Source organism: Nansenia antarctica (assembly GCF_963989245.1).
Source record: "Nansenia antarctica genome assembly, chromosome: 18".
Classification (NCBI taxonomy): Eukaryota; Metazoa; Chordata; class Actinopteri; order Argentiniformes; family Microstomatidae; genus Nansenia; species Nansenia antarctica.
Genome location: NC_137691.1, coordinates 19,165,127 through 19,236,943, shown reverse-complemented (window position 1 = coordinate 19,236,943; position 71,817 = coordinate 19,165,127). Strand labels below are relative to the sequence as shown.

General features: G+C 41.0%; 6 protein-coding genes across 8 annotated transcripts in view; 2 read left to right on the top strand and 4 right to left on the bottom strand.

Moving 5' to 3' along the window:
• LOC308173066 (CD9 antigen-like) overlaps window positions 1-5,942 on the top strand; it is a gene marked incomplete at both ends in the record, with an annotated part of 9,819 nt that extends 3,877 nt beyond the window's left edge. The window contains 6 exons of the mRNA XM_080548032.1: window positions 2,954-3,051; window positions 4,783-4,857; window positions 4,957-5,049; window positions 5,193-5,258; window positions 5,616-5,699; window positions 5,877-5,942. Of these exons, the coding sequence (XP_080404158.1) occupies window positions 2,954-3,051; window positions 4,783-4,857; window positions 4,957-5,049; window positions 5,193-5,258; window positions 5,616-5,699; window positions 5,877-5,942 (482 nt within the window). The remainder of the gene's footprint in view (window positions 1-2,953; window positions 3,052-4,782; window positions 4,858-4,956; window positions 5,050-5,192; window positions 5,259-5,615; window positions 5,700-5,876) is intronic.
• Window positions 5,943-11,458: 5,516 nt separating this feature from the next.
• Window positions 11,459-18,292, bottom strand: slc25a55a (solute carrier family 25 member 55a). Of its 3 annotated transcripts, none has more exons than XM_080548419.1 (10): window positions 18,219-18,292; window positions 17,346-17,481; window positions 17,020-17,145; window positions 16,457-16,512; window positions 14,084-14,174; window positions 13,868-13,986; window positions 13,536-13,728; window positions 13,185-13,339; window positions 13,001-13,076; window positions 11,459-12,811 (listed from the first exon to the last, which is right to left on the bottom strand). In XM_080548419.1, the coding sequence occupies exons 2-10, from the start codon at window positions 17,363-17,365 to the stop codon at window positions 12,661-12,663; spliced, it is 987 nt and encodes a 328-aa protein (XP_080404545.1). In that variant the 5' UTR covers window positions 17,366-17,481; window positions 18,219-18,292; the 3' UTR covers window positions 11,459-12,660. The 3 variants fall into 3 exon arrangements, with proteins under 3 accessions (XP_080404545.1, XP_080404547.1, XP_080404546.1); XM_080548421.1 differs by having other exon boundaries at window positions 13,536-13,725; XM_080548420.1 differs by lacking the exon at window positions 18,219-18,292 and having other exon boundaries at window positions 17,346-17,488.
• A 2,502-nt stretch (window positions 18,293-20,794) lies between these two features.
• On the bottom strand, window positions 20,795-21,584 carry tshba (thyroid stimulating hormone subunit beta a; the record flags this gene model as incomplete). Its single annotated transcript, XM_080548604.1, has 2 exons — window positions 20,795-21,076; window positions 21,423-21,584. The coding sequence occupies 2 exons, from the start codon at window positions 21,582-21,584 to the stop codon at window positions 20,795-20,797; spliced, it is 444 nt and encodes a 147-aa protein (XP_080404730.1).
• Window positions 21,585-26,135: 4,551 nt separating this feature from the next.
• On the top strand, window positions 26,136-31,870 carry slc5a8l (solute carrier family 5 member 8, like; the record flags this gene model as incomplete). Its single annotated transcript, XM_080548030.1, has 15 exons — window positions 26,136-26,489; window positions 27,019-27,084; window positions 27,368-27,419; window positions 27,603-27,670; window positions 28,292-28,446; window positions 28,662-28,802; window positions 28,895-29,024; window positions 29,190-29,278; window positions 29,404-29,516; window positions 30,233-30,300; window positions 30,424-30,510; window positions 30,796-30,989; window positions 31,249-31,358; window positions 31,506-31,582; window positions 31,745-31,870. The coding sequence occupies 15 exons, from the start codon at window positions 26,136-26,138 to the stop codon at window positions 31,868-31,870; spliced, it is 1,830 nt and encodes a 609-aa protein (XP_080404156.1).
• Window positions 31,871-33,966: 2,096 nt separating this feature from the next.
• LOC308173063 (synaptonemal complex protein 1-like) lies at window positions 33,967-43,961 on the bottom strand (the record flags this gene model as incomplete). The annotated part of the gene is made up of 22 exons (XM_080548029.1): window positions 33,967-34,104; window positions 34,368-34,457; window positions 34,854-34,958; window positions 35,072-35,155; window positions 35,761-35,850; window positions 36,151-36,243; window positions 36,343-36,453; window positions 36,807-36,869; window positions 36,965-37,027; window positions 37,112-37,174; window positions 37,814-37,931; window positions 38,024-38,127; window positions 38,716-38,832; window positions 39,325-39,386; window positions 39,488-39,555; window positions 39,645-39,829; window positions 39,990-40,084; window positions 41,315-41,381; window positions 41,516-41,574; window positions 42,177-42,219; window positions 42,323-42,487; window positions 43,815-43,961. The coding sequence occupies 22 exons, from the start codon at window positions 43,959-43,961 to the stop codon at window positions 33,967-33,969; spliced, it is 2,130 nt and encodes a 709-aa protein (XP_080404155.1).
• A 1,071-nt stretch (window positions 43,962-45,032) lies between these two features.
• LOC308173212 (monocarboxylate transporter 1-like) lies at window positions 45,033-61,182 on the bottom strand. Its single transcript, XM_080548209.1, has 5 exons — window positions 60,928-61,182; window positions 57,849-58,111; window positions 47,598-47,741; window positions 46,566-47,351; window positions 45,033-46,318 (listed from the first exon to the last, which is right to left on the bottom strand). The coding sequence occupies exons 2-5, from the start codon at window positions 58,063-58,065 to the stop codon at window positions 46,050-46,052; spliced, it is 1,416 nt and encodes a 471-aa protein (XP_080404335.1). The 5' UTR covers window positions 58,066-58,111; window positions 60,928-61,182; the 3' UTR covers window positions 45,033-46,049.
• Window positions 61,183-71,817: the final 10,635 nt, after the last annotated feature.

The following is a 71,817-nucleotide window of genomic DNA, read 5'->3' as shown; positions in this document are numbered from 1 at the left end:
ATCCTAGCCATAACAACAACAACAACAACAAAAAACAATCAGTGCCTTGATTATATAGCCTATTCAGTCATACATCTTGTCTTTGAATTGACCTCTTCACATTCCGTAGACTTCAGTCTTCCACACAGTAGTGTCTCTCTCAATGGACCCTCTTGAAGACGAGTAGAATGCAGCCTATTCTTGTTCCTCACGATTAGGTCATGACCTGAAATGGTGACTTCACTTCATCAGCCTGTTTCTCTCCACTGGCTCCTGCCCTCCAGGCACAGTAGCTACAGTAGTTCTACTGGTGGGGCGGGGCGGGCGGGGCGGGGCCCTCTCCAGTCACTGTACTCCAATAACAACACTATATTCATTATATCATCAAAATCAAACATCAAAACGTCATCGCACACTGTGATATACTGCCATAAGGATGCCAATTTCTCAATTCTTTCCTTGTGAAATGACGCAATAGCAACAGCCTAGACGCCCCAAGAAGACTTGTTCTTGTGGTTTTGAGTTTCATCACCGGGTTTCTGTGATAACACTATCACGTTCAGTTTGCAAATTGTAAGGTCACCTCTCTTGTGTAAAAGAGATCTCTTGTCGTGACCTCAATGAGACTTGCTATATAGAAAAATGAGAAACGCCTCAGTCATCAGCCAGCCTGCTGGTAGATTTTAAATGCTCTATTTCAGGGGTTCCCAACCTTTTTTTACCTGGAGCACCCCCTTATCACACCTAATTAGATTTGTTCTTTAATACCTCTGTTTCATCCACAATTGTATTGCTCATAGGAGCAGGTATTGAGCTCCCTCTCCTCATATTGAACAGAGCACATACCTATTACTAAGATTGATCACACTCTGCCATATCCCAAAGGAAGCCGTAGCAACGAGATAAATATTATCACCGGCTGCATAAACAGGATCTTAAAGAATGGTTCCCTTAATGTACCTCTCACCCAAGATCAAACGGATACCATAACATGGCAAGGTAGCAGCATTCCCCTAGGGTGATTCACTTTCCATTCTGTCACCTTAGTGCCAGTGGATGTGTGTGTGTGTGTGTGTGTGTGTGTGTGTGTGTGTGTGTGTGTAAATTGAGATGCGCTGAGCAGCCACAGAGTGTGTCATCAAAGAGCACACTGTACCAGCCACACATTGATTTGCATGGCTTGATATCCTCCACCAATATTGGCCCAGGGATAGAAATGCCAACGGTAATCGCTTCGATATTTCCATAGGTGAAAAAAGGAGTGCTTTGTTTGTTTAGAAGGCCCTTTGCAATTGCTAAAAAGGCGTTGTTTGTGTGAAAAGAGCCCTCTCTTGTCTCAGGGAGTTTTCCATCACTAAGCAGGGGGATCAGTTTTGCGTACACGAAGAGCAGTAAACCCACAGCGGACTTCTCCTCCTTACCTCCCTGTCTATTGTTCCTAAGCAAGACAACAACAGCAGAGCCCCGTGTGGGTTAATTAAGCTGCAGTAGCGATTCCTGCCTGAGTCGTTGATTAGGCCCTCAGCACGTCGCTCGGGGACTTACCCTGGTGTCCATGTCATAGGCCTACAGTATAGTCTCAAATCTGGATGGATTGTTTACTGAACAGCAAATTGTCCCTCGGGGATAATAAAGACCGTCTACTCAGTTCTTACAGTACAGAGCTGGTAGAGAGGACGGAGGGAGGAGAGGGATGGAGGGAGCGAGGGAGGGACCGTCCACAGGGGAGATGACGCCACCCCAGGCAGCTGTCATCAGCCTCGGTTGCCCTAGTGACTCGGGTGTCTGGGAACAGATGCAACCCTAGAAAAGCGTTGTCTTTGTCAGGCCTGCGATGAGCCCTCCTTCTGACCTGCTCTCCTTCAGAGGGGTATTGTTACTCAGTAGGGGGGATCCACATGCCCCTGAATATGGGACTTGTACTGGAGAGAGTAGGATGACTCATGTGTTGGAGTGAACGGAGCACCCCTGTTTGATTTGATTGGGTTATGTTATCGCTGAACCCCAGCCAGTTCGTGACGTTAGAATTATAAGGTTCTATCTCCATTTTTGGTCAAAATTGAGTTTTTTACATAATCTGATCCATTAGGTGTTTATTAATGCCTGTGTGGTGTTATTTTTTAAAATGTTGACATTTTTGAGTTAGTAATTAATAAAATACAAAGGTTCCATCTCACAAAACATAATGAATGTAAAAACTTTGACGCTCAATATCTCTGAACTGCCCTAAACGGAGATAGAACCTTCTCATTCTAAGCTCCACAAATTGTTGTCTTTCCATTAGTTGTCATCAGTCCGCAGATGTTGGACTATTGCCTATGTGTCACATGACTGTTCATTCAGAGTTTGCAAAAAATGTGTTCAGAGCAACACGGCTCTTTGAATGCTGGTGGTGCTGCTGTGCGGTGAGCCCTCTGCAGGGGAGAGAGAGCACCTTCCTTCCTGTCAGACGCCCCCGGCACCACTCACAGGATGTTCCCAGTGTATTACAGCTCTTCTATTTTTACTCCTACTTCTTACACCTTACCCTGCAAGGAGGTCAGCTCACCAGTACGTCCGTATAAAGCGCTAGATATTCAAACCACCATGTTTGTTCATCTTTAGATTGTGTTGCATCACTGAAATTCCATGTTCAACTTTCAACACGTTTAGCCTCATCTTTGCGTAACGTTGCCATCCTCTGTTGTTTCTGTGAATTGCAGTTTGATAACACTGACTGGCAGAACAAACAAACAAAAACTGTATTCACGACCATTTAATTTTTTAACTCACATTAGGCCATTTACGCTATCATTAACATAACAAAGATACAGTGATGAAAAATTGGGTGAAGAATTGTGTTTTTGTCTATTTTGTATATAAAATGTTCTAAAAAAATCATTCTCCAGTTGCAGCAGCGTACGGAATTATAAGGAGGAAAAGCCATTGATCACGTGATCACCCTGTCTCACCTACTTCCTGTCTCTCTCCTCAGCCGTTTACATCCTCATTGGTTCGGGTGGGCTCATGATGCTGGTCGGGTTCTTCGGCTGCTGTGGGGCCGTACGAGAGTCTCAGTGTCTCCTTGGATCGGTGGGTAGACCTTGTGGTGCTGTCATCAACATCATGCAGTGATGTCTCTCACTATTCTGATATTACATTTCAAATCTACTGTAGACCAGTTGAGGCTGGTGGAGGCAGACATTGGAGAATGGGCTCATTGTCATGCATGGAAGAGAATAGTGTTTGACAACATTCCTGATTCTATTTCATGTGTTATAATGAGCCCATCCTCCTATTTCTGCCTCCACCAGCCTCAACAGCTGTAGACTGTGTTCTGTGTAACAGTCTTAAGTTGCAAAGTCTTTGAAGGTCCTCTGGCATCTTTAGTGTGAAGTTTAAACTCATAAAAGCATAATGTCAATAGCCTTGTGTCTGGGATACTGTAGACATACAGTATTGCTGATTTAGTAAGTTTGCCCACTTACAAAGAAATGAACGGTCTATAATTTTAATGGTAGGTTTATTTTAATAGTGAAAGTGACTGAATATCAACAAAAAAATCCAGAAAAACACATTATATTAAAGTTACAAACTGATTTGCATTTAATCGAGGGAAATAAGTATTTGATCCCCTAGAAAAACATGACTTAGAACTTGGTTGAGAAACCCTTGTTGGCAGCACAGAGGTCAGACGTTTCTTGTAGTTGGTCACCAGGTTTGCGCACATCTCAGGAGGAATTTTGGTCCAGTCCTCTTTGCAGATCCTCTCCAAATCCTTAAGGTTTTGAGGCTGGCGCTTGGCAACTCGAAGCTTCAGCTCCCTCCACAGATGTTCTATAGGATTACGGTCTGTAGACTGTCTGGGCCACTCCATGACCTTAATGTGCATCTTCTTCAGCCACTCCTTTGTTGCATTGCCCGTATGTTTTAGGTCATTGTCGTGCTGCAAGACCCACCCACGACCCATTTTCAGTGTCCTGGCTGAGGGAAGGAGGTTCTCGCCCACGATTTCACAGTACATGGCCCCGTCCATCATCCCCTTGATGCGGTGAAGTTGTCCTGTACCTGTACCCTTAGCAGAGAAGCAGAGAAACAGCCTCAAAGCATAATGTTTCCACCTCTGTGCTTGACAGTGGAGATGGTGTTCTTGGGGTCATAGTCAGCATTTCTCTCCCTCCAAACATGGCGAGTTGATGCCAAAGAGCTCGATTATGGTCTCATCTGACCACATCACGTTCTCCCAAGCCTTCTTTGAATCATTCAGTTGTTCACTGGCAAACTTCAGACAGGCCTGTACATGTGCCTTCTTGAGCAGGGGGACCATGCGGGCGCTGCAGGATCCCAATCCATTACGGCGTAGTGTGTTACCATGGTTACCAATGGTTTTCTTGGTGACTGTGGTCCCAGCTGCCTTGAGATCATTGACAAGCTCCTCCCATGTAGTTCTGGGCTGATCCCTCACCTTTCTCATGATCATCGATACCCCACGAGACGAGGACCTCAGCCAGGACACTGAAAATGGGTCGTGGTGGATTGGTCTTCCAGCACGATGACAATGACCTAAAACATACGGCCAATGCAACAAAGGAGTGGCTGAAGAAGTGAATCAAATCAAATCAATCAAATGCAAATCAATTCATTTGACTTTTTTGGTTGATATTCAGTCTCTCACTGTTAAAATAATCCTACCATTAAAATGATAGACCGTTCATTTCTTTGTAAGTGGGCAAACTTACAAAATCAGCAGGGGATCAAATACTTATTTCCCCCACGTTATTAGTCTAGGTGCATAGTGATTTCACTGCCCTCTCTTTTTTCCAGTTCTTCGCTTGCCTTCTCATCATCTTTGGTGCAGAGGTTGCTGCCGGTGTGTTTGGATTCTTAAGCAAAGACAAGGTTCGTCTACTATAATCAATCCACTGATGTGTGTTTGAAAAACAACATGATATCCGGATGACGGCCACCTCAAACTAACCTTCCTTTGTTTGTTTTTAGATTGTGGAAGAGGTCCAGAAGTTCTACAGCAGCTCTATCTCTGACAGTGCCGACTCCAACAGCACGACTATAGCAACGATGTACCACAGTGTTGTGAGTTGCGACTCTACTTTCTACTCAACTCTTGTTGTTATCAGGAGTTGGCTACTTGCTGCTTTACAACACATTGTTAATAACCTCACCAAGTCAAAGATTCTGGGATAACATGTTCATGTTTTGTTCTTCTTCGTGTCTAGCTGAATTGCTGTGGCGGTTCCACGCCTAACCCTTCTTTGTGCCCTGATACTGGTGACGAAATACAGGTAAAACTCTACTGTTGGTACTATTGTCCACATGGTGGCAGAATAACACCATTGAAAATCCAAATAGACCTATATAGACTGTTTTACAAGACACACTGCTCGGCTGAATGTGAGTGCTAAACTGTACATCATTGTACATAACCATCTGAAGGTCAGAGTTTCATACGGTGGTTATAATACAGTTACTCCACACATAGTCATACAGCTATAATACACATTGCTACGGTCAAAGCATCGGTGATAATGTAAGCTCTACTGTCCGGCTTTATATGCCTTTGATTACAACTAGTGAACAAAATATATAGTGTGGCGTATATCTGTTAGCAACATGAATGTACTCTGTTTTTGTGTCCTCAGGGCTGTTTCAGTGCAATAACAGAGTTCTTCAATGAAAAGCTCTACGTCATTGGTTATGTGGGGATTGGTGTTGCTGGAGTAATGGTAAGAACCCTTATTAGAGACACTAATTTCAAAGATTGTATTAAGTTGATGTTATGTTCATAAAAAATGGTTATATTACATTAGCAATCTTCTACACGACATGCAACTTTATGACCATCTTACAGTCTATCGATGTATATGTAGCGGTTTTACATCATCTGTCTGTTCTCTCCTCAGATCATCGGTATGGTCTTCAGTATGGTCCTGTGCTGTGCTATTCGGAACAGCAGGGAGGTCATATAGAGCAGGGAGGTCATATAGATACAGACTCACAAGCCCTACGGAATCAGGTGGTCTGAACATGGAGGGGTATGGGAAGGAACATCAACGCTGGGCCTAAGGACAGGACAGGGTCGCCTTTTTGTAACATTTATACATAAACACAAACGAGTCCAGGGCAATTAGATTGGTGAGGGTGTGATATCACTGAATGAGCACAAAAGGCTACATAACCAGGACCACTAGAACCCCTGCCCAGAGTGAGGACCGCTCATCTCCTCTCCCCCTCCTACCGTCACTGTAACTTGAATTGATTTATTCATGCCATTTATTTAACAGGGACAGCACACATTAATCAACATTTCAGTGTTCACATCCATGTAAATGTGCTGGAGTTATTAGCAAGTGAGCTAATTTCCGTCCTCAAGTCCCTGATCCCTAATAAGTGATCCCTTGCTGTGGGCCCTTCTCTTCCAAGCACAACGTGCACTGCACAGCATTTAGCACTACTCTGTGACATTCCACATCGCATCCTCTTGTAACACTCTGCTGGCGTTCCATATCCACAACATATCCTCTTTGACACAGGGATGTAATGGCTGAGGAATATTGCTGTAAATACTAGTACATATGGACTTTTTATGCTTCAGCAGCTATTTATAACATTATTTATTCGATGTCCTTTGCATCCTGAATGAAAGGGATAGTTTTGTGTGATAATGAGTCAGTCAGAAGTTGTGTGCTTGAAAGATCCAGTATGTAGGTCAATAATCCTACAGCAGACATGTTCTACCTGTTTGTAACTGTTGTGAGAACTAGAGCATCTTAGCAGCATATATTGTATTACCATGCCATAGGGACATGCACATGTATAATAGGTAGAAACCTGAGGATCGTTTGACTTTCTATTGTAGTTCCATCCCCCACCATCAAGAGGTTGACAGTGTCCTCTCAAACCATGTGTTGACACACAAGGTGCAGCCCCATAATACTCAACAATACTTTAACAAGAATGCATATAAACTTCTATTTTAACAATGTTCATAGGAGGATTCCAATCATATAAGCAACTTCAAAGTGAAACAGGATCATCTGTTGATAACTGTCTGGTGTATGGAGGCACATACATGGGTTTACCCCCTTGAGGATAAGTTTGGAATTACCGTATATGTTGGTCCTTAATAACAGGTTCTTGCAAGTGTGAATTGAATCCACATAGCATCTTTGTGAAGAGAACCACAATATATCTATCCCTGTACTATTGGTGCTTTAAAACATGTAACCTTGACTGCCCTATATCATCAGATTAAAAGTTGGTTATTCTACTAGACATACCCCTAACATAAGGAGTAGGAGGTGTACAATACAACAAGTTAATTTCAAATTGATTGAATAACCATTGCCACCAATGGTTGCAAGTATGTGGATCAGCCAGGCAAAGCCTGTGATAAATCTGGCATTGTCCAGTTTGAGCTTGTGTGGGCTGTTACAGTGAACTCGTGTACATTTTGTGTGAATTTGTGTGGGTGATGATTTATTTTACATGCCATTAGGATGTGCATTCAGTACAATGTTGAGGATCCAGATACGTTGTAGGCTAATGATGTAAAACCAAAACAAAACCAATGGGTGCTTTTATTGGCATGTCAGTTTTGTAGTAGTCTACTGGAAGCCCCATAGTAATCCCAGAAATGTTGATTCTTATGAACTTTTATGATTGAAATGTTATCTATAGGCCTAGTGGATGAAATTCAACTTGGTTTCTAAGAGTTGCATGTTGGGCAATTTGAGTAGCATATTATTCAAATGTATCACAAAAAACTGGAAATGGCAATAATCGTGCTTCTAGTTAACTTAAAAAGGTGATCTAAGAGTCTAAGTCCATGTTTGTGATGTCCAGAAAGTCATCTAGTACCATGGTGCAGTCATGCAACCTTTCCTCATTAGCATACTTTGCATAAATGATCTAACACTTAGGTCAAAATCAGGAAATATAGCTACATTCTTGCTTTTAGTCAATTTAGAAAGGTGATTTTGATCCATGTTATTTTTCATTATACTATGTATCCCCGTATATTATGAGCAACAATGTGCAGTCCCCCCTGCCCCACCTGCTACTCTCCACTTGACCCCTTGACTCCCACACACCCGGATACCGCTGTCATCGGGCGTGCTCTTAACCAGCGGCACTGACGTAACCATAACAGGCGGCGCCACATCAGCCCAGACACGCGCACCAACCAAACCGTTACCCAGGATCATGGGGACCCCTTCAATCGGTAGCGCCGGACGCACACCCACAGTTATCTCACCTTGAAACAAATCAGAGGATAACATTATCCGATGTAGAGGAACATGTAAAACATTTAAACCCATTCCACCAATGGGAATGGAGTCACCAGTGTCTGACTGATCAGAAAAGGGCAAAGCCGAGGCTAAAATGAATTAATCAAACGCACCAGTATCCCGCAGGATTTTCACAGGCACCTTTTTTTCACTGTCCACAATAGACGCAAACCCCATCGGTTAGAAATGGGCAAATAGGAGTCATGGTCTGAGGCGAATGGAACTTTGGACAATAAGTTACCCTCTGGGGTACCAGAACAGACAGCCAGGGAGACCAACACCCTTTGCTTTAGCACCGTTAGATAACCACGGTGGCTTACTTTTGGATTTAAGAGCATAACACTAAGATTTCCAGTGCCCTTCCCTTATGACAATAGTGACATACTTTATCACCCTCCTGGGCACTAAGCTCAGTCCGATGTTCTGATTCACTGCCCACACTTGTCACGGGGAGATTTCTCTTAAAGCCCGACTCAGCAGAGTATAAGGCTCCCCAAATCTGACTTTGACTGTGCGTCAAGGTGTAATCATCCGCCAGTGCAGAAGCCTCACATGAGGCCAAGCAGGACCTTTTAGCTGGTGCTCACGTCTGCCGCCACTCTGACAGTGGAACTGCTGTACCTGCTGACTAGATTAGCAAGCAGCCCTACATTAAACAAGGGAAAAGGACAAGGTGGATTGAAAGGCATTTCAACCAATGAAGAGCAAGTTGAAGTGTGGATCAATTTCCTTCCCATTTTTCCAGACAGTGGAGGAAATGTACACAGGAGATGAAGAAAGCTGTGATTGTGAAAGGCAAGCCCGTCTACCACATGGAGGCCCTCTTCGCTCGACTCTTAGTTGTGGGGCAGTAGCGCGGCATAGAATTTCCACCATCACTCATGGATGAATTTGGTCGTCTGAGGAAGAGTGACAAGTCGGTCTTCGTCAGGAAATTGGGAGTACCTGATGAAAATGCTCCACTTCCCAATGTCGTCCTAGTTGATGCAAGTCAGCAGCTCTACCACATTGTCTGGCCTGTTGCAGGTACGACCAGGGACATTGCCTCTAGCATCAATGCACGCCTCTCCAAAGCCTACACTGCAGCAGGAGTTGATGAGACTCTCGACCTCTTTGACCGTTACAATGACGAGCCCAGTGCCAAAGATCATGAGAGGAGAAGACGAGCAGGAGTTGGTGCAACTGAGAACAAGCTGACAATCAACTTCCTGGTCAAGAAGCCGTGATGAAGAGCACATCGAACAAGACACAGCTATCGCACCTTCTGTGCACATATGACCTCCCGCTGATAAAATCATGTTTGTGAACCACAAGGATTGCATCGTCAAGCATGAGGAGGCTTGATGTCAGCTACATGCTGCAAGCAGCTGGATCAGGAGCACCCACCATACGTATCCTAAGTGATGACACTGACGTATTCGTTCTGTTAGTGTACTGGGCTTGGAAGGCCAACGTTCAATCAACAGTGCAGATGGAGAAGTGGGATGGCACCATCCTGGACATACATGCCACCGTCAGGGAGTTGGGTGACAAATGTCAGGGTGTCCTGGGGATGCATGCGCTGTCGGGATGTGACACTGTCTCCTACCCCTGTGGAAAGGGCAAGATATCTGTGCTGAAAGAGGGATGAGAGGCACCTAGGAATACCATGCCTGGTGTCAATACAGTGCTTGGGGAACCTGATGCCACTCACAGTGACCTAAAAGATACCGGGACCAAGTTCTTCCTCGCACTGTATGGGCAAAAGAAGGCCAAGTCAATGAATAACGCTCGTTACCAGATCTACAGACGGAGGAAAAAGCCAACTGAACTGAAAAAGCTTCCTCTGAGTGATGTCAACATGATGCTGCACGTACTGCGTGCTCATCTCCAGGTCCTGTTGTGGAAGGCTGCAGATCAGAGGGAGCCACCTGCAGAGGCCAGAGACATCACTAAATTCGGATGGGAGGTTGCTAACGGAGGGGCTGTCATGCTGTAGCCATTCAGGCTTTGGCTCCAGTTAATTTGCTTGATGTCACCAGCTGCAGCTGCAGCGCATTGAAGACCTGCATCCAAAAAACCTGCAGCTGCCATGCTGCAAGTCTCAGTTGCACTGACTATTGCAAGTATGAAGGCGCTTCACACTAAGTGTGAAGGCGATGAGGTCCGCTGCTGCAACCCATTCACATTACATGAAGACAAAGAATAAGAAGATGAGGAGGCTGAAGGGAGTGAGGAGAGAGATGATGAAGAGGGTGAAGGCCAATGAGAGTGAGGTTGTGGTTAACTTTAAATGAACTTATTGCTGTTTCCAATATTTTATATGCACTATATTGCCATTAAATTAAACTTACTCTGGGAAGTCTGTGACGTTTTGAAAAATAGTATTACATAATTTATGCAAAGTATGCTAAGAGATTCATTTCTGGACATCAAAACATAGACTCTAAAGGTCAATGCACACGGCGTGCGATTTTCGAACATTCGATTCTCAATTCACACCAATGAATGAATGAGAGAATCGAATGTTGTCGTGCGACAATATCGCATCGCACGCCGTGTGCATTGTCTCATTGGGTTTCATTCAAAACAATGGAATCGAATTCGGCGGTGTGACAAAATCGGCATTGGCCTTAAGATCACCTTTCTAAGTTCACTACAAGTGAAAATATAGCCATTTCCTGATTTTCACCTAATTTATGCTAATGAGGAAAGGTTGCATGACTGCACCATGGTACTAGATGACTTTCTGGATAACACAAACATGGACTTAGACTCTTAGATCACCTTTTTAAGTTAACTAGAAGCAAAATGATTGCCATTTCCAGTTTTTAGCGATTAGTTAGCATAATATGCTAATTATTCAAATTGCCCAACATGCAACTCTTAGCAACCAAGTTGAATTTCATCCACTAGGCCTATAGATCAATCATAAAAGTTCATAAGAATCACCATGTCTGGGTCCAAGAAATTTCCAGTGGACTATAACTGTATAAATCGCCTGTGAAGTAAACAGTAATTAGAACAAATCAAGAGTGTATTTCTTGAATGTTCTGGCAATGGGTCTTCTCAGAGACAGTGACAGACCATTAGCACTTCTTACTTTGATCATCAGGTAGAGGGCAGGTAGCCTCGTAAAACCAGCCTAACCTCACGTTCACGTTCTGAAAAATAAATTGTCCATGAGTAGTAGGACAGAGAGAAGAGAACATCTGAAATGTGTAAAACTTTATTTCATAAATGAATATACAAAAAAGACTAGACATACAACATACAAAGTGATGTAACAGTAATTTCCTTGCTTTGAAATATGTGATGCAGATGGTGTCAGTGATGCTATTTGGCAGGCCTAGTTGTCATCAACATACAGCCTAGCTAAGAGCTTCTTCACAGTCGAGGCAAATACTAACCCAGAAGGAATTAGTGAAATTCAGTGGTACAAGAACAAACTATTAAAAACAAAACTATATTCTAAATTAAGTCTTCACCTATTCTGTCTACTAGAGCCCTGAATGAATGTGGACACAAATATAATATACTTTTCACAAACCTACTGCATATACTGTGCATAAATGCATTTCAAGTACTCAACAGATTATAAGTATATACACAACAAAAAGTCAACTGTGTTATTAGTTCCATAAACTAATATGGGTGCGTCTGTGAAGCATGTGTACTATGTGTGTAGTTGTGGACCAACTTGGTCCCTTTTTCACAGACTGAAACTTTGTGATCAAAGTCAATTCAAATAAAACAGACTTTTTTTTGTTTTGTTTTTTAAATCTTAAAAATCTATTTCTAGAGTTAATCCATTGGCCTCTTCAGACATACAGTTCAATGAAATCCACTTCACATGTGAGAATCCGATCAGAAGGCTTGATGTCATGAGCTTGCAAATACATGACCAACACTTTGAAAAAAATCACAGAAATGTCATAGCTGCACACTATTTCATCACACAGCACAAGGTGGAATCTTTAAGTTATCAAATATAAATGTCCTAAAAAACAAAGAATAAAAAAATGAAAATGATTGAAAATCTCAAGTGTCATTCAGTTGAAGTCTTACCCACCCACCTCCCTCACAGAGGGATACTCAGAGGGGACAGAAATGACACTGCAAGTCCCCAGTTCAGCAAAGCTGACACCTTCATGTGCAAACATTGGTCAGACCATTCAATAAGCCAGAACCCCCAACGGGGAAGTGCAGTACAGGCGTACAGACCACACGGGAAGTTGACGCCCACAGAGTTCCGCTATGCTCGGAAAGCTTTTGTGTCTCAACAGTTTCTCGTTGTATATTTTCTTTAAGATATATGCTGGTGGTGTGTAGCTGCCAGTCGTTTGCTGATATATACTTCCTCCAGTGTGTGAGAGGGTCCCATGAGGCAGAGCGAGGCGAGGTGGTCAATGTTGTACTAGAAGTTGAGAGGCGAGTGGTCAATGATATATTCCCCGATGCCAACGAAGTACATGACCTGTGCGATGCCAAAGAGAGGGGCGATGACCAGCGCCCTGCAGCCCGCCCCCTTCAGGAAGGCAGAAGGACCCTCCTTCACCATTATCTTTCTACAGGGAGACAAGAGAGAGGAGAACATTAACGCATTAATTGCACAGAACATTAACAATTAATTGCATTTACAATCAAGTAGACATGAGTTCGTTCCAAGACATCAAGAGATCTTGTTGGCTGTTGTGTTCTAAAGTATGTGTTGTCGTGACAACACTATCGACTCCATGACCAAATAGTGACTTTACCTCACACAGTCGACTACACCATTGTAGCTCTCCTCGTTGGCTCCTTTACTCAGAGACTGCAGTCTTGTCTTGACCACTGAAATAAAAGAGCAGGGACGTGTAAAGACCAAATAAACACCTGCAGAAAGCTAAGCTAACAAGCCAACAATGGATGGACACAGATGGATACAGGCCAGGGACTCACCATCAACGGGGTTGACTGCCACGGCTGCAACGGAGCCAGCCCCACAGCCAGAAAGGAAGGCCCAGTAGAAGGGTGCCGACTCCTCAGCGCTGGGCTTCCCCTGGTGATTCAAGTGGGCGAAGAGAGGGAAATAGACCATGGAGAACGGAACATCTCTGAAACACAGAAAAACAGGAACCGATGAGTGGTAGGTATTTTCCTAGACACGGATTAAGCCTGTTGAAAACAGATTATCCCAGATTAATCTGGGGCCAGGAAACTGTCCCCCAGATACCAAAATGCATCTCTTCTGATACAGCTCATGCTAACCCACCCTGACCCAGTTTAGACCAGTGGGACCTGAGCAGTTACCTCATGAGCGTGGCTCCGAGGCCTTTGTAGAGCCCCTGGATGCCCTGGGTCCGGAGAAGCTCCCTGGCGATCTGAGTGGCCGACACGGCCGGGGCTGCAGGGGCTGGAGTCACGTTGTAGGAGCGGCTTAGAACCGTGCTGGTGGCGGCCAACTTGGTAGAAGACAACATGGCTGGCTTCCTCTGCTGGGCTGCTGTCAATTAAACAGATATACATTCACATATGTAGGCCTAGCTGTAATAGTCAATACGTGCTGTATCCAGAGTTGCAATTGCAATTCTTATTCAATTCTGTGGGTGAATTAAACAGGCAAATGTATTGTGTTTGCATACCTAGTCTGCCAGCGTCCTGAAGTTGAATCTTGAGCATTTCCATGGGCGTAGTGATGACGACTTGGCACATGCCTGCACCACATCCTGCCAGCATCTCCTTGAACACAGTCAGTCCATTACTGGAATGATAAAGAGGGATGTTAAAAACCAAACACGGATCTGTCAACCTTTACTGGGTGGGTCGATAAATGTCTTACATGTGAAACTGTCACCTACCCATCTTTGCCAAGGTGGTGGCGGAAGAAGTCATTGGCTGCTAGTTTGATAGCCTTCTCAGGAGTGACCAGGGCCAGATTTACAGCAGCACCTGGAAATAATACCATTGATAAATTAGCAAAAATCTTCACACTAAACATTTTTCCATGCACAAGAAAGTCACATCAAAAAACAGTCCCAAAACACTCCCCACCCCCACCACCAATATCCATTAAGTATACAATGCCACTGAATATATAGCTAGTTATCTAACACACACTTAATATGAAAGACAAAACAAGAGCTAGGCTCTGTGTGACTGCTAAGGCATGATAATGGAGGGGGATTATTTCAAGAGCAATGACATGAATTACATGAGTTGAAACATAAATGAGAACCAAGCAGAACTTAACTACCACAACAAGAGGAAAATAGATGAGAAAAGAATAAAGGGGGGATGCGAGATAGAAAGTGTCTATCTTAGTAATCGACTACACAAAGGTCGACAATGTGGGAAGATCTACATGTGAGTGGAAAGACAGACAGACAAAAATGTAAAGTAGCTCAACAGGCAGAAAAGAAAACAACTCTACAGTATGACAAGGAGTCAGAGATGTTAGTGAACAGGACAGTGAATGAAAGAGAGTGTCGACAGAACAGACAAGAAGAGTGACAAGGTTCACTGATAATAAGAAAGACAAGGAACACAATACTGAACAAATATGACATAAAAAAACAACAATTGGTGCCTAGTTTGAGATAGTGCAGTGTTGTAAGAACCATTAAATGATTTGCCTCCAGTGTGGCTGGGCCTTATCGGCTAGCCTTCAATATCCCAGGGGGACCAGAGTCTGTAATATGAAAAACACAGATGCAAACAAACAGCATTCCTCACACAAGTGGAGACCCAGAATAACCGGGCTCCATCCTCCCCACAACATACAGCACAATGAAAACATCCCTCACATGTCCCTCATAACATTATCTACCTAAAATCCATCAAATAAAAAGGTGCGTTTTCACAGGGAAAATTACATTTGTTTTTGATGGGATTGAGTAAGGAGATTCTACAAGTCTACATTACCAAACCGAAAACAGTTTGCATGAGAAAAGTTCCCCTCTCATCACAAACAATTACAAAGGTTTGACATCCAGTGTTTCCTCTATATGCATTTATTCGTGGCGGGCCGCCCCGAATGAATTTTCTCCGCCACTAATTAATTCAGTTATTATGACCGGAGAACAGAAAAAATGCAGATTGAAGCTAGATTTAGGCCGCCTCCAGACCTACATTTCGTTACGATTTAGTGTGTAGTAAGTTACAAAACGTTACAATGTTGCAATTAACCTCGTCGTTTGTGACTGAGACTGAATCGCTCTCAACAGGCGCGCGGCGCCTCTGCAAAACAGTTTTGTGAATGGTCCGAATTTCGCGGGACATTTGGATTTCAGGAAATCCCTCTCCTCACTCTCTCTCTTAGCCCGTCGCCCGTCCCTTTAATCCCGTATCCTAATCGAAAATGCAACATCATCAGCGACGACTGTGGGTTATTGCATTTACTGCTGTTCTCTGGTTCATGTTCTTATACCAGTGCTCAGTATAGAGTATTTTAGATGAACATTCGTAATATAGTCTGATGTTCATGGTCAACTAAATCAGCCTATTTTGTGAAACAAATAATGTTCCCGCTAATGGGCTAACCGAGCAGCCTCGCACCTAACGCTAGCTTCGAACTATTCATAGCAATATGCGCGGGGCAAAAATAATCTATTGCCTCTAAAATCATCACGAACAGAACGGCGGAGGTACGGGTAAGCAGGCATCATGTCGGTGTCATCAAAGGTAAGAGTTTGTTTTCTTTAACTCAGCTGATGCATTACCTTGCTGTTGGTTGTTTACCGAATGCTCCATCTGACTGTCACACTGATTTTACTTGTGTAAACAGTAACGTTAGCCGGTTTTTACGTCTTTGTTTAGAGCGCCAGTGCGCGCACGCGGAAAATTTTTCGAAATTCATAAACTGAACACACCGCCACTAATGTGAAAAATCCTAGAGGAAACACTGACATCACTACTATTCATCCACTGAACTACTGAGGGGAGATGCTACTTTAGTCATTAGATATTATAGGCTACTACTATGCTACTTTAATCATTAGATAGTATAGGCCATTACTATACTGAATATGTAGGTCACTAGGCTACAAAACACAACAGGGGTAACAGTCAAGTTAATTAGAGGACCCAACAATGCGATTACAGAGCCAGTGTCAATGTCCTACAGTAGTAAAATCAGCATTTCGCCAAGAATTATGAATGAGGCCCAACATGCTAGACATTGACAAGATCCTATATCATCACTATAATATAAAAGAACTGAGAACGAATCTTACCTCTATACATTCCAAAGAATCCTTCAGATTTCACTGTTTTGATGAGGCAGTCCACCCTTTGAGAGAGAAAAAACAACATGACAGAATGAGTTATCTTTTCTTCAATTTAACCTCAAACTGTTCAAATGTTTTACAACCCAATGTTTTTCATAACATCCAGCTAACAAACTACAGATGTTGTAACTATCTACACTTATGCCAGTCTTTTCTATCACTACTGAGCACCTGTTTGACAAGGCTCTGTAATGTAAACCCTATCCATTATCCTTGGTCCTGTGTTGATAGAGTGAGGAGGAAGGAACATCAAAGGCTCGGGGCAGAGACAGCAGCTGAATGGGTGAACCAAACAGAAACATTTCCACCTCCATCGCACATTCCTGAGGATTAGGCCACGCTCGTGGGGGGCAGTACTAGGGAACAATGACGGGAATGTGACGTCACGTGCCAAGGGGCCTGTTATAATTATAGTCTATGCTCTTATAATGACTACATTATTTGAAGTCGAAGCTGCGTGACCCAACATAGCTATTGAGTGATTCATGGCAAGCATAACATTGACTTACATGTTTTTGTAGACCTGGTGTCCTTGCCTCTGGTTCTGTAACCTGGTCTTCACCAGGTCGATGGGGAACACACAGGTGACCCCCACAATACCAGCAATGCCACCATTGATAAGCTTAGCAGGTAGGCTGGAGAAAAAAATTCTTATTACTTAACATACAATTTCAAGAACATTTATGGATATTAAACAAAACTAAGACAAATGACCAAATGTGATCAAAAGTTTGAGAACATTAAAATGTAGACGTGAGAGAGATCTGGCTCTTCGTCTGGTACAAAATAACCTATAAAATAGTTCCCAAAGTGCAAAACTCCAAGGTAGACCTACCTGATCTGCTGTTGAGACATAGTGACTTTCAGTAAGGTAACAGAAGCAAGAAGACAGGAGCTGGGAGAAGGTCTGCTGGGGCTGAGAGTAGCGGTCCGTCTTCAGATCAAGTGCCAAACAGCTACTGAGTTGAATCCTGAATAGAGACAGTTGTTGGGGAGGCAGGTTTATATAGTCATACCCATCAGTCTCTCTGGAGTAAGTTAATTTCCCCTAGCTTACATGTCCAAAGCCTATCCCACGCACATTTCCCTGCTTTGACGAGTTGATCTCACGAGTGTGTGATGCAGTGACGTGCCTCCAGGGGGCGTGTACACAGTGCACACGGCCATCAACCGGAAAACTATATTTGGGCATATTCATTTACATACATTGCTATCGCTCTACTCACTTCCGCTTTGATGGATGATTCAGGAATGTGGCAAGTTACCACTGGCTCTGAAGCGACATAGTATCAGGAACGGTGCTCACCCATGCAAAGTCTTACCAAGTAACATTCACAATCTCACACAACATACATGGCATTTACATTGTTTCGGTGATCAATTGTCTATTCACAATACCGGAAATAATTAATTCAGTCAAATTAAATGTGTCGAAATGTAAACCTAGCGTACTACAAAAAAAGAAAAATACTCGAACATAATAATATAATTTAATTCAACTAGACCCTCTGCATTTGTTTGCAATGCTCATATGAGGTGCGGCAGTTATGCATTTCATACCCAGCTAGCTATGCTATGCTAACGAACCAGACCATTGTTACTAGAACAGTGAGCCTCAAAGACAGACTGACTGTCTCTGCAGCTAGAAATAACTATGATGAATTAATTCACGATAACGTTAGCTAAATAACTATCTAATTATACTCACCTATGACTGAGCTGTTATCAGATGAAGTAGTGAGTGTCTCAGTGAGTCTGTCTGTCTGTCTGGCTGGCAGCAGGTTTCAGCGGAGTGGAAAATTCCATTCATTTCCTAAAAGAGGCGGAGCTAGAACGTTAAAACGAGGGTTCAGATCCAGCCAATCGTGATGTGATCATTTACATACTGACGGTTCATTGGTCATTTCTTTAGTTGTAGGTTTTGGCTCTGTAAATCAATGCCGACCCCCAGGCCCCTACTCCCCAGACATGTTGTAGATCTGAACAAAGATTGGAGATTTGTAAACAAAATGGAAATTCCACCCAGCCTATCAGACGATAAAGTCCAACCACCATGCTTATTGCCAATTTTGCCAGTTTTTTCACATCTACACAAGTGTCCTGACCCGGACAATAGGAGAGCAGGTTATTTCTAGATAGGGCCATACACAGTCATGCATGTAGATCAGACCTGAATAAGTGATTGTGCTGGAGTCAAATACATTATTGTTTTGCAATCTATGGTGTTATTAGCATTTGAAAATTGTCCAGCTCTGACTAGAAATATAAAACTTAAACATAAACTATTTCCCAACTGTCAAGAATGCTTTCAACTTCAATGACCCCTACCACCCCTACCACAGGCCCTGTGAACACAGGCAGAGGGAGCCATGTCTGAATGTCACGTGTGTTGCATAAACATTCCATCAAGGTTCCTTAGAGGTGTTTATATCATCAAAGTGTTTTGTGTCCAAAACATATGCTGTACGCCCAAATATTGCTTCTTTCACCATATTGCTTATTTCGTCGTAAGTAAAAACTCTGAATATGAAAGGAACTAAACTAAACAGGGACCTGATTTTTACCATTACACTTGTTTCTGTTGGGCATATAATTACCAACTGAAAGAGAAGAACAAAACAAAACCCTCAGAGTTGTGTTTGAAGGGAGCGGTCATAGGTATGTGGCCTATATAACTCTCTTCTGTCCAAAGAATGCTGATGAGGGCAAATTCCATTTGGTCAATTGCTTTATCCAATACGCTATCAGGACTTTGGTTTTCAAAACACAGCTTGAAGGGAAATGTCAGCTGAACAATTCGTACTAATCTGTTCTATGATTAGTCTAATTTTCTTCGAGTAAATCTGGTCAGCAGTTCTCTTTTTGTAGTGTGGAATGGAAGCACAACAAACTAAACATTATCCTTCACGTCTACCCAATCTTAAAATACACCACTGACCTCGACTGTAAGCCACAGCATCATCAGTCTGGATAGAAGTCAAGGGGTCATCAATGAGTTTAACATGATTTGTATGCCAAGTCCAATGTACCTACTGTGTTGTAACCAGGAGGGTAGTTTATGGAAGGAAATAAAAGAAACATAATGGCATCTAATGTGAATGTTCTTGTTAATGCAGAGAAATGCAAGGTGCAGCTTGTGGTGTGGAAATCATTGTTTATGAATGCTTATCTGCTCCACATTGGATCCATAGTGTCACTTCCCATCTCTGCCTCCCTATCTCTCTCTCTCGCCCGCCCCCCCGGCCTGCGTTTCCCCTCAATGATCCTTCAGCCTGCGATAACACTGGTCACCCTGATTGGGAGTGAGTCACATGACTGTCTTTTATAAACCGTCTTTTATGTAGAATTGTGCACTGGAGTGACATTAGTCACATGATAGGGTTATCAGACATTCCTCCATTTCCCATTCTGAGTTGCTGACCTGCTGACCAGAAATAGACAAAAGCTGTGACTCAGGATCATTTGGAACAACAATAGGGTACAACAAGCATTGTATGGAATACAATACCGTAGGTTAAATGACAGTAATTGTGAAAGTAGTGATTTATGTCAAAATCACTGTTTAAGTAAAAACACAATGATGTGTCCTATAAGCATTTTTCGCACAAAGCTACTCTTAAAACCTTTTGAAACATATCGTTGTACATTATACAAGAAAAAGGTTATGTTTAACCACTCTATCATTTAATGTATAGCTGCTATACCAGACAGATAGCTGAGGTAAAGAGAGCAGAGCTCATTATTGTCACTGGGTTGCCGTCGGTGTTGTGTGTGTGTGTGTGTGTGTGTGTGTGTGTGTGTGTGTGCGCGTGTGTGTGTGCGTATGTGTGTGTGTGTGTGTGTGTGTGTGTGTGTTTGTGTGTGTGTGTGTGTGACTAACACTGCAAGATGTTCCTTAACAGGATGTGATTAATGCAGATTAGTCGGAATTATTTACAGCCTTCAGCTTTAATCAACTGCCATCCAAGTATTTGGTTTTCACAGTCAACAACATAGTTACAGTATAGGAGTCAGAGGGCAGACAGAGGGATTTCAACAACTCACGAGGGGGACAAAAATAGGATCAGACTCCATTGTAAAAAGAGACGTAAACAAAAAGCCCATCCACATGCCAAAACACAAAAGGCAACAATGGTGCTATTACACAACTATGTCTATGTACTGTATCCATTAGCAACTGACAAAGATGTCTAGCAAAATTGATACTTTAGAAATGCTAACAACTCTAACAGAAACTATGGGATAGATCGAAACAGCAAATCCACCCAGCACATCTAGAGAACATCAGTTGAGGTGGATGTAGTTGCTCTGGCCAGGGTATGGGTAGATGTGTCTGAGGGGCTTGGAGCACCTGGCACCATCTCCACTGCTGGCCTTTTGGGCACACTCTTCGCTATCTGTGTTGCAGGTGCCACAGTGGCAGCTGAGAGCCACTGGGTAGGTGAAGAGCGGGTTGGCGTGGAGGGAACAGCCAGGCAGTATGGCCGTACGATACTCCACCTCGTCATAGGTGCAGCCCCTCTGGATCAGGAACCGCGGTCCAGCCAGCTCCTTCATGTTGCTGTCCTACATTAGTATAGCCACCGTGGCAGGACACAGGCACACAGACACACACATAACATACACAACAAGTAAACGAGCGCAAATCAGGTATTAATGACAGGTCGAAGATGCCTGAGTATCTGATGGATTTGTTTAGTTCTGCTAACAAGGTCAACATCTCTCCTCCAATTGCACATTAGATCATGTATAAGGGGACCAGAGGGTGCAGCATTCAGTATGTTTTATATTAGGCATAAACATTCTAAATTGTAAAAAATCCAGCGTGTCTATAAAAACATAGTCAGAGCAAATTCAACTCAATAAAACCATGGCAAACTAAGGAGAGATACTGTCGGATGATGGCATTTACCCTTGAGTAGCAGAAACCCATACAAATGGTGGTGTTGATAGCCACGCAGTAGCTACACTCATTCTTCTCCACATAGAGAGTGTACTCAGTAGGTGCACACACGGGAACAGCTGGCCTGAATAGCAGACAGAGGAGACCACAGACGAACACAGAAGAATCCATCTCCTCAGGCAATCAAGTACCTGCATGGAGGTTAAAGTAGATAGCTAGAGGACAAGATAAGAAATGAAACAGTATATATGCAATCCTATGAACCTCCCTCCTAAAAAATGTAACAGGTTAAACTCTTGAACTGAGATCAATCTGGACCACATCCTGGATGTGGAGTTCCTGCAGCATGACTGCGCCCCTGCGTTTATCAGCTCCACCAGCTTCTTCAATGCTTTTCGTGAAGTTAGAATTATAAGGTTCTATCTCCATTTTACATCATCTGATCCATTAGGTGTTTATGAATGCCTGTGTGGTGTTATTTTTAAAATGTTGAAATTTTTTTAGTTAGTAATTCATAAAATACAAAGGTTCCATCTCACAAAACTTTGTAAAAACTTTGACGCTCAATATCTCTGAACTGCCCTAAACGGAGATAGAACCTTATCATTCTACGCTCACGTTTTGTCATGTCTGCCCTGCACAGTACTGTACTCACTCACCGGGGGATATGTGGGCACCTGCCAGCCTGATGATGCTGCTGCTGTGTGCATGAGGGGGTCTTTATACAACCATACTAATCCGCCTTAATCCTGACAACACATGATCTCCCATCAGACAGAGGGGACGTATGAGTCTCCGGACCATTATGAGAATGACATGTTTTTATGAATGATATAGCCTCTATAAACACAGGTCATCCACCAGTAACAAAGCTGTAATGTAGATCATAACTCAAACTTGCCACTCAGCTCATGCTCCATTTTGCAGAAACTAATTATATTGCAGTATGGGTAATGGCCACTGGATGGCACAACCCAAAAAAAGTCATGGCATAAATTCAGAAAAAGTTCAATTCAATTCTTCATGAGATGCCTGCTGTGTTGGAGATGTAATTATATATATATATATATATATATATATATATATATATATATATATATATATATATATATATATATATATAAACATTCCAAAATTCCAAAGAATATGCAAGAGCATTATAAAAAAATTAAAAATAAAGCATATTTCTCATCAGTACACTGTTGATATGGTCTCAACATTTACAGTAAATACTTTTTAATGTACTATAAACTGGTAAACAAGAGCAAAGTAGAATTTCTGACAGTCTGTGAAAACAGTCTGTGCACACATGAAGGTATCAGTAGGGCTGCAATGCATACTGTAACTATAATGATTAAGATGTTGAAAATCCAAGAATAAGATGACCTAGAAACCTTGATGGTTTTGAAATATAAAACCATCAAGGATTCTATATTACAGAGGTGTAATCCAACACCATTGAACTATGGATCATTGCAAATGGCTTTGCAATGGTCCGCACATCGTTTTTGGAAGTTAATTTGATTCCTCCAATGATGTCATAGTCATGTATAATGTACATGAATAGCAAAGTAAAATACACTTTTTTTTCTATCACACTTGCATGGTGGTAATGACTAGGGGCTTGGCTGTGGACCGTTGACCGACTGGGAGCACTCAGGCAACATAAAAGGGCAAATTAAACCTCAATCAAAGTGTTCCTCAATTGTATACATGCCTTCAGATACAATGTCCAGTATCTGTGACTCAATGTTCTGGACAGAGCAGTACAGCACACTTAGTTTCCAAGATTGCTCTCTTAGCACAAGCTGAGGGTGTGTTTCAAACTGTTTATCTGAACATTAGATTAGATTAGATTAGATTAAACTTTATAGTACAAGTACTATACAATGAAATGCAATTAAGCAACCAACCAAAAGTGCAAATCGTGATATAAATAAGACAAGAATGTTAGTGATAGGTAACTATGCAGGGGGTAATGACTGCATGGCATTTCATATGTCAGATCTATAGTTCTGCTATATAGTGGAGGGAAATAAGTATTTGATCAGCTGTTAAACTGTTAAAATAAACCTACGATTAAAATTATAGACCGCTCATTTCTTTGTAAGTGGGCAAATTTATAAAATCAGCAAATACTTCAAATACGTATTTCCCCCACTGTATATGCCACTTCCAAACAGCCACAAATAGCGGTAAGTAGCATTATCCATTCTTCACCACCATTGTACTGCATAGTACTATGAGGTTAAAGTAGAAAGCTTGGGAATTGTTTACATATGAAAATATGGATTGACAGAGATTTCTGGATAGTCAGGTATTTTCTGTCACATCATGTGTTGGCATAAGTAAGTAAGTAAGTAAGTAAAGCTTTATTTATATAGCACCTTTCATACAAGAAATGCAGCTCAAAGTGCTTTACAACAGGAATAAGAACAAAGTGAATATAAAAACATATATAAAAACATATACAAGCATAGCATGAATATAAAAGCAGGGGAAAACAGTAAAAAGAACAGGTAAAGATAAAATACAATATTGCGTAACAACATTGTTTTAGCACCCCTTGTGAGTGGAGGCATGCTAACGTGGGACCTGCACCGGACTCCCCCTGGCCTGGGTTCGCAGCCCTGCCTTGCACGCTACTCCACCCGCAATGTCCTACCCTTCTCACTTGGTTTGCAGGGTATTTCAACCGGGGTGTGGTTACCCCTAAAATCCAGGACTTATTGTCCCTTCCTGGGGTCTGGTTACCCCTAAAATCCAGGACTTATTGTCCCTTCCTGGGGTCTGGTTACCCCTAAAATACAGTATCCAGGACCTACTGTCCCTTCCTTTAGCCTACTTGGATCTCGGCGGGTCTGGTTACCCCTGAAATCTAGTATCCAGGACCTACTGTCCCTTCCTTTAGCCTACTTGGATAAGAAAGCTGTTAATGTCTTGTATTGATTCTAGACTTTGTGCTTGCCTTTAGTCTGCTAACATGAGGACCAACGAGGCGTCAATCAAAGTCAAGGAAGTCATTATTAGACTGAAAACTCTAAAAACTCTACCTGAAATAAGAAAGAGTCAAAATCTTAGGCTTGCCAAAATCAACAATTTGGAACATCATTAATGTCTTGTCTGCTAGAGTACAAGCAAATGCCTCCGAATTGATTGGTTGAGCTTCATCATTCTGTCATTTCTGAATGGTGAAACCAACATACAAAAATACCCTGAAATAAAAGCTGTCAATCTCTTAGTTTAACCTAATAGTAATTTATTTAAAATCCAAACCTTTGCAGTATATAGAGCCAAAAGAATAAACTTCTTCACTGCTTCACTGTCCCATTACGTATTGTATGTCATGACGTTTTCTGTCAAGGATTCTATTGGAATTAGGTGGCCAAATCAACTTAGACTGAATCCCAACTTGAGATTGGTGAGATGGGTAAAAGCCCTGTGCTCAGTGATTTCTGATATCCATGAACCAAAACTAGAACTGTGGCCCTTTCTACACGTTGTTTAAAAGACACATATTTGAGTTTTCCTCATCCGGATGGGGAGAGATAAGAGATATCGAGCTGTCAAGCAGCTTTACGACCCCTGTATGACCCCTGTATGACACCCTGTGTTTTAATTTGACGTTAATGATTGTGTGGAGTATCACTGTCTCTGCCAAGAAACTACGAAGAATGCCATTGATTTTTTTAAAATGTACTCTGCATTTCACATGGAAAAATTAATTAAGGAGATTTGATTTCATCATCAGATGTATGTGCTATTACATTATTTTTTTAACCAAATTGACTAGTTGCCAGACTGACAGGGGATCTAACAGTGGTGACTTCAAGACATAGTATGTGGTTATCTCAAAACTGACGTTGCTTTGCTTGGGTGGAAATCCTTCTAATCACTAAAAGTTGAGTAACCTTGTCTTGGTGTCCATAAATAGGACTTCATATTGCTGAACCCTCTTCATGCTTCAACAGTTACAATATAGTCGACCTAACCATGCATGCCAGGACAGAGATGAAGAGAAGAACAGTTTCTTCTCAGTTTTATTGAGTGTCCTTTGTTCGTTTCATTTTACAATCTTGGAAGGCTGTGAGTAACTTTATGTTCTTGAGAAATGATTAACTAAAGCGTCTGTATGGTCAACCGACACTGGTCTTTTCCTACTCCACTTGAATCTGGAGAGCAGTTAAGGTTACATGACCAAGACCAAGACTAAAGGAGGCTCTGTAGGTATTTTACAAATCTTGAATTCTATGAAGACTTTTGAAAAAAATGTTTGTGAGTGCCAAAGGTCTTTATATCAGTGTTTTACTTGTATAGTAATTGCATTACTTAAGTGAACATCTACAGGAACTGACATATAATTGCTTTGTTGTTCTTATGGTCTCTTGGACAACTGAAGTAATATTGGCTTTACTGTACACAGCTATACTATACTATAATTAGTGTATTACTCTAGATTAAATGCTTTAACATTTATTTATTTTTTGCATTTATTTTCAATGGAGTGAAAAATAAAAAGAGTGTTATTCAAATACCATTTTCTTTAAAAAATACTTTTTTTAAAAATGTTTTATTGTGAACAAAGGAAAATTAAACATTAGCAACATTCCATAACTATCAACCAGTGAAATCGAAGTGGTGGTGGGTGACTACGGTTAGATAGTAACGGAAAGATAAGTATTATTTCTCCTGAGGGAACTCTGCTTGCTGGACTGATTAACCATGGCTGGAGCTGGGGGCCCCGTGGCCACTTTCTCTGTGTGGGACTATGTGGTGTTTGTGGGCATGGTCCTGGGGGCCGCGGGCATCGGCCTGTTCCAAGCCATCCGCAGCCGCAAGGAGACCAGCAGCGAAGAGTTCTTACTGGGCGGACGCCAGATGACGGCTGTGCCGGTCGCCATGTCGCTCACCGCCAGCTTCATGTCTGGCATCACTGTGATCGGCACCCCGGCCGAGGCCTATCGCTTTGGGGCGGAATTCTGGATCTTTGGCATTTCCTACGCCATAATGTCCACCATCACTGCTGAAGTGTTCGTCCCTCTCTTCTACCGCCTGGGAATCACCAGCACCTATGAGGTCAGAAAAACGTAGAGACGTAGATCATCACAGGGATGAATACACATGAATCCTGGTTCAGGGGGGCTGATTTAGTACCAGTTCAGTTTGGATATGAAGTCAGCACTCTGTAAAGTAAAGCGGCTGGGGTATGTTCTGATGGTACATGTTGTGACGATGGAGGCTGTTGGAGGTAGAAATCGGAGGACGGGTTCATTGTAATGCATGGAACGGGATGAGGATGGTATCAAACATGTGTGACTTTCCTCATTGCATCCCATGCATTACAATGATCCTGTCCTCCAATTCCTGCCTCCACCAGCCTCCCCTGATATTTGATAAATGGAGCCTTTGTAATATAATGAATGATTAATCTTGTCTAAACATAGAAAAGGAAACAACAATCTAATGTAGGAAGGATGGCACCCTGTTAATTGTTACTTTATGCAGACATTAGGCCATAAAGATACATGCAATCAACTGGCAAAGCCAATAACAATACTGAACACTCAACAATAATGAGTGACTGAAATGTTCCTTTTCTCTGTAGTATCTGGAGATGCGCTTCAACAAGTTAATTCGGGTGATTGGGACGTCCATGTATATCACACAAACGGTAAATATACTGTCATGAAAACAGAAACCATTTAAATAAATATGTTGTATGCAATTTTTCCTAAAGCACCAATGGTGTGGAATTGACACCTCCTACATAATACACAATGTGCTGATATATGATGTAGAATACATATGTCAACATCTGCCTTTTTCCTTGTTTGTCATTCTATTTTCATGTTTTTTTTCCTATGTTTTTGTTCAGAGGTCAACTTGAGCCTACTAATTCATGTGTATCATGCAAATGTTTACATTCAACTAACTAATTGCTGTGACTGTCCCAGGCCTTGTACACAGGTATGGTTATCTACGCCCCAGCTCTTGCACTCAATCAAAGTAAGTAACATGCAAAATAGCTATTCATTGTTCCTTATCTGATTCACTGGGATGTAATACAGCAATATGACGTCATTAGGTAATTACGTATTATGATTAGTCTGTGATACAATGATAACAACAATTTATCAACCATTGAGTTTAAACTCATAAAGATAGCTGTGTTCCTGTTGTGTTGCTTAGTTACAGGTCTGGACCTCTGGGGAGTTCTAGTGGCCACAGGGGTGGTGTGCATCATCTACTGCACCCTGGTCAGTGTGTGGATCATCTCTCTCTCTCTCTCTCTCTCTCTCTCTCTCTCTCTCTCTCTCTCTCTCTCTCTCTCTCTCTCTAGCCACATAGAACAGTGGTTAAAAGGTTGTCTGTTTAGATAAAGATAGGGAACTGGGGCTCTTTTATCTGTTTATTTTACATTTTGGTTTGTTTGTTTTTTGATACTGTTCCAAATCTCAAGGTGCAATCCTATGTTTCTTGTATCATCTGTTATATATATATGAAGACACCTAAATATAATTCTATTTGTTTTTGATACTGTGCCAAATCTCAAGATACAATCTTGTATTTTCTGTAGCATCTGTTATATATGTGAAGATACATAAATACAAAAAATTACTTATTTGTTTTTTATACTGTTCCAAAAAGATCCAATGCTATATTTCTTTGTATCGTCTTTTGTGTGCTATGTGCAGATATGAGAATATTGTTTTAATAACTTTTTTTTATATGAAATGAAAACGAGCACTAACACAACAATATACGATTGTTTGTATGTATACGATTGTTTGTTATTTTTTGGCTCAATAAAAAAATCATTTGACAAAACAACAAACAACAACAAAGCATAACAAAGTTCTCTGTGTTCTGGTTCTCAGGGTGGTCTGAAGGCGGTGATATGGACCGACGTGTTCCAGATGGTGATCATGTTGGCAGGGTTTGTGGCTGTCATCGCCAGGGGGGCCGTGCTCCAGGGGGGGCTGGGGAAGATCTGGGAGGACGCCCGCCAGGGAGGCAGACTCAACGCATTTGAGTAAGCACTGATCACACACCCTGATCCACAGACACTCAAATATCACTGTGCATGTGGGGACGAAGAGTGATATTTGTCAGTGTCACCAGCCTAGGAATGCTTAAGCTTAATAATGCTTAAGTTATACTGATACTCCTAATAATTAGCTATGGTCATAATTCTGCGAAGGGCAATTCATCGTCACACCCAAGGCAATGCTGCAACTTTCATTGCAGTTTTGATCCAGACCCTTTGAAACGTCACACCTTCTGGACCATCGTGGCTGGAGGCAGTTTGATGTGGGTGTCCATATACTCCATCAACCAGTCCCAGGTGCAGCGCTACATCTCGTGCCGGACGATGACCCAAGCCAAGTTGTAAGTGACATTTCTGCAATGAAGAACGATCCTAATGAAAATGTTAGGCATAAAGCACAGTGATTTGTTTTTCCCATTTCCTTCCCGCTCAGATCGCTCTATGTGAATATGGTTGGTCTGTGCTTAACTGTGAGCTTGGCTGTATTCTCGGGCCTCACCATGTACTCCATATATAAGAATTGTGACCCATTCACAAACGGGGATGTGAATGCCTATGATCAGGTAAGTCTAAGGGAGTGATACTCCCTTACATTAGCTTGGAGTCCATTATTCAGTTCTACTCTGTGGCAGCGTTACTATGTGTGGTATGTGTGATTGGCAGACAGAATTGTGTGGCACTGATTACTGAATAACGTTCTTGTTTGTATGTGTGTTTGGGTGAATTAGCTGCTTCCATACCTGGTGATGGACATTCTGTCAGAGTTTCCTGGGATCCCTGGACTGTTTGTGGCTGCCGCATACAGCGGCACCCTTAGGTGAGCATAACAACAAGTCTTAACCTGGCACTACTTCTAGAACTCAATCAAGACATCACTGCAAACAGTTAAATAACATCCACCCTCTCCATTCTCACCACGTATTTCCCTTGCATCTGTTGCAGCACTGTGTCCTCCAGCATCAACGCCCTCGTGGCCGTCACAGTGGAGGACTTCATCCGTCCGGTGTGTAAAAATCTGACAGAGAAACAGGTGTCCTGGATCAACATGAGCCTGAGTGAGTCACTGGTGGCTCTTCACTATTCGTTCCACTGTATCAGTTCTGACTGTACTTACTGTAGGACCATGTTAAGATACCATTAAGCTAGTTATGGGTTAGGACACAGAGAACGAGAGGGGATGCAAGGGAATACAAACAATTTATTTTGAGAGTTAGCTTTATGAATGAATGAATGAATGAATGAATGAATGGTCTTTATTGTCATTGATATAGTACCAAAGGTACCAAACAACGAAATTTGGGAGGGGGGGCTCCCCTGGTGCTAGGAAAAAAAACTAAAAAGAAGAAGGGAAAAGAGCTGGTTTACATAAATAAAGGCTATATACACTATCCACTATACTATACTATACAAATAAAACACTGTGCTGTACTCTATGCTATGCTATACCTATTCTAACATTTCCTATCTCTGAACCTTATGTACCCGAGGGTTGTCATATTGCACATAGTGTTATTGCACATTCATTTAAAGTGTCGCAGTTTGCAGGTTTGAAATGTTCACAGTTGTGTTTCAGTATTGCACTTGATTTCAATCTAGTAGCTGCCATTAGCTTTAGGGTTAGGGATATTGATTCTGATAGTACACTAATGTAATGCATAACAATCTATGGAAAGTCAGTGTGTCATTTTCAATACATCTTGAAAATGCCTGTCTTTGACAGAATGGTGTGATTGAGGAGATATGATTAACACTATAGTTTGACCATTTCCAGGTGTGTTCTTTGGGTTCCTCTGCATTGCAATGGCTGCAATTGCTTCTTTGATGGGGAGCATTCTGCAGGTATTTAACCTCATACATTGTTGTTTCTCAGTGAGACTTCAAACTTCAATCATATAGCTCTTTAGCACCCTCTGCTGTCTGTTAGTTGTAACCTGTGGGTTCATGGCAGTTATCTGTTTTTAGGCAGCCCTGTCTATATTTGGAATGATCAGTGGACCCCTTCTTGGTCTTTTCTTGTTGGGCATGTTCTTCCGCACATCAAACTCAACAGTAAGTATTCCCTATCTTTTCACTATCAATATCAATGGCATCACTCATTCATCATCTGTCTCAAAACAGCTGTTTCATTAAATACTGTATAAACATGTGCAGAGACTGTAACATCTGTTTCATTGAATACTGTATAAACATGAGCATAGGCTGTACGAGGCATTAAAGTATATCTAGGAAAATAGCACTATAAGTGCAGTCCTCAAGTATGAAATACCTGAAGCTGACATATTGTTAAAAGACTGCACTGTAAAGGTGTACTGTACTGTTATGTGTACATTGCAGGGTGGACTGTCAGGGCTGATCCTAGGTCTGGCTCTGACCCTGTGGGTGGGCATCGGGGCACAGATTTACCCACCCACAGCTGAAAAGACCGACCCGCTGCCATTCAATACCTCAGGCTGTAGCCACACAGTGGACCTCAACTTCACCACGGTGACACCATGGACCAGCCCTGTACCACTGACCACTCTGTCTGAGTAAGTCACCCAGAGACACATACTACAAATACTACACACGACGGTGTGTCGCTTATCCTAGAGCAGATGATGGCTCCATTAAGGTGGGCAGAGATGCTGGACTTTAAGTCACTGAATCAAGTGGATAATACTACAGATCAAAAAAGGATGTATACAGGAAATTAGCACTATACTACACTATCTACAAATAAAGGGGTCATTTCAATACAGTTTCTGAAGTGATTTCTTGAATCCGATGTGTGTTCTCTTGCTGTTGCAGTTACCGGCCTGCTCTGGCAGACTCATGGTACTCCCTGTCGTACCTCTACTTCTGTCCTCTGGGCACTCTGGTCACAATGATCGTAGGCCTGGTGGTGAGCATAATCACAGGTGAGTCACACTCTAAAACTGTAAAAGGTCACACCCTTAAAGTACAGAAGGGTGGAGAGGAGATTTGAATGTGATCAAATTGATACCTGTTGCAGTTATTTAGGTATAGCTATTAGTCACATGTCTGACTGCGTTGGTCCTGTTCAGGTGGCTGCAAGCAGGAGAAACTATCCTCTGATCTGTTTGTAAGAAGGAGTGACCTGTTCTGCTTTTGTGACTCCCAGGTAAAGTCTTTTCTTGAGTGATCTGAGCACTCATTTAGTGTGTGAATTGATTTGACTGATCAACTCTATACTAACTGACACCATACGTACCTTGTATCAAAGTGTAAAGATAAACACCTGCACATGTTTAAAGGTTCCTTGTGTATTCTTTGTCCTCTACAGGCATCAGATCCTGAGCTGAAGGAGAAGGCTGGCTCAGACCTGAAGAAGGGAGTGGACAATCCTGACTTTAAAATCTCTCAGTTTGATATACTGGAGAAGGATGTCGAGAAGGTCACTAAGTTATGATGACTCCAACCACTGTGAAATGCTCCATATGAATGAAAATGGAAATTTGCCCTCTCACATTTCCATTGTGGATCTGTAGCAATGATATGTATTGCCAAAAAGGGAACCAAGTGTGTAATTGTTTGGTGAAGTTGCTAAATGTGAAGTTTCTAAATGTGTGTGAATGTGTGTGTGTGTGTGTGTGTGTGTGGGGGGGGGGGGGTGCGTGTGTGTACGTGTGTGTCAGTGACATGAATGTGTGTGTGTGTGTGTGTGTGGGGGGGGGGGGTGCGTGCGTGTGTGTACGTGTGTGTCAGTGACATGAATGTGTGTGTATGTGTCAAATGAACACATGACTAGCATTATTGAAGCACAATGTCCAACAATATTGTACATAACCGTATCATTGTAATTTTGTAAAGAATCTTCAACATTGTGTAGATTAAATATATTAATCACTGAATGGAATGAAAATATAATTAATTATATTTATATGACTTCAAATATGTACCTGTGTATAGGAACAATGCTAATGTTTATTTTATATTTTACAGCACTGTTGGCTGATTTTACATCATTTTAATTTTGTAAATATTAGGGTCGGTTAGGGTCGTACCCCTTTGTTGTGCTAGTATTTGATTTTCATTGTTTTTGTTATAATAATTTGGTCATTATTGTATATTCCTCATTGTCATGTATAGTAGTTACTGTGTGATTACAAAACAATGTGCTATCCTGAAGAGACATTGATGAGCAATATTGACTAAAAACATATACACAGGGTAGGCAAATCTCTGGTCTCCTTGACAACAGACAATAAAGGAAGTTGACAAAGAAATGGTCCGCCACTTACCTGTTGCAAGTATGTCATGAACACAAGCCCTCTGCTGTTTGTGGTCTTTAGGGAGTGGAGAGGGTAAGCACTTCTATCTACGGGTGCTAGGGCAATATACCATGTTCCTGGTTTTACTCTCTGGAGTGTCAATTGTAAACTGCAAGGTGAGCTAAAATCTATTTTCTGAATGTTGTGATCATGTTGGAATGACATAAGAATAATACATGTTTAATCTTCAGTTGTCATTTCCTGAAGTTTCAGAAAACAGGTGCAGTGATATTATAATAAGTTGCTTTGATTTAAGACGTAGGCTCTTGGGATTACCTTTTATGATGCTGTTATTTTTTGTCAAACCTTTCTATCTAAATACTCCTTTCACCAAGAAAAATCATGTCAAAGCACATCCATGGTCACAAACTGTTACAGTAGAGACAGAAATAAATGTGGTCGCCTTGATCATTATCAGCTGAAAATCTGAGCTGTAATTTTACTGAACTTGGACACATTTGTTTTACTTTTAGTGGACAGATTGGTAGCAGCAGAAGACACACTAGTCATCTCTGGGGGACTCTACTAGCAACTACTAGCTTGATGGAGGGTGAAATCAATTTGGATAAACATAATTTCAACTCCCAGCCCTCACAATTCCGGCTTGAGTAGTCCCCAGGTAGCTATGAGGCCCCTTCCTTTCATTAATTTCAGCCTATTGACAATGATTCTTAATTGACCATTCTTGCCAACTGGCCTACATTGAGTTAGCTCTTTTAATTCTCTTTACTTTACCAATTGTATTGTATAGTTCTTGTGGGTAAGTTCCTTGACCTTGTTCTGTGGGCTTAATAGAGACATTACTATGTACTAGGTAGAAAAGACAAGATGGATATGATGATTAATTTAACACCATTTTCTTTAATGATAAAATATATATAAATAACAATAAATAACAATACATCATTGAATGTAATGTAGAGGAACAGGACAAGCAAAACAATGCTGTTAAAAGTAAGTGCAATAAATGTCATGAGCACAAAACCTCTCATGTTGAATGGACTCTATTAAGTCAAAACAAAAAAGCATTTTGTAGTAAAGTAAAGTGGCTGAACAGAAACAACATTACTCACACACTGTTACACAAAACAATGAATTTCACAAGCTTACATTTCAAATAACAGCTTTTCTCAGCAACATTAAACATTTTAAGGCATGTATGAACTTGTGTGATGAAAGAGTATATTGCATCTCCAAACATGTAAAACACTATCCATCTAGGAAAACTCATTGGTTATGCAAAGATCTTTCCAGTGTCTTTTTTCTTCTTTTTGTCAGTGCCGGTGACAGCTGTCCAACCAGCATCCCTCATCCGTTTCATGGCAGCCAGCTTTAAGGCACCAGGTGATTTCTGAAAGGCAGGGCTTGGAATCTGAAAATATAAGGATAATAAAGAGAAATTAGGAAGTAAACTAGTAAGAAATTAATGAATGGCTAACTGTTAAATCATATAGCAATTACTTAACTACAAATGAGACTACTAAGATTATGACATATCATACAGTATACTAAACACCACACCACATTTGTGAATCAAATTCAATATATTACAGTTGTATTGAATGATTTAAACTACTGTGTGTACATCAGGGGGAGCATAGTTGCAAGAGTGGAATATACAGAGGCTCAGTTTACCTTCTTGAACATGTCCAGTTTGGGATGCTTTACAGCAGGGACACTTGGTTGTAAGCTGCTCTTGAATGGCTCAGCTGCCCCAGCAAAGCTCTGTAATGAAAAGAACCAGAAGAACATCAGTATGATCCAATATGTGATGGGACGTATTATCGGATGTATTATCATGTACTTTGATGTATGTGATGGGACAACAAAAAAGTAAGTAAGTAAATAGGTGAGTGAGTGAGTAAGTAAGTAAATAGGTGAGTGAGTGAGTAAGTAAGTAAGTAGGTGTGTGAGTGAGTAAGTAAGTAAATAGGTGAGTGAGTGAGTAAGTAAGTAAGTAGGTGAGTGAGTGCGTAAGTAAGTAAAAAGGTGAGTGAGTGAGTAAGTAAGTAAATAGGTGAGTGAGTGAGTAAGTAAATAGGTGAGTGAGTGAGTGAGTAAGTAAGTAAATAAGAACAGTGTGTTCTTTAAACACCAGCATAAAGGAGAGTCATGATTTACCAATAAATCATTCTGCTCAGAGCTGTCAGACTTGGGATCAAGCTCCAGGATGCTCCTCCTCCACAGCGCTTTCTCAGTGGAGGGTGGTGTTCTAATTCTGTAGGACTACAGAGGAGACCATTCAAGGATACATACAATAAGGAGAATCCTTTGGGTGAATGGTCTGCAAATCATGGTCAATAAAACATAATCAATAAATACTACAAATCAACTAATACCTTAATCCGTGGTGTTTCTCCAACCCTGTTGTGAATGGAGTTGGTGTTCCAAGATGGAGTTTTGAGGCCTTCATTTTCATTTTCCTTTGACATATGAAATGTACAATGTAAGTTAATCAACGTCATGATGCAGTGATCACACACCGCACATGTCAGTAGCACAATGAATGAATGCAACAAATTAACTGAAATGAATCAACTGATACCTTATTTTGCAGGGGTGTTAATCCAACCCTGTTTGTGGAACTCCTCGATGGAGTTTTGAGTGCTTTATTTTCAGTTTCCTTTGACACATGACACATACAATGTTCATGTACAAAAAGTCATTATACTGTGATTATTCAATACAACCTCCTATTCCACGATATGCATCCAGAATATTACAATTAATATTTAGTGGGTTAATTAAGGAGGTTCATCACTTACATTGATGTCTGGAGTTGAAGAAACTCTCTTGTTTGAGCTTTGGGATGGGGTTGGAGTGACAGTCTTCTGCTTTGTCTTAGAGAAATCAAACCCAGGCCTCTTGGAGACAGCTACTTTTGGGGTCTCAGAGTATTTTATTCTTTTTGAATTTGATTCAAGCAGCTAATTGTTCAACATAGAAAATGAAATGGATTACTATCAGATACTTTAAAAATACACAAAATGGAATACAGAGCATTTATCCCCAGATATACAGTATATACCTGTTTACTCTGTTTCTCCAATTGCTGGCTCATTTGCAGAGATGCCATGTCTTTTATCTGTAATTCTGTTATCTCCTGTTGTAAGTTCTCCTAAAACCCAACAGGACAGCATGAATGAGTAAAACACCATACAGAACATCATTGTCTTATCAAATTACTGCATTGGAGTAATGAAATAAATGATACGTCAACATGTCCTTACTACTGTACACTTACACACTCCTTCTTTAATTGTTTTAGTTGTTCTTTCAAACTCTTGGTTTCTATGTTTTTCTGTGACAAGTCCAATTCCTGAGGAGAATTTCAAGAGCCATTTCCTTAAAGTGCTCAGAGCAGAAGTACTCACATTAAATGTCAATATACTATACATATATACTATAATGAGCATACCAGTGATGTTCTAATAGCATCAACCTCTGTTTCTTTCCTCTTCTTCCCAACAAGCTCTGCATCTTTCTCTTCAACCATTTTGTCATACTGGTTCTGATACCAACAGGGAACAATGTTAAATAGTACGAGGAACATTTCATTTCGGCAGTGGAGTGGATTACTTTGTGGACATTTATCATAGGACAACCTTACCTTGTGCTTTTCCATCAAGGCGACCATATCTGCTATTTTGTGCTGACATTTGATTTCTGCATCTCCCTTACACTTGATGGCTTCAACAGCTGTGACCTTCCACTGTTGTACCTGCAGGGAACACACTGTATATCATGTATTTTCAGACACATCTATTGGGAGCTGAAAATGTACTGCATAAACGTCCAAAGAATAACCTCTTTCTGGAGCTCTGCTTCAGAGGTTGATTTAGTCCCAAGATCATCAATCAGTTTTTGACATTCCTCATCATTCAGTTGTTGAATATTATTTGACTCCTCTTTTAATCTGTGAATCTAAAGTGGATGATATAACAACTGCATTACAATGTGGGAACATTTCCCTATACTTTAAAATATGTATTTAGGTTCATTAGCAAAACAGATATTTTAACATATTGCTGTAGATGCATTCTGCTTTTAATAAAAAGTCATAACATGCCATACCTCATTTTCAAGTTGACTGGATTTTTCCACCTCCTTTACTCTTTGTTTTTTCAGCATTTTAATCTGGGAACAAACAAGGAAACAATTAGCTAAATGAAAAACAATTATGTTGTCGAGAGATGGATTTTTACAGATGATATTTGATAGTCACTACACACCTCTTTTTGGCATTCATCATGGGATTTAGTTTTACCCTCCAATTTTGTCTTCAGGATGGATAGCTGTAGAGAAAAAAAAGACACATTTCATACACTCTAGATTTCAGACATGGGGACTTGTTTGATTCCTTGTTTTTTCCTAATCACCTTTGTTTCCACTGATTTAATGTGCTTCTCTTTTTTAGTGAGTTCAGCCTGCAATTCTTCACACTAGAGAAATGAGTAAAGAGAACATATACTACATTCTGTAATATTTGGATGGAGATTTGTATACACACACAAGTTGACATGTTCACTTTCTTACACTTTCTTCAAGCTTCTTCTCCAAATTCTCAGTGTCTTGACCTTGTTCTTTTATGTTGGTGTTTAATGACTTCACTTCCTCTCTATTGGTAAATAGGAGAAGGATTTTTAAATTGTCTTTCTTTACAGTGTATAATTACTCATATACAGATGTGGATATTCAATCTAACCGTAATTGATGATTTTCTTCTTCAAGTCGTTCAGTTTCTTTTGTGATGGTCATCTCTTTTGCTTCAATCTCCTGATTGGCGTGAAGATATTTCCAGCACATCAACACACAAAGATGAAAGAAGCAACATATTGTCTTGCAAAGTACAGTACACTGTGGGGCTTTAACTCACAAACTACCAAAGAGTTCCGGAACACTAAGGGCCGGTTTCACAGACAAGGCTTAAGCCTAATCCTAGACTAAAAAACATCTTCAATGGAGATTTTACATTGAAAGTGTGATTTAGTCCAGGACTAGGCTTAAGCCTTGTCTCTGAAACTGGCCCTTATTTTATAGCTAAAATGTTCTGTTTACAGCACCACATTTTCAATTCAAACCTTAAGATGAGCTTCAATAATTTTCGTCTCTGAGGACTGATTCTTAATCTGCTCAACAATGATCTTCTTCTCTAGTTGCAGCTGGTTGAAACGTATAGATAGCTCTTCATGCTTCATCCTGGGGAAGTCACATTACATTATTATCTTTATAGTGGAGGAAAACCATCCTGACATTGTTGTGTGTGTGATATTCCAACTAAAATAACTCACTCATGCTGTGCAATGTCTTTCTTTAATTTCTCTATCTCCTTGATGGATGTTTCGTCTTTCCTCAACGCAACAGATAACTGCCCCTCAACCTCTTGTACTTTACTCTGGGGAAATATAAAAGAAGTGGTGTGATTCTAGTCATTTAACATGGTGTGATTGTTGTTCAGGTAAGTATACCAGCTTTTATGTATTCAAGGAAAAGGTGGACAATGGAATCAAACCTCAGTCACAAGGGCTTTTTCCTTCAAATCATTGTGTGTGTCTTCAGCTTTTTTAAGAGCCTTCTCCAGTGAATTGTTCTCTACAGACCTTATCTCCATTTTAATCTAAAAGAGTAAAAATACATGCCTATAATTCAAATATAACTATTTTATCACAGCTATTAGTAACCTGAATGCCTTTATGTTTTAATTACACATTTCTGTACACAGCAAACCAGGAAAGGATAAAGGATTCATTTTTAAAAAGCTAGACGATTCTTTGGCGTAAATTACTATAACATACCCATTGTAGCCACATAATTACAGTACCTAATAACAAAAACAAGTAAATACCAGTGCAAACAGTAATATGAAATAAAGTTGAAGCAAAATACTTCCGCTTAAAGTTGTGTTGTAGACTAGAATAGATTATTTGTAATGGACAGAAATGTATCTATATAATTGTATCTATAGAATTGAATGTTATCTCACCTTGAATTGCTGAACTTTCTTGCTGATCTCTGCAAGATCATAAGTGAGTTCCAATGTTCTGTTATTCACTTCTTCAATCTTTTCCTCTTGTGACAGGATATATTTGGATTTGACATCCTACAGACAATAATTAAATAATTATGACACACACTATTAATTACAAAAATGTAAGAATTTGTTCAGGATGTTTCAATTGATGGTCTGGTTCCTTAGCCTGAAAATAGTCTATGGGCTAGGATAAACTTTAATTCAGGATTCAGAGTTGTTTATATAGCCACTACAGCTAACTTTAGCCTAACTAACAAAAACAACATTGGGAGTGATGGGGGCTCAAAAAAAGTGTTCAATATTTGCAGCCAAATCGCCCTCAAAGTAACTTCCAAGCATGTCAGAGAGTTCATTGAAGTGATCTTGAACTTCTTTTTTTTTTTTTAGCTCCCATCACTCCCATTGTTTTTTTGTTAGCAGTGACTAAAGTTAGCTGAAGTTAGTAGTGGCTATTTAAATAAGTCTGAACCATGGATTAAAGTTTCTCCTAGGCCTGAACCAACCATTTAAGCAGAGTGCCAACTTGTGTTCAAAGTTAAAATTAGTCATTCTAGTCATTACCAATTCATCCTCAAGGATTTGTAGCTGTCTGTCTTTATTTTCTTTCTGCTCTTTGAGTTCCTCTAGAAGACAAGAATGATCTTCAATATATAGTGCATATTACAAAACTAAACTAAAATGATACAAACATTAAAAATGTCCCCTCACTGGAATAATGCATTACCTAGTTCAGAGTTTTTCCTGTAAAGGTCGTTGGTGATTGAGGTCACCTTCAGTTCTAGTTCTTTCGCCCTGGGGAGATGCAAGTTAACATTAACACTGTAGTAAACAGACCATTTCAGTGATGAATATTGGGGGGGGGGGGTGTCTGCTGAACCTACTTCTCTATCTCCAATGTCAATGATGTTTGCAACTCCTGAGCTGTGGCCTGAATCTCTAAAAGCTTGTCTGTTTGTAGATCTTTAATTTTATTGAGCTCATCCAGGCTTGCATCTTTCTGGATGAGGACTGTTGCATATTCCTCTTTATTGAGCTCTAGTGCAGCAGCAATAGCTTTACGACCTTCCTAAACATTCAAAATAAATAATGCATGGTTTAAATTACATAAAGCTAAATAAGTATCTCCAATGACCAGAAGGTTATTTCTAAATATACAGGGTGAATTCATTGACATTTTATTTTCTCTACATCCAAAGACAGCGTATGAAACAACATACTGTACTAACCTCAGTATCTTTATTGAGCTGCTCTGCTCTTTGTAGTTCTTCAAATAGGGATTCTTGTTCCTGTTTAGAACTTTGAAGGACTTCATGTTGTTGGTCTGTGAAATGAGATACAATGTTCTTACAGTTTACAATTAATGATAATATACCAATGATGACTTATTGTCAGTCCTACTCTAACATTCAGTCCTACTCTAACTCTAAACAGCAATATTTTGGGAGTTGAAGTGAGTGCATAACATACAGTAGGCAACACCTGTTATTTAGTACAATAGCATAATTAACTTGGAGCTCATTGACTCAAATTTGTAACATCAAGCAAGTGCTTGGTATTTAAATAACTTTGAACAGTGTTCAACTTTATATTTTTCTTTCTTGATATCACTATTTGCATTTATAAACTCAATGACAAATGTCATTGTCTTGAAACAACTTTCATACTTGCGGTCTCTTGTAACTGTTTGAAACTCTCCTGGGTTTCATGGAGGTTTAGCAGGATTTCCTGAAGTTCATTTTCTTTGTCCCTAATTTTAACCTGAAGAATTACAATCTGTGGAAGATAATTCCAGTTTTCAGATTTAGCCTACATGGTCACAGTCAAATTCCAGTCACAAGATGCATTATTAATAAGCTAGGCCTATATCAAGAGTCCAAGAGTCTCCAACTTCGGTAATGTAGTGTGCAGGCTCTTGTTCCAGCCCTGCCCTAACACAACATATTAAATAGCCTGTACACCATATACCTACATCAGCACTTCAGGACTGGAATTGGAGAGCTCTAATTTATTCATTTATTAAAGAGAGATTTACTGCTACTGACAAACCTCCTTTTGTTTCAGGCTGTATTCTTTCTCAAAAGTCTCCTTTAGTTCTTCAAATTGTTGCAAGCCCTCTTTGACTGTTGAATGATTAGAACAGAAGAGTTATTGAACTTAACCTTTAATAGTTACTGTAGGCCCTAGGCTATACGATTAAAATTCACATCAGACAATGTCCACAACAACAGAATCTATACTACCGGTAACCAATACTGCCCTGCAGAGGCTAACCACAATACCTAAAAACATTTATAAGTTATAAGTGAAATTATAAGTGACATTTTAAGTGAAAATCACAAGTGAAATTTCAATATCTGTTTTATCTTGTTACAAAATGTCAGAGTTCAACCAATCCAATCAATTTTAGAGAAATGTGATATAAAGAATTGCAGTATTGCATTTGGCTGGATAGTCATTAAAGAACTTTAAAGCCATTTTCTCAGTTTCACTGTTTGCGTAGTTACTGCGGTTAGCCTCTGCCGGGAAGAATAATTCTACATCCTATTCATACCTTTCTGCATTTCATGACGGTTAGTTTCATCTTGAACACGGAGGCCCTCAAAGGCATTGATCATCCTCTACAGTAACAATAAACATGATCATCAACAAACAATTTTTCTACCAACTAATATTACCCTGCACATACTCCAAAGAAGTATTTTTGGAGAGGAATTAAATAATTTCAATCAAGAGATGAGGTGATGACATTCACCTGGATATTCTCACTATTCTCCATATACAGTTGATGGGTTTCTTCTCTCTCAGACTCACCTAAGAAAACATGAAGTATAGTACAATATACTAGAACTAATAATATAGTAAAATATACTAGAACTAATAATATAGTACATGGGCCACAACACGTCAGTCTAATTCTGCAAGGTAGCATGTAAAAACATTTGGTATGTTATACTCACATAGATTTATTTTCTCAGCTGATCTTTGAAACGTATCCTTCAGTATGTTACATAAGTTCCGTGTGGCATTCATTCTATCAGGGAAATAAGGATTAGCTATAGAACACATTCATGATTATATAAGGTATCTGGAAGCTAACCTACACATTCTAATTACTAAAACTAATTGTACAACTTCAACTGTATGAAACAGCACGCAACTCTTTCTGACTAATTGATGGCTCTTTGAAGCCTCGGTTCAGTGTCACTGTTCTTAAAGTGTGGATTCCACTGAATCTAGCCCTCTATTGCAACAAATCAGCCGATAACAACAACAGGGATCATTTTGTTGACCCTAGCCTAAGACTAGATTGTTGAGTAGGGCCTTATACAGTGTCAATTAATAACAAGACAAAATATTAATTTCACACAAAATCAAATACTATACATACTTGTTCCTAAGATCAGCATTGTCACCGATCTGTTCCTCAAGTTTTATGCTGAGACTTTCATTTCCAAACTGTAACAAGCAGACAATACATCTGTGATGAATATACCAAGGACATAAGGACAACAGCAAGTCATTTACACCGCCATTTCAAAATATAACCTGTTCTACTTACTTGCAATTCCTGGATGGCTTTGCGTTGAGTCTCAATTGTTCTTTTATTTTCTTGTAGTTTCCTATCTTTCTGTACAGCTTCTGAGTCCACTTTGACTTTCCAACATTTGACTTTCTCAACTTCATCATATAGCTTTGAGCACAGTTGACTCGGTTTGCAAATAGTCTAGGGGAATATATTCACACATAAACATATGTCTGAGAGTCTAGGGGAATATATCACACATAGGCCAATATGTCAGAATTTTTCTATGATATAAAAAATATATATAATATACAGTAACATGGTATTACTCTCTGAAATGTTACACAAAGCAATAATATAGGTTAGCTACACATATCAAGACCAAGAATGGTCTTTGAGGAAAAAGTCTGCACTCTTCACACAAGCATTTCATGTTTACTGACTTCCTCTTCTTCTTCTTCTTCTTCTTCTTCTTCTTCTGGCACAACTGTCATCCTGGATAGGCCTACATCTTTTGAGAAACAGAATAATCTCTGAGGACATACTGCTACCTCCAGATCTATGTGCGACTCACACTTTACAGATTTTTTTTTTTTTTTTTTTTTTTTTTTTTTTTACAACAATTCCAGTTGACACACATTGTCTAAGAAATCAGGCCTACACAATAACTTATGTTTAGGAAAATAGTAGAGTTATATTTGGATGGGTACAAGCATTAGTGTGGCACCAATATTATTCAAATCAATGACATACCTGCTCTGGTGGGCTTCATAGGCACGACCTTTGCATTGGGAAACGGCATACTTGATGCTTTTTCAAAATATTTATTGTAGCCCTACAATAAAAAATAAATAAACACAGTAGCTTAAGTATGCCTCATTGTTAAAGTGAAACACTGTCACACCAAATGTACTGGCTTGCTTTTGTTTGGTTGTAGACTTTACATTGAGTTGCCCCCAGTTGCTGTCAGTACAATACTACTAGGACCCCTACTTGACATATGAGCTACTGGAGGTTAATATATATATAAGCCTACAATGTTGAGCAGTTTGTGTTGTTACACATGGCATGTTACAGTCCTTAGGCGTCATTCCAACATGCCAATGCGTGCCGTAGTAACGTAGGCAAAGCTACATCATCTAGCTACATCTACAACATTAGTTTATTTCAATGTCTCAATGTTTCATTTGAATTTGGATGCTATTCTGTCTCGAGACCAACTGCCGTGGTAGCCCAACGGTCTCCTCCGGGAGAAGACTTTTTGATGTTATTCAATTACAATTATTATTATTATTCACTCATACGTGGGGGTGTAAGCAGCGGTAGACATGTTGTAAATGATGTTACTTAGTGATAATAGTACGAAATAAAAGTGAACACTCTACTCCATTTTCACTGAGCAAAGCAGTTCGTGTCATGTACTGTACCTAGCTAACTTAATAGCATGTTAAATACATTCCTACTATAGTCTGTGGCAATGTAACCCTTTCTTTTAAGATCAAAATAAAATAAAACTAGCTAGACATACCTGTTCCTGCACAGAAGGCCTGTAGCCGCACATGTCCTCGAAGCTTTCCTGAGGTTTGACAGGTTTGACGGTGGACACCTGTCCTGTGAGTCTGGGAGGCACCAGCAGCTTGAAGTTGAATAAGTTGAATCCTCTATCTCTCTCCATCCTGTCAGCACTGTGGTCCTATTGACATAAACATTATGGCCTTAGAATGTGTTGCTAATGTTAATTACTACAATTACCTCAATTGGTACAATTAATTATACAGTTCCCAACTAGCTACATGTAAAGTCCGTTAACGTTAGCTGATTGACACCTGACAAGGATCAGCTAGGTATAACATGCTAACAGTGGGCTAGCCACTAGCCAGGCAGCTCAAACAGTCCGTCGAGATGCTAAATAAAGCATATACTGGTAAGCTTATGAGCAAGGGTATTTAGCAATATGATATTTCGATAAATAATTGAGGCAATTTGTAATATAAAACCGTGTTTCACACGACGGTGAATTACCGTGACCTGTCGAGTGAGGGAGACAGATGTTAAACGGCAGTTTGTTCTCGACGTTCTACAAGCAGGTGAGGTGAGGTGAGTCTGACCTCGAGCTGCAGTGGGCGTGGCTGAAATTCAAGTGTCCATCAAAACCGACTTCAAATTTCCCGGAAATAACTGCTCGCCTACTAAATTTCTCGCATACTCAAATCTCGCATACTGTACAGTTCAGAACGTACTACATACTCAAAATCTACGTCATATGAGTAGTATTGATTGATTGATTGAAAACTTTATTAGAATGTTTGCAGAAGTAGGTACATGAAAGTACATATTACATACAAGGTCAACTAAAAGGATAAAAACCCAAGAAAGCCACTGGCTTATTTCAATTGGGATCCTTGTATGCTAGTACGCTATTCCGAACACAGCCAATGTCCATATTCCTACTTTATTCTTTGTTTCTTTCCTAGCGACAACATTGTGACAATTCAACAGTGTTGATGTTATATGTGTAGGCCTATGCCATGAAAGTATTATTCAATGTTGTGTTATGTATTGATTTATTATTATTATTATTATTATTATTATTATTATTATTATTATTATTATTATTGATTTTCCCACCCTAAGGCCAGACAGAATTTGTATTTACAGACCAGAGCAGATGCAAATAATACATTTTACTTGTTTACAAATTTGTTTTATTTATAAATGCATTTATGTTCTATTGTATACACTGCTGCCTTATCCTTGTTTGGCTATAAACACATTCATATGATTTAATCATTCCATGATGTTTTGGTGAAAACATTATGGTCACCATTTAATGGACACACATATGTACAATGAAACACATGCACATGATCTTAGATTTGCTAATACCAACAGTCCCACAATAAACCCCTAGAGCATTTGAAAAATAATGATGACCTAGGTCTTGGTCTGCTCATCAAGATCAAGAATGCTGGTTCTAATGCTCCTGTATTACAATTGGAGCAAACTTTTAAATTCAGAATTAAAAGTTTCAAGGTCTAAAAGATATTCAGTGCAAGCTTAACATGTTTATATCTGGCATATGTTCAAAGTTACTGTGCACAAAACACATCCTCAGCAAAAAAAACTACATCATCTTGCAATATAATGTGCAAACAATTTCCTCCAGGATGATGTTGAAAGTCCTGAAGGTTGCCTGAAATAGTCTGAGATAAACAATAGTTTAATAGAAAATGGCAGTGTGATTATTTTTTAAGGGATTCATTAAACCGTATAAGAATACTATAATAGCCATTAAGTGCTTTCACAGAAAACATTTGCAGTCATGTTTGGAGACATTGCACTGCAAATGAGCATTGCTGAAGAGATATTTAACATATTAACACATAAACTACCTGCATATGATTGAACACAAATGCAAAAAACCAACAGTCTAATTCACCTTAAATAGTGCCTTATTAAACAATATAATATCAACATTTTGCAGAGCAGTTAAATGCAGTAAACTCCATGCTTCCACATATCACACAGAAAGTGCCTCTTATTCTGGTCATACTATGCTTATAATGCATTGTTAGATAATGGAGGTAAATGGAAATGGGGAAGTGATACTGTGTAGGTTTTTGTGAATACTGTGATAGATTGCTATACAGCTTAATTCAAAATGACTCGCATTTCTGCTGTTTCTGTCATTGGAGATGAACATGATCTCATTGACTACATTGATACATCAACTGAGTGTGAATTCGGTCGAGAGGATATTAAGTTAGACTACGTCTTCTTCAGCTCTGGCCACATCCATGGATCTCAGAGGCAATGTCACGTCATCGCTGGCCTCCATGGCAGCATTGTCCTTGTTCGACTCCTCTTCTTTGCCCTCCAGTTTGGCCCTCCTCTCCTCCTCTTTCTTCTCTTTGTCCAACAACCGGTAGTTGATGCCCATTCCAGCAAACAGGAACACACTGGCAATAATGAGGATGACCCCACAGCTTTGGTATGTGTACTGGTAGTCATTGTAGATGTCATTGAATTTTCCTGTGGAGATTAAGAGAGTTTCATTTTAACATTGAATATGGAAAAACAAAGCATTAGTAAACAACGTTATATACGTAAACAATGTTATACAATATGTAAGTCAACTGTGTGAGTGTTTGTGTGTGTGTGCGTGTGTGTGTGTGTGTGTGTGTGTGCGTGTGTGTGTGTGCGTGCGTGCGTGCATGTGTGCATGTGTATACGCGGATGGGTGTGCATGTGTGTTTGCACAATGCTCATGTGTACTCACCTAGTAAGGGGGGCCCTAACAACACAGGCCCACACTCCACAATGGTGACTAGACCCACTGCACTTGAGAAGCGCTGGGGACCCACCAAGTCCATCAGGGTTTCAAAGAGAACAGAGCTCAGCCAGCCGAAAGCAAAGCCAAAGAAGAGGGCATAGATGACGAAGCCTGTGTAGTCCACAGAGAGGGGGGCCAGCACATGGCACACGCCATTATACAGCACAGAGGCCGCAAAGAAGTATTGTATCCTGGGCCGGACCCACTTGGTGTTGGCCAACAGGCCCATGGAGGGCCGGGCAAACATGTCCACAAAGGCCAGCACAGAGAGCAGGAAGGCTGCCTTCTCTTTGGGGATGTCCTTACTCTTGGCATAATTACTAAGATACACCAACGGTGAGAAGAGGCCGAAGAACATGACAATGTTTCCCATGATGTAGAGCAGAAAGCCTCTGTGTTTGAAAAGGGTGAGGTCAATAAAGCTGTTGACCTTCTTTAGGCAAGTTGTGCTCTCTTTTGCTTCGTCACTATCGCTCACGGCAGGTTGGGGTTTTGGTCCGATGGGTCGCATGAGAGAACCAGCCACACAGCAGTTGAGAAGCAGGCCTCCCAGGATCAGGAAACTCCCCCTCCAGCCAAACTGGTCAAAGAGCCAGCTGTTAAGGGGAGCCAGGGTGGAGAGGAAGACAGGACTGCCTGCCATGGCAATTCCATTGGCGATGGGGCGCTTGTTGTAGAAGTACTTGCCAATCATAGTGAGAGCAGGATTGAGATTGAATGCCAGTCCCAAACCTACCAAAAACAAACAACTGTTACACACATAATTGAAGTAATCAGTATTTCATTAATTTAGTATTTTACTTACACATGATTAAAAGATACATACTGTAAATCTGTAAAACATTTTACATTCAACTTTCAGTAATGAAAACTAACCCTACAACAAACCCTAACCCGGTATAAAAGGAATTTACATAGAAAAACGTGAGTTTCAACATTTTTGAATTGTAACTCTAATGGAGAACCAAAATGAGATACCTCCAATCACTCCCACACAGAGGTAGAGCCCTTCGACTGAGTTGCAGAAGGAGGCAGCAACGAGTCCAGATCCAGCCAGGCAGCCTCCCAACATCATGACAGGGCGACTGCCGTACTTATTAACCAGGATACTGCTTATGGGACCTGAGAAGAACACACGTCAGAGAGATAGTGTGGGTGAGTATAACACAACTGCAAACAATAAGCTGGTCTATATGCAAAGTCATTTTGGGAAACATCATGTTATGATGGCATACAGGTTGCCAAAAATGGTTTGAAAGGTGAAAAACCTCTACGTGAGAGAGCGTTTTATATATATTTTACCACCAGAGAGCGCTATAGCTATATCTCTGGTGCATCCAGAGTCCTTACAACTTCTGCAATGATTTCTCTCACTGCTGCTGGTGCACTGCAGCAGTTTCCCTGGTCTCTCTATCCTTATTCACAATGCAATTTCACACAAAACAACAAAGCGTGATGAAACCGGGGATTTCAAGGTGTCTGTATTCTTTGTATATTCATTATGTATGTGCTAAGAATAACAAACAAATTGGATTCCCTCTCTAAAAAAAACATTTCTACTGTAAACCCAGCTTCATTCTAAGTCTGTGTGCGATGGTGTGTGTGCAGGATTGTGTATGTGTGAGGTTCTGTATGAGAGAGAGGACAAAAAGGGTTAAAAGGACTTGTCACTCACGGTCATGTCAATTTCTTATTTCTACGTTTAACTTCCACCGAAGGAGAATATCAATAGTTGCCATGATAAATATGTAATGGCGTGTCCCACTTCATTGGCACTGTATACTAAATAGTGATGATTAATAGACTATCAAATTGTTGTTGTTTTTCTTATGGAAGAAGAGGATGTCAGGTTCAGCTGACCGTCCTTCATTCCTTATCACCTTCACAATGGTGACTTGGAGGCAGCAATCACAATAGCAGTGTTTTGGTATTGTCGTACACTGCAATACTCCTATTCCATGTAGGTGTATTTTCCACAACGTCTTGGAGGATGTAGCGACAGTAAACCAAAACAGGGTAGATACAATACATGGTAAATACAAACCACATACCTTATCCCAACTAACTCACTATGAATTGTAAACATAGGCCTAAATGGTGTGGCAGGTTCAGCTGGCAGGATGCCATTTCTCTGTCTGGCCTATAACAATAGGCCAAAATGAGAAGGAGGACACACTTGGAAGACGCTTCATTCAGCCTGCCAAATCAACTGCACCACCCAAGGAACCTAAACAGAAGCTGACAGTTTTTGTTTAGAGCTTGTCCAGACTCGTTTGCCAGCACAGATCTTGACAAAGGGTTTTTTAGCATCTAATCCAGGCAGGATTAAACATTAACGATGAGTTCCTTCCTTCGCTCTCAGAGGAAGAGTTGGTTAGGGGGGGAAGGTCTGAGGGAGATACGGTATGATCCAACCAATGTAGAGCATAAAAAACGGATTAAGATCGAAATTGAGGGGAGTAGAAGAGGATAAACTGCCCTCTGTAGATTCCACAAACCTCAGATGTTGGTAAATCCCATTATGCACTGAATGTAATATGGTGTACTATGGTGTACTATGGTGATGGTTCTACTCATGGTTGGCACATTAAACGTAAACTGGTTTTAGTAATAAGCTTTATTTTAATAATAATATTATGCATATTATGCTTTATTTATATAGCACCTTTAATACATAAGAATGCAGCTCAAAGTGCTATACAATTCAGTGCAACATTTATTTTTCATTTTGTATCAATACAATAAAAGCAGCATCACTTAATCCAGTTGCACAGATAATTGATCAATACAATAAAATCAGCAAAGAGAGCGACATTGTATATTTTAACTCCCACAACAGGAGATCTCTGTTCCAGAGGATGGTTTTTGTAACACAAGGTGCCAGACCTTGTATCTATTTTCGATTAACAGCGAGAAAACGATGTTCTCTGAGACCTCACACCAGGAGGGTTTCTATCTGGATTTTAACTCTGTTCCCACAACAGGAGACCTCCGTTCCAGATGAGAATTTTTGGAACAAACATTGTGGTAACAAATATTGTGGTTTCACCTTTCCTTATTCAATGTTCCAGTCATAGATACAATGCTAATTAAAAGCAAAATTTAAGAGATAAATATTTAACTGGCGCTTAAAAATGTTTCCTGAGCTTACTTCCCTGATTTCTTGAGGTAACATATTCCACAGTTTAGGGGCATAATTAATACATGCAGCATCACCAACATTCTTTTGGGTTTTGATAATAGCCTCCAATAATCCAGCAGCAGAGTATAGGTTGTCAGTAAGATAGGCTGGTCTCAACCCATTTAGTGCTTTAAATATGAGTAGAAGGGAGTAGAAAGTCAATTCAAAATGATACAGGGAGCCAGTGCAGAGTCATATACAGTGCTGTGAAAAAGTATTTGTTTTTGCATGTTTGTCACACTTCAATGTTTCAGATCATCAAACCATTTTTAATATTACGCAAAAATAACCTGAGTAAATAGAAAATGCAGTTTTTAAATGATGATTTCATGTATTAAGGGGAAAATGCTATCCAACCCTACCTGGCCCTATGTGAAAAAGTAATTGCCCCCCCTTAACAACCAACCGATTAAACAAATTTGTTTGAAAGCTGAGTTCAATTTCACAAGCCACACATAGGCCCGATTACTGCCAGACCTGTTCAATCTAGAAATGACTTAAATAGAACCTGTCTGTCTGTCTACAAATGGAGAACATATGGAACAGTGGTGAACCTTCCCAGGAGTGGCCGGCCTACCAAAATTACTCCAAGAGCGCAATGACGACTCATCCAGGTCACAAAAGATCCCAGAAGAATCTAAAGAGCTGCAGGCCTAACTTGCCTCAGTTAAGGTCAGTGTTCATGATTCCACAATAAGAAAGAGACGGGGCAAAGATGGCATCCATGGGAGAATGCCAAGGAGAAAACCACGGCTGAGAAAAAAGAACACAAAGGCTCGTCTCACATTTGCCAAAAACTATCTTGATGAACCCCCAACATTTTGGGAAAATATTCTGTGGGCTGATAAGTCAAAAGTGGAACTTTTTGGAAGGTGTGGGTCCTGTTACATTTGGCATAAATCTAACACAGCATTCCATAATAAAAACATCATACCAACAGTCAAACATGGAGGTGGTAGTGTGATGGTCTGGGGCTGCTTTGCTGCTTCAGGACCTGGACGACTTCAGTCATCATAATTGATGGAATCATGAATTCTGCTCTCTACCAGAAAACCCTGAAGGAGAATGTCCGGCCATCAGTTGGTGAGCTCAAGCTCAAGCGCACTTGGGTTATGCAGCAGGACAATGATCCCAAACACACCAGCAAGTCCACCTCTGAATGGCTCAAGAAAAATAAAATTAAGGTTCTGGAGTGGCCTCCAGAAATCCGATTGAGATGCTGTGGTATGACCGTAAACAATTAAAGAACAATTAATTAAAGAATTAAAACAATTCTGCAAAGAAGAGTGGGCCAAAATTCCTCCACAGCGATGTGAAAGACTCATTACCAGATGTCGCAAACGTTTGCTTGCAGTTGTTTCCGCTACGGGTGGCCCAACCAGTTATTAGGTTTAGGGGGCAGTTACTTTTTCACATGGGTGATATATGTTTTAAATAACTCTTTGACTTCAATAAATGGAATGATCATTTAAAAACTGCATTTTCTATTTACTCAGGTTATCTTTGTGTAATATTAAAATTGGTTTGATGATCTGAAACATTTCAGTGTGACAAACATGCAAAAACTGACAAAATTGGGAAGGGGGCAAATACTTTTTCACAGCACTGTACTCTCTCCTCTTAGTTTTATAATAATAATAAAATAATTCTTTTATTGCCATACAATTAACTTGTCAGTGGGAATTTGGTATTTGATGCTCTAAGCAAGGGGTCTGTCATAGAGGCGACCCTGGAGCAATTTGGGGTTCAGTGCCTTGCTCAAGGACACCTCGACACATGGCCAGCCGGGGCTTGAAAGCTTCATTACCACGCAAGTTCATGACAGAATAGCGGTTCTCTGTAGGCTAGCAACCCGTGCTCCTACCCTGCCAGTCTGCACTGATAGTAGAGACGAGGTAACAAGTGCAACAACTTTGTGGCTGGACTTGAGTTAAATTTCGGGCATCTTATGTCAAAGGGAGGAAATGCGTCATGGAAATATGTCAAAATGTGGGACTGTTATGCACAAATCAGCCTTAAAACTTGTTGTAACGTTAGATAGCTAGCTAGAGACATCTGCATTTTTTGTTATGCTTTTTATAAAGAAAAGATATATAAGACATTGAAATTACATTAAACTAAGATAATATGATGGATTTCAGAAAATTTTATTAACAAAGAAAATAACTACATTTGTGGCTTTCTTTTGTTGTGCGTTCACCAGTATCTTGCTGATGATTCGCAAGGCATTCTGGGATTTCACATTCCGTTTGTAACTCCGTTCGGAGTGTGCCTCTGAAAAAACTGTTTGGAGGGCCATGTAGCCCTACCACTTGGCCCTACCCCTCCATGCCAACAAGTAGGGCTAAGTGGTAGGGCCAATGGGTGAATTGGGATTGGGCTGTATGGCCAGTTTGTTTTTTGGGCCAAGTAAGAGGATTTCAGCTTTGTTCTCATTTTCAGCTTTGTAGAAAGTTAGTGAGGATGCAAATGGCATTAACAATTGGTTCAACAGACATGTATAATTGGGCATCATCCACATAGCTATGGAAGTTTACAGTGTGTGCTCTGATAACATCTCCAAGTGGTAGCATATACAGTGAGAGTAGTAAGGGACCAAGGCAACTTCCTTGGGCAACATCAAAACATATATCATACTCATCTGATACATGATCACCAAGACTTACTGATATGATGCGTTTTTGTGTGACTATGCCAAATGTTGTGTGCCTATCAAATATTGCAATACTCATTGTTTAACCTTAACCATACTGTGTGCCCACTCTCAGTAGTAAACAACACATTCTTAGGAGCAGGCACATACCATATCAAGTAACAGTGAGACCAGTTTAACTCCAAGGACATAGGAGCCTTGTCCAGTGGTCAGCAGAAGCAGAACAGCATGAACACAGTATAGCCATGTATGGGAACTAATGTCACTATTGTAAGTTACGAGGTAAAAGCTATTTCCTCTCTGAGAACTGTATATAAGCTGTAACAAACATCAGTACTTTGCTTGGCATCTCTATGCCACAGCCAGGCTCGGCACCAGCCATGTCGTAGCCATGCTTGAAGCTTGGACTTAACAGAGCATGCTGCCTTGGAAACATCTGTACATGGGAATGCAACCCAGATCTGCCTAATACAATGATTACGATTCAACCTTCTCTCTGAGTCATCAATATATAATTTCCGGCCACGTGACCAAGAAAGATCTCCTTATATCAAATGGCGTCACGAACATTATATCAAATGGCTTCTAACGAACAGGATGCTAGATTCAGCGAAACAGGTAAGGCACAATGTAATTATTTGCTTAACCTGAATTGCTGTTCTAGAACGAATCTCAATTTTTTTCAAAAAGGAGATGTATTGATATTGGAAAGTACTAAATTAAAATAATTATAGTTTGAATAGAAGGCGCTGTATAGTCAAAGACGGTGGTCAAAACACTGAGAGTTAGGATTTATTGAGATTCTGAACTTTGTAAGGAACAAAGCAGAAGTCTATTATGTTTATCTGTAAGGTACAGAAATATATTTATTGTGTATTAAGTTAGGGACAAGACCTTAAATACGTGATTGAAAGCACAGCACTTTGAGGAAAACTAAGTTTGAAAAGATTTGGCCATAATATTTAAAAGACTCTAAGAGAAGTTTCAATCAACATAATTGATTACTAAAACCGCATGTCTATTAACATCATGGGAAGCAAACTACTATGTATGGCATGCAGAATGTTATCATTAAGAATGAAATGAATAACAACCATATTTCTGAACCAAGCTTCACAACAGGGCGAGAGTGTTAAAACTCTGACCCTAGGCTATTAATAGAACGGAGACTGCTCCTGTAACCAAACACACACACACACACACATAGAGCTACAACATACAACAAATAGACAAATGTGTCTCATATTGAAATTATCATGCAAATCTGTGTTGATTCAGCAGACATATAACATTTTGATTGATTTAGTGAACAGAGAAATACGCATTAAGACTCTAAGACTGTGAAACATCAAAGGAGGACATTTCTGATGGAGAAAACACAATTCAGCAAGAAAGACCTGGAATGTATTCTGACAATGCCTGTCAATTCTATTTCCTGACAGAATCAAGGAAATCAAGAGACATTGAGCGAAGGACTCAGAGACCGAGATGCTGTTAAGATCTGGTCTAAGTTAACCATTGCAGAAGTGGGGAGAGAATGTTGCAGATGCTGAAGGAAGCTATTGCCGGATGAAACAAGAGAAATGAGACAAACTAATGACATTTCAATGTGACAAACAATGGAAATGTTAATTCTTATGATTTAAGACAGAGACATGATGATGACAAGAGAGACTTACACATACTTTTATGTAGTCGTAATTGTTCAATTGTACTGACGCACGCAACTAACAGTGTCATCAGCAGTAAACAGCTGAATTCAACAGCACGAACTTACAAACTTTCTTCTAGGAATTCTAAGGGACGGGAACAACAGTCCAGATAACCCAATTAACAAACTTATGCTTAACATCTGTATTTTTGTTTCCAACTGTTTCTGAGCAGGTTAATTCCACAATCCATTGATGGAAAGCTTAAGATTTTATAGACTTAAGTCAAGAAAAGGAGGGGTGTAGTGTAATGATAATGCTAAAATTGTCTTAAGTTAATAAAACCTATTAACGCTGTGAACAGAGGCAAGAACACGTGCAAGACTGATGACCATCAAAGAATCAAATAGCACTCCTTGTTACCAGAAACACAAGGCCGTTCCTTTGATTGAAGATCTACTTCCAGACATTGTTATATTGACATATAATGTACTTTGTATGATGGAACCGATGCCTAATGTATTTCTGATGTGGTCATTCATTGACTTTGTTAAGAACTCCACATGTTTTTCAATAGAAATAATTTACCAGTCAAATTAATCTTACATCATGGGGGAAAAAAAAGAGTGAGCTGATATGATGCGTTTTTGTGTGACTATGCCAAATGTTGTGTGCCTATCAAATATTGCAATACTCATTGTTTAACCTTAACCATACTGTGTGCCCACTCTCAGTAGTAAACAACACATTCTTAGGAGCAGGCACATACCATATCAAGTAACAGTGAGACCAGTTTAACTCCAAGGACATAGGAGCCTTGTCCAGTGGTCAGCAGAAGCAGAACAGCATGAACACAGTATAGCCATGTATGGGAACTAATGTCACTATTGTAAGTTACGAGGTAAAAGCTATTTCCTCTCTGAGAACTGTATATAAGCTGTAACAAACATCAGTACTTTGCTTGGCATCTCTATGCCACAGCCAGGCTCGGCACCAGCCATGTCGTAGCCATGCTTGAAGCTTGGACTTAACAGAGCATGCTGCCTTGGAAACATCTGTACATGGGAATGCAACCCAGATCTGCCTAATACAATGATTACGATTCAACCTTCTCTCTGAGTCATCAATATATAATTTCCGGCCACGTGACCAAGAAAGATCTCCTTATATCACTTACCTATCATTTTCACCCTGTAATGTACTGAACAAGCTTAGGAAGCAATCAGAGAGACCAACCCAGTTTTGAAGACCATTGATGAGGATCTTGTGATCAATCGTGTTGAATGCTTCACATAAATCCAAGAGAACAAGAACGGAGACCTTATCAGTGTTTAGTCTGAGAGATCACTGACACTTTTAGTGAGAGCAGGCTCTGTGCTATGATTAGACCTGAAACCTGACTGAAAGCTTTCCAGAATATTGTGTACCTGTATGAAGGAGTTCATTTATAAATGATAATCCACCTTTTTGAGTATCTTGCTAATAAAAGGGAGATTGGATATTGCTCTATAATGAGTTAGAGTCTCACTATCTAAATGTAATTTCTTCAGCAATGGTTTCACAACAGCTATTTTAAAAGCATCTCGAAAAAAGCCAGACTCAAGAGATGTGTTGATGATCACTGTGAAAGACGAGTTGCTCTCCACTGTCTCCAGTACAGTCTTGTAAAGTTCCGCTGCAGAAATGCTTGTGAATTCATCCATTATCACATGCTTATTATGCATTTTATTATAAGGGTCACCAGTGTCAATAATGTCACCCAATGATGTCACCGGTGTCAGCGTCTTTGAGCCTCGGAAAAGCGCTATATACATTTTATGAATTATAATTATTATTAATAATGTCAATGGTTGTGATGTTATTGTTGAAAAATGTCGCTAACTCCTCACATTTCGAAACAAGCGTCTGAGAGAAAGTTAGTGGAAGGGGCTTTAGGGGATTTAGCAGCTTTAGTAGTTCCAAGTAGAATCAAACAAGTCAAGCAACACAGCTAATTTTCATATGCAAAAGCATCTGTGAATCTATATTTTAGAGGAATGGATACATTTCTGTGTCGTACTGTATCTGCCATTGTGGCTCTCCGTTAGGGTTTGAGTCTTGACAGGCCCTGTGTGTTCTGGGTCTGTTGAAGCTCAAAGGTCAGCCCACACAAGCCAGGCAGTCATGTGTCCAGAACCAAGCGAACAGGCAGAGCACTCATGAGAGTAGAGGGCGAACTGGGAATCATCTGAGAACCTTCCAGAATGACCCTGTAACCTTACACCCATGCTGCTGCAGCGCTTGATTGTGTGCTGGAGCTCAGTGCTACCTTTGAAGGGAATACGCAGCTGAACAATACTCATCATTATATGATCCTGTGGCGCAGGAGGTAGAGCCGCCGTTTAACGATCGCAAGGTTGGCAGATCGGCGGTTTGAGCCCCGGCTGGCCACAAGTCGAAGTGTCCTTGGGCAAGACACTGAACCCCAAACTGCTCCCAGTGAGCGGGCCAGCGCCTTGCATGGTAGCTTGCCGCCATTGGTGTGTGAATGGGTGAATGAGAGGCCGTTGTAAAGCGCTTTGGATAAAGGCTCTATATAAGTGCAGTCCATTTACCATTTACCATTTATATACACTTAATTATTTATTGTTACCGTATTGTTGCCATATTATTACCACTATATTCTGTGTTGTAATAGGAAGTGCTATCACAAACTGTAAGGTGTAAAATGATGCACAGACCATTTAAGACTTATTCTTTAAGTGACACTACAGTATTACTATGGCTCTACACACTACGTGCTTCTACTATATGTGAAACAAATCCACTCAAGTGTTGAGTGTTACTGGTCCCAGTATTTCCTCAAATGGTTTTGCAGTGACTAGGCTGACAATACAAAATGTTGGCGATTTGTGTTTTAAATAAATAATTTCTGAGGCAAAGTGCCTTGGGTTGATCCGTTCACATCTTGCCTCATAGAGAGAATGAAATGTCTTTCACTGAGAGACACTGCTTTGTTATCAGGCCATGGACCTGTCTGGAAGGACGAGGACAAGAAGTCCTGATGAGTGTTCTGTGTCGAATGTCATGCAGATGAAAAGACAAGTATCAACGCTTCACTGCTTAGACCTGTCTGACATCATGGTGTCAGATTCCCCCTTTACCAGACAGCATACAGTAGTAGGCCATCGCATTGGTCTGTGAGTCACTTTCATGTAAAACATTTCACCTCCTCCTCAGCCAATGCCAGAGGAAAACATTCATGGGATTACAATGAGTACACTGGGAAGAAACCCATCCCCAGACTCTAGAGACAGATAACCTTGCACTCTTCGGTACAACGCTTCAATAGAAGAGTAACAGCACTGTAGAAAACCCCATTCGTTGTATTTCACTGAAAGTGGTGTGATTCAAGCCTTGCCGTCTCATTTTGGACAATACGCTTAATCTTCATCTTCTGCTCGGTGACCTGACTATACACAGTCAACGGGTGGGAAACTATTAGAGCTGTGTGTGATTAAAGAGAAAGGAGTGAAAGGCAGAAGGTACTATATAGCCATCTAATGGATCACTGACCTAAGATCGAGGGTATGGTTTGTTTATATAAAAAGGTTCTTTGCAATCATTGTTTTATGTAGTCTTATGTAGTGTTTTCCAACTTTGTTTGAAGTTGCTTTTTAGGAACTGTATTAGGCAAGGGATTACATTTCATATTATGGGTTAGGGTTTGTTTAACCCCATTCTGAAGTGATTTTGCACTAGCTCACCTCCGGCGTACATCACAGCCAGCATGATAGAGGAGATCCAGGACACCTGACTGCTGGTCACGTTAAAGATCACCTCAATATCCTTGAAGAAGACGGTGATGGACTTGGGGAAGGCGTAGGAGAAGCCTATGGATATGAAGGCTCCGACCACCACAGCCCATCCCCAGCCTCCGTCCGGGGGGGTGTACCCCTGGGCTGCTCCTGGGGGAGGCGGCATGGTTCTTCAACAAATCTCCTCCAAACTCTACAAACCAGTGGACGCCCTGTTGGAGGACACAAGTAAAAACAGACAGGCTTGATCACTCAAACAAAGCTAGAGCCCAGTGAATCTGGAGTGTTTTTCTGACAGAATGTACCATGCAAATACAGGCTTTGATGCTGTGAACAATGTTTTGTAGAGACTTCCTTAATGTATTTATGATGACACCAAAAAACCCATACATTTTCAAGGCCCATAATGACAACATGTGAGAAGTAATATCGGTCTTATCTATTCAGATTCACATAATTTAATTTGATTTTCTTATTTTTTTTTATTTGAGGGCAAGAGCAGATAGGGGCAAATGCAGTACTGTGAGTTCAGGTCAGCAGAATTGCATGGGCTGGTTTCACAAGATATGATTTATTATATTATTTACAGGGTGGATGCATTACCCTGGTCCTGGAAGATAGAACAGACACTGAAATAGCCTACTGGCATGTGGTGTGAGCAGCTAAAGCTGAATGTCAAATAGAGAGAGCGGAAGGCATGTAGGGTGATAGTATGAAACATTATTTCATACGTTTTTACATTGCCATGGAGGGATGCCTCTAATACTGACATTGAGTTAGAGCCATTTCAGGAGATAGTTTGCTTGTACAGTAAATCCTCCCTCCATCCCAGCTTCTGAGGTGATGAATAAATACATCTGCAGAGTCAAATGGCTAAGTGCATTGTTTACACAGGGGAGACTAACTGGAGAGCACATTGATCAAACCATGAATACAGGTGGAATCCAGCCTATCCAAAGGCATATAGGGCTATACAGAGGGTAATGATACAGTAGAGAGCTTTTTTTTTCCATAGGGGAGGCAGAGAAGCCTTGATCTTAAAGATGAGGTGAAGCAGGTTAGACTACTGCAAAGGCATTTTTTGAGGACACACCAAACAGGCACTAAGACAATTACAACTTATTCAAAATGCTGCTGCAAGAGTGCTGACTAAAACTAGGAAGTTTGATCACATTTCTCCCATTTTTACATCAACTACACTGGCTAGAATTTAAAATCATGCTCCTGGTCTACAGATCTCTCTGGTTTAGGGCACAAATACATATCTAATATAATAGGGCCTTATGAACCTGCTAGATCCCTAAGATCATCTGAGGCTGGCCTTTTAACTGTTCCAAGAGTGAGCACCAAAGTGGAGAGGCAGCATTCGCTCACTATGTGGCAAAAAATAATAATAAAATGGAACAAGCTATCACAAAACATTAGGTCAGCCCCATCTTTATCAAATTTAAAATATAAGCTGAAGACTGTTATGCTCTGTTTGGCTTTTAATTCACTGTATTTTAAATACTGACAGTTTAGGCTAGTTTTTTAACTGACTGAATTTATTTTATTTATAGATTTGTAACTTTTAAATTGTTATTGTACTGCAATTCTTTTGTTTGGATTTTAACTTATTGTATTTTAAATGGTGATCTATTTGTATTTTAACTTTACTGCATAGATGCACTTTTTTATTTTTTATTTATGTAAAGCACTATGAGTTTGCATTTGGTAGTATGAATATGTGCTGTATAAATACATTTGCCTTGCCTTGCCATATCTAAGATTAGTTTACTTGCCATTAACAATAAACATGACTTAAATAACTGTGAAACAATGTTCAGAATCCAACGTTCTAGGTGTCCTCTTACAGCTGTCACCACTATATCCTTGGGAACTGGAGGGCTGTAGAGCCAAGGTCAATTCAAAGGTATTGTCTGTCTGAAAATAGTCCTCACACATCCAACAGGCAGTATGATATCAACTAGCACGTGCATGAAGGGTAGAGTCTACTCTCTTAGTTCACATGATGGGATTTGGATAAGAGGGAGGTTATTCAATTCAATCCAACTTGACCTCTGTGACATTTATGATTCATATTTTGTTTGAATTGATGAACGGAGGAATACATCAGAATGGAAAATATATAAATGACATATAAACATGTAAAGAATATACAGTAAATATCATTCATTACAGCCGATTACTAACTATTGTATTCTCTAAAACTAAAATGTCAATAATCCAAATCTCATAGAAACCGGGATTGCAGGTTTATCAAAGGGGTTATGGAATGAAACATGAGTATGTCCACAGGGGCAGTGACAAGAACAATGCCTCCCTCATTGGCTGAAGGTCTAAAATAGGCACCTAGAGTAGGCATCCTGACACTGCCACTTGACAGGGAACACACTGCTTTCCAACACAGCGAGGCACATGGGCTTGGCAGAGGACGTTGGCAGACTCACAACAGGGCCTCCGTAGTTACGCTACGTCTACAAGGTTAAATCCCTAGAAGTCATCTCTCTCTCTGCCTCAGAGTGGCCAGTGAGCCAAGTGCTCTCAAGCCCCTGGTCTTGGCATTTAAGTTAACATGCCCTGCAAATGGAAATGTAAGTGTCACAAGCATGCCGGGATCAGAAAGCCAGGACTAAAGCCGGGGTCTTGTAGCAATATTCAGTTATTTCAGCATTGTCTGCTAAGCTTTGTGACTTAAGCGGTGGGATTTGGGTTAAAAGCATCATGTGAGGGTTCAGATCCTAGCCTGTGTTTACGCTCTCAGCACCGTCCACATCCATTCTCACTGCAGCCATGTTGTATGCATTGACAATAGGCTAGGTCTAGGATGACCCTGACCCCGAAGTGAGCAATCATGACCTCTGACTTATCCATTCTTCTCAGGATATGGTAAAGAAAGAAACGTTGAAATATTTTTCCTTTTTTTTCCACATCAAATATATGAACAAGAGGCTTTAAAACAAATGATCATGTCATTTTCAGATGTTTTACTCAATTGTATAATCAGGTGTAGTAGTTGGCATCTTACCTGACCAGAGACTCTCAAATACAGGTTCACAGGATGAGCTCTGCAAGCTGAGATGAATACTGTATCGCTCACTGAAGCACGTCAACACAGGGCACACACCATTGTACGTCCTATAATTGGCACTGTGTAGGAAGCAAAGCCCTTTTATAAGGATCCAGTGGTCTGAAATACTCCAATAGAACAGAACTCTATGTACAACTCCACTATCACAGTCCCAAACTCACAGAGCAATTACTACTTCAACTTCAGAATAAGAGCCGGGGTATGTGTGCCCGGACTGGAGTGGACAAAGTTTGTTTCCATTGAGCGCTCAAGTCAAACAGCTGGGCAGGCCTAGGAGTCCACCGTTAAATGGTGAGGTCAGTCAACCTCTTATTGGCTGAGTGGGCCTTAATGCCATGCCCCTAAAATGTTTTCCCTCCCCTCTCTGTCATGAGTTTAGCTCACATGTACTTCAGTCAAATGTGAGACCTCCTATGTGAGACCTCACACCATGGGATACCTCACACCCCTGATGTCTGCGCCTCAGAGATAACATTTTCACTTGATTTTAGGAGTTTCATATACAATAAACATTATAGAATATAGGGAGTCGCAGCAGTCAAACATCCGGCTACCCCATGCAGTGTGTATTGTTCACTTGGACCTCCAGGGACATAGTGGTAGAAGGCCTTATGATCACATAGCTTTCGAGTCCTTATTCCAAATCCCTTATGAGCCATTTCAGGCCTGTATGGAGGCTTGGGAAAGGAAAAGGCCTGAGCCAAGGAGGTTATCACAACAGTGGCAATGAAGTCTGTAGCCTTATAGCGATCCTCTTGAAAGTGATGCGTTTTGAAAGAACATTCAGACTCTTTGGTGTGTTTGCTTGTTGCTTTGTTTTGTTTTTTGTTTCATGACATTCGAAAGGGAGGATGCAATCACACTCTATGATTCTGAGTATGTTCTGAGAATATTTTCCCATCAATATATAATGGCTATTTGAGTGAACTTTACTAATCCACTCTCCTCCTTAATATGCTTCATATTACATAAGTCAACAACGTAAAATACTTCAACCTTTGTATGTATTAAATCAATCATTTATTTTTCCATACAGCAGTCTGGCTTATTCCACCTCTGCTCTATTGATATGAACTCAGTGATCTTTGCCAATAGGATCAGAACACAGCATGATGCTCTCTGAGGACAGGGTACATTATATCAGGATATCTAATACATACAGCTGTAGGCTACATGTTGGCTACTTCTTTGTCCTGCTTCTCAGCAAGAGCAAATGAGTAATTATCATATCAGTCCTGTCCTATCAGAGGTTTGATTTGATTTGATTTGTATTTATTTGTTCAAGGGGGACACAGTACATTAATGAACACTTAAATGGCATGCGCACATATCATCAGTGTAAATGTACCCAATTATTGCCATTGGCTAATTTCCGTTGGTGGTCCCGCTGCCAGAAGTAACAGGGCTACATTTCCTAATGGAAGAAATCAGGTTATGGGGTAAAATAAACACATCATATAGATACAGTCATGATTAAAATAAACAAAAAATTACAGTAGCTAAAATAAAATCAGATGGCATCTAACCTAAGGCATCTAGCCTAACATGCATCACAGTAGGTCATATGACTACACAACAAGCCCTAACCTCAGGTCCGTCTGAGCTCAAAGACAATGCCTCAATCACCTCCCAGTTCAAGTCTGGATGTCTGGCCTACATGTTGTACCTGTTGTTGTTGCCACAGGGGTTAATCATTGTAGCAGTTTGTATTATTGTATTAAAGGGAATGAGGAAGATAAGCAATCTAAGAGTTGTAAGCAGAATAAACCATATCTATAAAGCAATTAAATATATAGTATATTCAAAAAACTAATTTTAAACAAAAAAACATGGCCCTCTCCAGACTTAATTGCTGTGAAAAAAAGGATCAAGAACCTACAGCGAACAATAGCACACTGGTAGCAATAACACACAAGGTTTGATCAGTGGGATTATACTGTATCAGATTATTTTAGGGTGAGAAACACAGGTTTTACTATAGAATGATAAGCTCCCAAATAATGTCCAGAATGTTGTCCAGCTCCACTCACTAGGCCACCCATGTTGTTGCTTTGAGGAGATTGGTTATTCCCAGACAACATAACCAGTTAGTCCTTCGGTGTTCAGCTGCAGTATTCTGGGTTCGAGGTCATCAGACCTCTCCCCCGGCTGCTGCCGAACACCAGCCCGGGTGAGGGGCCCTGGTTGGCAAACTTTGTTTCGCTTCTTGCCTTTAGCAGTCATTAGCTACTTACGGGGGGGCACCACGAGAAGTTGTTTGCCACGCCACATCAACATGCACAGATGCTGAATGCTCTCTATTCGCTTGGTGATTCACGGTTCGCACAAGGTTTTTCACTTGTTTTGAACTTAGAGTTCACTAGCTTCAGAGACCCCTTGGACTTGCCAAGGCTATCCTGGATGAGGCTCAATCGTCTCCGGACCGGCGTCGGGCGTTTCCGCTCATCAATGCACAGATGGGGCTTGGCCCCAAATGCGTCGTGCGAGTGTGGCGCAGAGGACCAAACCGCAGACCATGTTATCCTGGATTGCCCGGTGTACCACCCACCCAACGGGATGCATGGCCTGTCGGTATTAGATGACGAGACGATGATGTGGCTTCTGGAGGGGTGTCCAGAAATATAGCCCGGGTGAGCCCCTCAACCAGGTCTCGGGGTGGTAAAAGGGTAGCCCCTCAACCAGGTCTCGGGGTGGTAAAAGGGTAGCCCCTCGGCCCCAAGCCTGGTGGAGTGGAGAGGAAACAACAACCCATACGCCGAAGAAGAAGAAGAACATAACCAGTCGCTGAGGAACTGAACCGCCTACTGTTGGATTGTCACCATCATGGCAAACCTGGTGTGCACTTTCCCAGATCACCTGATACTATGTCTGCGTTCGCTCTGGAAATCTGATCAGCGCTCATGGAATGCCAATGTCCAAACAAATTACTTGGCCCCTTTATGATGTTGAACCCAGTGTGCGCTCCGGCGCTCTCATTATCAGAGCAAATTTACGAACGCAGCCTATAACAGTTACTATACTATAGCAGTTCCTATATGGAATGTTGACACTGTACAATGTGTCATTTTGAATTGAAGAGGGATGAGAGGAATTATTTTCCATTATTTTCCAAAAACAACTGGATCTAGTACAGTACAATAACACCTGCAATCTTCAGATGGTTGAACCCTATTCCTTGGTACTGTATTCAGCAGAAGAGGCATTATACAGTATGTTCAGATGTTGTAAGATAATATCAGACAATCTTTCCTATAGCTGCAATGTTTCTCCAAATAGAATTTCCTTTTACAGGTGAACATGTCAGCAGAAATGATATTCTATCCAGGTAGGATGGAACAGGTGAACGTGTAGTAGATCCTGCCTTTCCCCCATAGGGAACCTGGAGGGAGCAGGGGATGTGTTGTGGTAAGTCGACAGTGTTGCCAGATTGGCGATTTTCCAGCTCAATCGGACTAGTTTAGGTTGCATTAGCTGGTAAAATTAATTCATTTTATTTCATTTTAAATGATTTGACAGCGACTGATGGCTGTGTTGTTAATATCCAGGCCCTGTGTTAAATATGCTGTGATCATGGTTTAAAAAAGGCATATAGACTATAGACTATTAGCATTGCCAATCCCAAAAAAATCTACGAATATTCTTTTTGGTATTTGAGCGGTCAGGGGATGTGTTGTGGGCCTCAGCCAGGTCAAGGCGAGGTCGGAATGTTGCAAAAGCCAATTAGCCCAGAGAGCAGTAGTCGTAAGAGAGCCGTTCCAACATAAGTCCTCACGGAAATGTGGAGTTGTGTCAATACAATACAAATACAATAGTGTAAACGTGCAACATAACAACAATGAAATCAGTAACACTGTAATTACTCTAGTAACAATATTGTACTAATATGGTGTGACTGTGAAATCTTACATTTTCAAATGCGTCCACCATCACAGGGAGAAGGAAGCGCCCCCCCCCCCCCCATCTCTCCCTCTTGGTCATGGCTTTGAGGTAGGCTAGTCACATGTAGACATTCCTCACCAACCCCCCCCCCACATACACACACACACACACACACACACACTACTTTGATCGCCCCCACACGCACTCCCGTACTTTGTCCCCTGTACTTTGTACCTTTGTATAGTATGACGTTCATTGTGATACAGTACAAAGTCTGAGTGACAACATCAATGGGGTTGTGAGAACAGTTGCGGGAACACTCTATGACGCTCAATGAGTACAAAGTCTGAGTGAATACACAATATCAACAATATGTGTTGTGAGAACGGCTTTGTTCATTAAATAAATACATTTGTTTTTAATTATCATGATTAGTATTATGACTATGATTATGGTTATTATTTTTGTTATTATTGTTGTTGTTGTTGTTGTTACTATTGCTGAGCGTCACTGTGTCAATGTAAGGCACATGTTAGTGCAGATGTTGTACTTATAAACTAAGTCTTGATTACAAGTCATATGGGCCGGTTTCACAGACAAGGCTTAAGCCTAGTCCTGGACTAAATCACACTTTCAATGTAAAATCTCCATTGAAGATGCTTTTTAGTCCAGGATTAGGCTTAAGCCTTGTCTGTGAAACTGGCCCTCTTAAAGTCTATAGTGGTCTATTGATAAAGTCTATAGTGGTCTGTTGATAAAGTCTATAGTGGTCTATTGATAAAGTCTATAGTGGTCTGTTGATAAAGTCTATAGTGGTCTGTTGATAAAGTCTATAGTGGTCTATTGATAAAGTCTATAGTGGTCTGTTGATAAAGTCTATAGTGGTCTGTTGATAAAGTCTATAGTGGTCTGTTGATAAAGTCTATAGTGGTCTGTTGATAAAGTCTATAGTGGTCTATTGATAAAGTCTATAGTGGTCTATTGATAAAGTCTATAGTGGTCTGTTGATAAAGTATATAGTGGTCTATTGATAAAGTCTATAGTGGTCTGTTGATAAAGTCTATAGTGGTCTATTGATAAAGTCTATAGTGGTCTGTTGATAAAGTCTATAGTGGTCTATTGATAAAGTCTATAGTGGTCTGTTGATAAAGTCTATAGTGGTCTATTGATAAGTCTATAGTGGTCTATTGATAAGTCTATAGTGGTCTATTGGTAAAGTCTATAGTGGTCTATTGATAAAGTCTATAGTGGTTTAGTGGTCTATCGTTCAGAACTTGGGTAATGTGTTCTCATCGTAAAGTGGTGCTGTTGGAAAGTCAATGGGAAGTACAGAAAGACAGTGTAAGGTAGGGAGATGAAAGGGATATGGAAAGTTAGACCTTTACCATTTATTTTTACTGTTTTCCCCTTACCTGCTTTTATATTCATTCTATGCATGTAAATGTTTTTATATATGTTTTTTATTCACTTGATGTTCTTATTCCTGTTGTAAAGCACTTTGAGCTGCATTTCTTGTATGAAAGGTGCTATATAAATAAAGCTTTACTTACTTACTTGCTTACTTACTTCATGACAGGTGATGTGTTTCGTTTGACTGTGGTTCCACATTGTAAAGTGTTTGACTGCCGACTCACCAAAATGTTTGCGTTAAACTCCACAGGATGGCAACCAGGTGAAGGCCGAAACTCCTTTATTACCGGACGCGCAGGTGGAGCTCGCATTCATAGCTCAATCACAGCAGCTGTGAATGCACATAGAACTCTTCCTTTTTGGCTCCACTTGTATTTGCTCATGTACATAGGGAATGAGTAGAACCTCAATGCCATTGATTTCACTGGGACTGTTTCACTGTGGATTCATACACTTGCATCAGTAATCGCCAAGTCGTAGATTTAAGTACGTTTTTGTTTTAACCTTTCTGTTCTTTATCGACCTGTCCTATACAGCTATTCAGATAAAGGTTAACTACATGACATCTAATAAGCAATAAGCATTAGGAATAGGATACATGAGAATGTTGAATGGAAGATCCAATCCATAGTGGGCAATCGTGCAGTTATGGGCCTTGTTTTACTATGTGAAACTTGTACAGAGAGGATATATATACATATATATATATATATATATAATTAATGTCTGTATATGTGTGAAAATGACACCTGTGTAAACATCACCTCGGTAGAAGTATGAAGTCGTGTATCTCTTCACTATGGGAGTCCCATTGTTAGCCAGAGAGACCCTCACTATGGTAGGAAATGCGGTGACGCCCCCAGCAACAGTTAACCAATGGAAAGTACGTGTGACGAGGCAGATCAAAGAGATCTGTGTGTAAGAGCTTTACTTTTTACAGCATGAGGTCTTCCATTCATCGCCCTTTTCATGTCATTGTATGAAATACTAGGGGTTGCCATAGTGGTCAATGACCGACAATGCCCTCAGACCTCAGTTTACAAAGAACACTCATGTGCATGTTTTCACAGGAGAGCAATAACATTGGTTGAGGTAATCTGATACGCTATGCCACAGATGACATGATATAATTGAAATTATTGAAATTGAAATAATAATTTGTACAAATACATCTTTGTTTTTGGTTATAGCCTACAACGATTCACAATCTGGCATTTAAACCAGATTATTACGCACTTGCTCATGTTATATGGATTCATTAGGACAATTAATATTTCTGGTACAGAAGGTATTTCTGGTACAATAGGTTATTCTAAATTAGGCAGGGCAGATACTGTTGGTATGGAGACAGGCAGAGGAGGGCAGGGGATGGCAGATAGATATGTAGGCAGGCAGATAGGCAGACAGGCAAGGGTAGGAGAGGGCAGACAAGTATGTAGGCAGACAGACAGGCAGGCAGGGGAGGGCAGGAGAGGCAGGCAGGCAGAGTAGGCAGGTGGGCAGACAGGCAGGGGAGGGCAGGAGAGGCAGGCAGGCAGAGTAGGCAGACAGGCAGACAGGAGAGGGTAGGGGAGGGGAGATAAATATGTAGGCAGGCAGACAGGCAGGCAGGGGAGGGCAGAGGAGGCAGGCAGACAGGCAGGCAGGGGAGGGCAGAGGAGGCAGGCAGACAGACAGGCAGGGGAGGGCAGAGGAGGCAGGCAGACAGGCAGGCAGGGGAGGGCAGAGGAGGCAGGCAGACAGGCAGGCAGGGGAGGGCAGAGGAGGCAGGCAGACAGGCAGGCAGGGGAGGGCAGAGGAGGCAGGCAGACAGGCAGGCAGGGGAGGGCAGAGGAGGCAGGCAGACAGGCAGGCAGGGGAGGGCAGAGGAGTCAGGCAGACAGGCAGGCAGAGGAGGGCAGAGGAGGCAGGGGAGGCAGACAGGGAGGCAGGGGAGGCAGGCAGGCAGGGGAGGGCAGAGGAGGCAGACAGGCAGGCAGGGGAGGGCAGAGGAGGCAGGCAGACAGGCAGGCAGGGGAGGGCAGAGGAGGCAGGCAGACAGGCAGGCAGGGGAGGGCAGAGGAGGCAGGCAGACAGGCAGGGGAGGGCAGAGGAGGCAGGCAGACAGGCAGGCAGGGGAGGGCAGAGGAGTCAGGCAGACAGGCAGGCAGAGGAGGCAGGCAGACAGGCAGGCAGGGGAGGGCAGAGGAGGCAGGCAGACAGGCAGACAGGAGAGGGTAGGGGAGGGGAGATAAATATGTAGGCAGGCAGACAGGCAGGCAGGCAGGGGAGGGCAGAGGAGGCAGGCAGACAGGCAGGCAGGGGAGGGCAGAGGAGACAGGCAGACAGGCAGGCAGGGGAGGCAGGCAGACAGGCAGGCAGGGGAGGGCAGAGGAGGCAGGCAGACAGGCAGGCAGAGGAGGGCAGAGGAGTCAGGCAGACAGGCAGGCAGGGGAGGGCAGAGGAGGCAGGCAGACAGGCAGGCAGGGGAGGGCAGAGGAGGCAGGCAGACAGGCAGGCAGGGGAGGGCAGAGGAGGCAGGCAGACAGGCAGGCAGGGGAGGGCAGAGGAGGCAGGCAGAGGAGGCAGGCAGGCAGTAAGCAGTAACAGTAGAGCAGTACTGCTCTGCTCAGTCCAACAGTGTGAGGCTAGGGAGCTGACCTTGAGGGGAATAGAGAGAATTGACAGCGTGGAGAGCGGTAACAAGGGCCAGCCATATATCAGGGAGGCAATTTGGAGCGCTTTATCCGATGGGGGTCAATTCCTGCTGCAGTCCCATAGATCAGAGTTTTCACGCCTGGAACACGCGGCTCAAAGGAATAGGTTAGATAGATCCATTCCAGAACGACTGGGCCACCGATCAAATCCCAGCAAATCATTCACACACAACACAGAAATGTAGTGTAATCATCAGGATTTGTGATGCAAGAAGGGAGGCATCAGCAGATTTATCTACCACTATTTTGTGGCCTTGCCTCGTTGTGGCTGCAGGCAGCCAACTCTGGCGTACGCTGAAACCACATGTTTTAAAGAGGCTCCATCACAATGTCCAGTTCAGTGGTTTTCGCGCATCAAGGGCATTAGACGTGTCGTCAACTGTGGGGACATACTGTGACGATATCTCCCATAATGCGTTATATGAGTTATATTCTATATATTATATTCATATTTATGAATAGTACAATATAATAGTGCTCAAGTCTATCATCTGCTGATGGTTTCTCTCTGACCTACCTGCCTTGTGTTCAGTTCAGTTGAAATTGAAAGAAACACGTTATACTAATTCCATAATTCAGTTAATTCAATCGATCATTAAGAACAAAATTCAGCACTCAAATTCCTGTCAGCATGAATCTGTCGTACAGATAATATGCTGCCAACGCATTTAATTTTTGGATAAAAAGCCTGTCCTTTCTTCCCTGTGTGACCTTTGATCTTATAGCTTATATTTTGGATCTGACATAACACTGCTATGTCTGTCTGTTTTTATTTTATGTATTTAATGTATGTGACCTATGTGTGTTTTTAATGTGGAAACTGTATTCTTGAGTTGCACTTCTGCCTGTCAAAGGAGAATTTCTGTCACTGTGTGACAGACAATGAAGCAATCTTGAATCTTGGATCTGTGTGTCTCCCTGTACCTCTGAGACTGGCCAGATGGCTGGCCTATTGAGTGACAGAATCTGGCCCTCCTGCGTGACAAACTGCACTAACCCACTTCAGTTTCTCTGCCTTGTTTAACTGCCTCATCCACCTATAAAACCGCTAGTATTTAGGAGGTGACGAGTGAAGTATTGAGTACACAGTATGAGTCATGCACCACTGGTTGACTGAGTTTATTTGGATGTGCTGAACATAGTATGGTCACATGGCCACACTGTGTCACAGCCATTCAAGTCTTGTATAAAGTACAATTGCAATCTGTTCTATGATTTGGAATGAAAAAGAAAAAAAACAATACCTACCTATATCACTGCCAGATTTGAAACCTTTATGCATTATTCAGTGGCGGCATCTTGTGGACAAAATGAATATTGAACAATACAAAACGACTAACATCTGTCGGTTGTCCTGCGAATGAGGACAAAACCTGTCATAAGTCTTGAAATCTCAAGTTATGTTCTCGGCAAATCCTTTATTCATTCAACTTGACTATAACTTGCTGAGTTGATTGAAGAAATGGGTAAAAACAGAATAACCAATAAAAACATAACACTTGCATATTGTCTCTATCTCTGCTATGAATTGATTGAGCGAGCAGGGGCCATAACCGGGGACATCATGTTAGGGAACGTGATTGAAGCTACAGCAGATGCCCCGGCGATACAGAGATTCTACATTGTGACATGTCGCCGTAAAGCAGATTCATTCCTATCTTATCTGTACAGTACTTATTTTCTGCTTGAGGAAGTAGGGAAAATTGACTTAGGATTGCTCCATGAAAAGTGGTTGTATTTTACATTTACATGGTTGGACGCAGGTCATCAATGTGTGTGGTGCAGGTATGATTTGCAACACTGCTCCATCTTACAACACAAGAGGCCGGTGATCAGCCATGCTGCAAATACAGCCTCTCAGTAGGCCACGACACGCTCACTAATGTGCTGTGTGGAAGGCTTTGGGAGGCAGCTTCTAAGTCTTCCACAGAAGGGCTGACAAATGCAATATGTTCAGATGTAAATACAGTCTTCTGCCAATGTCCCTGTTGCAGTTTGAAGCAGTGTGTCCAGGAGTAGTCAGAGACACACAGAGGATAACAACCTTGACAATCATGCAATCTTATTGAAGTAAACAAGTAACGTAACAATGTGGGCTCTTTCAATGCTATACTATTCCATAAGCTACAGAGAGAAACATCATTATTTATACTCCAATACGACAACCGTCGAAGAACAAACCAGTCTGCACCCTACACAGATTGCTCTAGGAACTATGGGACGTAGCTTCCGACTAATGAACGTGTGATCACAATGCTATAGTCAGTCTACATGTATTCACCACATATCTCTCCGATCTACTGTAGGTGGGTGCTTGAATGAGTCTTTCTCACTGCATTCTCCTCACCTCGATCCATTCTCATCGTTTAGTTTTGACCGTGGAAAAAATGATTACATGAAGACAGAGAGAGAGAGAAGGAGAGAGAGGGAAATCCAGGAGAAGAGGAGGAGAGAAAGAGAAAGCTGCAGCAGCACAATTCCATTTGCATCTCTTACATCTGTTTCAATGACAGGTACATATAATTCGTTTTTCTCTCTGCCTGCAGAGGCTTTCTTTAAATGGTAATTCCACCTTCGCCATCAGGGCCCTTGTCAGAGACGGTATTTATATAGGCCCTGTCTGCCTTGTCTGCCTGTAAAGCTCCTAATGAATTATTAATTGGTGCCACCCCAGTTTTGGGGGGGTAATTTACCCCCGCAGTTTCACACTGATTTTATTAAACACTGGGGCTGACTGACCAGTCAAGTTGGAGCCCATGCAATATTCATCACCAAAGATGTATGGCACAACAGCTTATAGCCCCAAGGATTCATATGGAAAAAACCCAACAACAACGACAAC

Excerpts from the sequence above, each read along its gene's own strand:
- slc25a55a (XM_080548419.1), bottom strand. The coding sequence starts at position 17,365 with ATGTCTCAACAGCAGATCAG. Across the intron at positions 17,146-17,345 it reads ATGTCTCAACAGCAGATCAG|CCTACCTGCTAAGCTTATCA; the intron begins GTAGGTCTACCT and ends TTTTTTCTCCAG. Across the intron at positions 14,175-16,456 it reads ATTCTTTGGAATGTATAGAG|GTGCTGCTGTAAATCTGGCC; the intron begins GTAAGATTCGTT and ends TATTATTTCCAG.
- LOC308173212 (XM_080548209.1), bottom strand. The coding sequence starts at position 58,065 with ATGCCGCCTCCCCCAGGAGCAGCCCAGGGGTACACCCCCCCGGACGGA. Across the intron at positions 47,742-57,848 it reads GGCTGTGATGTACGCCGGAG|GTCCCATAAGCAGTATCCTG; the intron begins GTGAGCTAGTGC and ends TGTTCTTCTCAG. Across the intron at positions 47,352-47,597 it reads CTGTGTGGGAGTGATTGGAG|GTTTGGGACTGGCATTCAAT; the intron begins GTATCTCATTTT and ends TGTTTTTGGTAG.